Consider the following 57,831-nt stretch of genomic DNA (forward strand, 5'->3'; position numbering starts at 1 on the left):
CAGCAAGCGTTCCCTGAACGAACGCGCTAATCGAAGTGTCACGCCCGCAAGGCGTACACGGCCCCGCGGGGCGGAAACAGACCCAACACCACCGAGGCGTCCCGGGGCTTCTGGGAGTCCCATCTGCGCGGCCCCAGAGGCCTCGAGGAGGCTCTAAGACAGGTCGGACCCACGTCCCCGGCGCCCTCCCCGGGGCGTAGCAGCTCAAAAGACCGACTGAGGTGAGTGAGCGAGCCGCGTTCGGAGTCCCGGCCAGTAGCCCCAAAGCACCCCCCGCCCCCGCGCCTTCCACCCTTTTGGCTCCGACTCCCGGCTCCTTCGCGATTCCACCTGCGGGGCCTCCCCTCTCCTCCAGCCGCGACTCTCGCTACCTTTTCGAACCTTCGGCGCTCCCCCTGGTCGCGTCCTCCCGCCCGCTCCCCAGACGGGCTGGGCGCCCGGGATACGGGAGGGCGAATCCCTTTAGCCTTTCCCCCTAATCCGGAGCATCGCTCGACGCAGTCGGCAGACTCCACAGTAGCCTGGGAAGGCACGCCCCCGAACCCCCGGGACTAGGGCTGGGGAGGGGGCGGTGCCGGAGCGGAGGTCACCCTCCCGGGGCGTTCGTAGCCTCCCATTCGTTCGCGGGCCCGCAGCTCGAAGCCCAGAGCCGAAGCTGGTTTGCTGAGTCGCGGGGCGGGGCCTCCCCCAAGCCCGTCCCTCGGCGAGGGCGGAGGGAGGAGGAGGAGGAGGAGGAGGAGGAAAGGGGGGGAGGAGCACAAAACCTGCAAGGTTTTTTTTTTCTTTTGCACGTAATTAAAAAATATTTTTCTTTTTTTTTTTTTTTTTTGCAAACCCGAGGGGTCCCGCCCGGAGCGGGCGCCTGTCCGGGGCGCCCGGTCCGCGGCGCGGGGAGGCGGCAGGGGCCTGGCGGAGGCTGCCGGGCGGCCGCCATGCGATCAGGCAGTGCGCTGACCGGCCCGGCCGTTCGGCCCCTTCTGGGTCCTCCCTTTGCAGCCCGTGCGGGGCCGTCTCGGAGAGCCCGCGTCGACGGCTGCTCAAACATCAGGGTGAGTTTCTCGCAATGTAGCAATTTCTCTTTAAATCTCTTAACTCTCTCTATCTGCGAGTCGGGGCTGTGACAGGGCGCAAAAGCGAGGGGGGAGTGGGGGTTGGCGGCGAGGAGCCGCAGCCGGGGCCGAACCCACTCCCCCGACACTCACACACTTAGCCCCCCAACCGGGGCGCATCGCCCGCTGCCTCTTTTTCTGTTCGGCGCCCACCACCCCCGGCAGCCCCCCCTCACCCCCCGCGTCTCTCCATCACCGCCGCCCCGATTCTGCGGGGACCCCCCCACCCACCCACCCCGGGCTCCCCTGCCCAAACCCGGCGCCCGGTGCCTCCCCGGCCCTCCCGCCGGCTGCCGGGGATACAATGGAGCGGCGGAAAAACGAGACCTAACGTCCCACGGGGGGAGGGGTGGGGAGACCCCCTCCCCCGGGCGGGGGGGCCTCCCCTCCCCTCCCCTCCCCTCCCCTCCCCTCCCCTCGCCCTGCTCCCTGCCTTTTGGGGAAGAAGAGGGCAATGGGGCAGCGGATGGTGGTTTCCCGGCTGGAGCTGGCGAGCCTTCCTCTCCCCCTCTCGCCCGTCCCCTGCGCTCCCTTCTCAGATCCCTCCGGGGGTGCCGGAGAGAAACGGGGCCTCCGGCCTGCTGGGGAGGGATGGATGCGGAAGGAAGCCACTGGGTCTCCTCCTCCCCACTGCCCCGAAACAATGAAAGGAGTTGACTTGGTCCCCCACCCCCCAGCAATGAAAGGAGTTGATCCCCGCCCCCGCTAGCTGGTTGTTCCCGGAGGGGGCCGCTACGGGGGGTGGGGGGAGAGGGAGGTGAGCCTTACCCCTGTCACCTGCGAGATTTGGGGCGGCCCCCCATCTCCACCCCCTCGGCCTAGCAATGGGAGGCACCAGGCCCAGCCCGGGCACCGCGCTCGGGTGTTGACCTTTAGCCAAAGACAGCCCTTTCCCTGTGGTGAGCCCGGACGAGCCGGGCCTGAGGCCTCTCCGGACCCCTGCGGAGGGCGGCCGGGCCGCGGGCCCCCGAGGGAGGGATGGAGCAGGAGGGCGGAGGGATGGAGCCATCTGGTTTTCCCATCCCTCGCTGCCCCTCGGCTGCTTCTCCGGCTCCTGTCACGGGCGGCCGCGGGGAGACCAGGGACCGCGGTCTGCCCAGGCCTTGGTCCGAGGCCAGCGGCGAGCGGGGCGAGCAGCCGCGGGCGGGCTCGGGAGGCAGCGGTGATTGGAAGGCACGGCGGCTCCTTCCTCTCCGCACGCCTTTGTTTTGCTTTGTGGTTCTGAGCAGCTGAACTTCCCGGGAGGTGGGGTCAGAGGCCGCTGTGTCAGCTCTCCCCGGAGGCCGGGGTGACAGGTCCCAGCCCTCTGGTGTACGCGGACCGGGGCTCCTGCCCGTGCTCGGCCTTCTGCCCGGACAGGCAGCCCCTTTTGTCACACAGCCCTCCGATAGTCTAGATCTGGGGATGTATTGAGGGTTTGCTTTTCCCTCACACCTCCTTTCCCAGGGCGCTTGTCGGGGAAACAGTTTTTAGAAACACCCCCAGACTTCACGGCCTGAGATTTCTGAGAAGTGCTCTGTGCTTTCACACCTCTCCCCTCGCCTGGGGTGGGGATGGGGGCCTCAGTCAACGCCGACCTGCTAGGGTGGTGGGAGAACAGGGGAGGAGGACAGCTGAGGAGTCACCCCCTTCCCATGTGCCAGCGTCCAGTGAGACTTAAGGGGTGTGCTTAGCTACAGCCCCCCTCCCCCAGAGCTCCCCCAGTCCTGGAAGGTGGAAATAACATCTCCTACCCAGAGAGCATTAGGGATTGGCTACTGTTAGGTGCGCTACCCACTGGCCCCCACCCGAGGAGGAAGTTGGGTCAGTTATGTGATTCCCATTTTGCAGACAAGCTAATGGAGGCTCAGAGAAGCTAAGTGACTTGCCCGGGGTCACACAGCCCCAATCTGTAACCGTCTCAAGTTTTTCCAACTCAGCTCAAAACTCTTAGGTTCTCCTGTACCCCTCTTTGGCAATTTGTCCCTGTGACTTCAGTTGAGTCTCAAATGTAGATAATACCAGGAAGGAGCCGCCGAATCCCCCCCACCCCCCAGCCCCCCCGAGTGATCGTTTGGGGAAGGAGTAAGGAGCATCTGGAAGCTGGGCTGAGGGCAGGATGCTTTCACCTGTGGCTGGAGCAGAGCGTTTGCCTGCAGGAGCTGAGGATTGGAGGTGTGGAGTCAGGAGAAGGGGGGCCCCAGGCCTCGCTGTCTGGGGTTTGGGGGGCACTTGGTCGGTGGCCCCTCTGTCATCCTCTTCCTCTTCCATCTGAGCTGGGACTCAGCCCCGCTGGGAGGGAATCTGAGCTGCCAGGGACCTTCGTCGTCGCTCTGCCCTGTGACCCTCCGTGGCGCCGTGATGTAGCTGGCAGAGAACTCCCCTGTCCGTTCTCCCCTGGGCCTGGGTGGCAGACTCCCTGTCCCACTCTGTAACCTCAGGCACTAGATTCAACTCACTAGTCCTCAGTTTCCTCATCTGCAGGTGGGGATCAGCAGAGCTTCCTTAACTGACCTTGCGGTGACTGAAAGTTTTATCCAAGCGTGTTATTTTTATTTCTCCTTCAGCATACGGGGATATGGCAGGCCTGTAGGGTGGGGAGGAAAGTTGGGTGCTGGGTATTTTAGGGTGAATGGCAAAAGGCATCTGCCTTGGAGGAATTCCCTGTGGTGGTGGGTGAGGGCAGGCAGTAAGTAAGGAGTTCCGCTTTGGTGACCCTCCATCTCCAGCTCTCTGGGACCCCACCCCTTCAGCACTTACTGGTGCCAAATACACATTTGGTGGCGGGGGGGGGGGGGGGGTGGGGGGGAGGAGGAGGAAGGGCTGGGGAGGGCCCAGCTTACCCAGTGAGGGGGGCAATACGGGCGATCTTGTTATTTTACAGATGAGGAAACTGAGTCCAGCGGAAACCTGTTCCATGGCTGAGAGGGGACTCCAGCCCAGACTTCAGGGACCGGGGTGTGATTGGAGAGAAGCTGACACTTTGAGGGACACCCTGCAAATACCTTCCTGAGGTGACAGGCATCATAAGTAATCATAATTCCTGTGGGGTGGGGGCAGGAGGGGAGGGGCTGTAGGTCTCTCTAGGGTGAGTGCTTCCTGAAAGTTGGAACTGATTTTGGGGGGGCAGGGTGGCAGTGGAAAAGGGGGGAAATGTGAGGCCCAAGAGTGACAGGCCTATGCTCCGCCCCCCTTTTTTGCCCGCTTCCTTCCCAGAGGCCTCAGGGGCCTTCCCCAACCTTCCCTGGGGATGTGGGGTCTTGCCCCTCTCCCCTCTGAGAGGCTGTGAAAGGGTCCAGGGGTCAGCACCAAGGCTAGGGGGCCTGGCAGGAGGGTCCTGGGGTGTGGTGTGGGTACCCCGGGGTCCTGGGGGGGTCACCTTTGAGCCCCAGGCCCAGCCGCCCTCAGAGTTCCTGCCTGCTCTCCCAGCTCTCCCCCGTGGCTGTCTTGATTCCTGGTCTCAAGAATGCGGAGGGCTGCTGGTGGGGGGAAGTTAATTGGAAACAGGAGAACATGGCATTCCTTTCTAGCTGGCCTGGGCCTGGAAAGCAGTGAGGGGCTGCCTTTCTCCCTCTCCCGCCCTGCAGGGGAGAGGTGGGGGGGGAGCATGGTTCTCTCACCTCTGTCTCTTCGGGGTCTTTCCCCCACCAGGCTCCCTGACTCTTAGTGGAAACAGCAAGTTGCCTGTTTTACGTCCATGATGTAAAATGCTCTCCCACCAATCAGAATGACTTGCCCCCCTTTTTCACCAGGTCATATCCAAGTTTGTCCCCACTCTCTGAGGGCGGAGGGCCCGTCTCAGTTGGCTCCCCAGCGTAGGCTGTGTCACACTAGAGACACATGGGAAATGTTTGGTTGACTGGTCCCCAAGGATTCCCTCCTCCTTCCTTCCCTAGACTTCTCCCCTGCCTGGGGTACCACCAATAGAGTTTTATCCCGATTGACTGAAGCCTTTGTGTCTCAGTGGCATGTAAGATCCCCCAACGGGAAAAGAGAAGGTTTTCTAAGACATTTCTCGTTTGGCGACAGTTTTGTGTCCTGAGTTTGCAGGTATTCATGGTGGCGGGGGATCTGTTGGCAGGAGAAGCTGGAGAGAGGGCCTGTCTGTCTGTAATTGTTCCCGATTAAACTTCCTGAGGGCCTACTGTGTGCCACGGACCTGGGGCCCAGTTATGATACTGGGACCCGATCCGGGAGAAGGCTCGAGAGAAGTGTTGTCTTCAAGGCTGCTGGGGGACTTTGATGCCTTCTGTCTGGGTGGTTTGCAAAGGCTCCAAGGGGGAAGCAGCTTCTTTCTCTCTTTCTCTTTTTTTCTAAGTGATACATCCACATGGGACAAATTCAAAACCTCAAACATAGTAAGTCTCCCCCTTTACCCTCCGGGGCATCCCTGGTCCCCCAACTCGCCTCCCCAGAGCACCGCCTCAATCCTGATGTTCTGTGTGCACACATTTATATACCTGTGTATGTCTTAAAAAATATTTATTTTGCACAGATGGTAGCCCCCTCTTCCCGTCGTTGTGCACGTTGCTTTTTTCACTTCATCTCCCTGGGAGATGTGCACAATACATGGAGGCGTTTCTTTGGCTTTTTCTCAGGTGCATTGTATTCCTCAGTGTGGGCAAATCCTCCTTGACTCAACACGGATATGGAGGTGTTCCCTAAAGTTTCAGCGTGCAGAGCCAGAGGGCATGCATCCATCTGTCTTACTGGGAAGTGGGTATGCCAGCGGGGTGAACTCCTGGAGGCGGGATTGCTGGGTCAAGAGCCTGTGGTTTGTCATTCGGTCACTCTTGGGAGGCACCTGTGGAGCTGTATCTTGAAGGAAATCGTTTCCCCTCCTGTTCAAGTCATCCCACCCATCCATCCATTGTCTTTGCCTCTTGTGACCTCCTTGCCCCTTCCTTCCTGCCTGTGGCCTGCACCCTGTGCTTGCCACTTGGTGTAGAGGTCAAGGGTGGGGGCTCTGTTGATTCGAATCCCAGCTCTGCCGCTTGCTGGCTGAATGGATGCAGGCAGGGGGCTTGCTGGCTCTGGGCCTGAGTTGTCCCCTCTGTTAAATGGGTTCACCTCAGTACCTACTTTTGGAAAGGTTGTGAGGATTAAATAATACCCATCAAGGTGCATGGGTAGCCTAGCTGAGTCATTCGGTGGAGGTGTCATCTGTCATTCTATGGCAGTTCTGTCTCCTGAGGTGAGGAGCCCCTTAATTCTGGGCTGTGAGCCCCCTTACTGGCAGGCAGGGGAGGGAATGCTGGCTTTTGCACTTACCTGCAGCGTGACCTTGGGCAAGCGATCCTTTTCTGGGTCTCGATTTCCTTGTCTGTAAAATGGGCCCATGATGGCTCCCTGGCAGGTGGGCTGTGAGGGCCGAAGGAGGCACCGCCCTCCCCAGCCGGGCGTGCAGTAGCTGTTCGGGAAGGAGCATCTGATGTTGCTGTTATTTTCACTATGGTTACTGTTCTCCTGTGGGTCCCACGCTGACTTCGCCACTCTGAAAGCTCTCCATTGTCTTCCTGAAAGGCACATAGGGAACACTGTTGGCATTCTAAACCGCACAGCAGCGGAGGGCACAGGGCAGGCTGCTGCGGCGGCATGGCCCTGGGGACAGACGGGGCTGTCCTGCTCTGGGTCTCGCTTTCCTCATCTGGAAGAACGGCTGTGATGGGAGACCTACCTGTGTGCTCACGGATGTTCAGTGCTTAACACAGTGCCTGACATGTCACAAGTGCTCAGAAAATGTCCGTGGCTGTGATGGTGGTGGTGGTGGTGGTGGTGATGGTGTTGGTGGTGATGATGGTCATGATGGTGGTGATGATGATGATGATGATGATGGAGAGAAATCTCCTGTGGAATTAGATACCTGCGTCCTTGCCTCCTTCCCCTAAAACCCTGGGCAGTCAACGTTGGCATTTTAATCAGAGGGAAGGTTCCAAGGCAATCAAATACCCTTTGGGCCTCAGTTTCCTCATCTGTAACAGAACTCATGGGGTCTTTGTGAAGCTTAAATGAGTGAAGATGTAGAAAGCTTTTAAGACAGGCCCCGGCTTGCAGGAGTGCGGTGAAAATTCACTTTGCTTGTTATTAGTTAAATTTTTTATCATGGAAATTTTAAAGTACCTACCAAGAGTTGAGAGAATAAAATAATCAACCCCTGTGTACCCATCGCCAGCTTCACCAATTTTCCGCTGATCCCTCCTCCCGCCCCCCCCCCACCCCCGCGCCACCCTGCACTTTCTTTTCCCTTTTCTGCTGGAGTACATTTAAGCAAATTCCAGATAGCATATCAGTTCAATTGTATCATTATCGTTACTAATGGTGTTATTATTTTTGGTATCCAGAATCTGTTTCATCACCTCCGGGTTCTATCCTGTTCTGTGCTGGAAGAGACATTAGGCCCATTTCATAGATTGGGGAAATCGAGGCTGCAGGCCGTAAACTTTGGTCAGGTTGTCCTTGATCTGTGTTCCCATCCTGTCTTGGCCAGCCCAGGCTTTGCACCTTGGTGGCTGTTTCTGATCACACGGGCTTGGGGATTTATGCCTGGATGTGGGTTCTGATATTCTGTGCAGAAATCACAGTCAGAGAAGGTGGGCCAGTGGCAGGGGGATGGACAGATGACCCCGGCAGTGAGGGGTTACTGGGTCAGCCGCCCGGGTTCGAGTCCTCTTTCTGCCGCTTCTAACCTTGTGACTTGGGGGCAAGTTACTTCCTTTCTCTAATTCCAGATTAGAGAACCAGAAGTACAGGAATAATAAATCGATGCTTCTTTCAAGAGCTTTTGCATCAGTTAAATCAGGTCCTGAGTGGAAAAGTGTTTTGCAAGTGCCTGGCTCAGAGTAAGCGCTCTGCAGAAGGTAGCAGTCACCATTGTCACTGTAGTTAGTTATCACTTCCGTGGAGGCTGTAACCAAACGCTCCTTCCAGGGGTAAGAGGGTCAGAGGAAGGGTTATATCCCTGGAGCCCCTGACCAGGCCTGGCTGCCTTAATCCCCCGCTTTTGCTCACTCCATCCTCTATAATTCTCCTTCAAAGTGTTTCTTGTCCTTCGAGGGGCTGGAGGGGGCTGTTGGCTTCTAGGTAACCACCCCCCCCAGCCTCCTGTGTCCCCTATGTCCCATCCTGGCAGTCTTGGGTGCAGAGTGAGGGAGGACCATCTCTATGGCTGTGGGACCCTCGTTAATGACCCCTGGGGCCCTGGAGGGAGCCCCGGTGGCCTCCGCAGCTTGGAGGTGAAGGGCGGTCCATTCCTCCAGGGCACCTGCAGATCGAAGGTGCCTGGAGCCCCCTTTCCAGAGGATGGATGCCGCCCTGCCTCTCGTCCAATATGTGGTACTGGGCAGGCTGTTGCTCGCAGATGCTCACGGGATGATTGTGGCGGGTGGCTAGATTGTAACCTCCCTCCTGTCCTTCAAGGCACCTCACCCATCTTCGAACACCAAGCCCTCCAGGCTAGGTGACGGGGGCCCCCGGAAGAGTTTTCAGCTCTTTACCCTCTCAGGCCAGGCTCCCCTCGGCCTAGCAGGCCCTGGCCACGGTGGCCTCACTTCTCTCCCCAGAACATGCCCAGTGCCCTCCCGCTTTTGTGGACATGCATCCCCGGTTTTTTTGTTTTTGTTTTTTGGTTTTTGGTTTTTTTTGGCGGTACATGGGCCTCTCACTGCTGCGGCCTCTCCCGTTGCGGAGCACAGGCTCCGGACGCGCCGGCTCAGCGGCCATGGCTCACAGGCCCAGGCGCTCCGTGGCACATGGGATCCTCCCGGACCGAGGCACGAACCCGCATCCCCTGCATCGGCAGGCAGACTCTCAACCACTGTGCCACCAGGGAAGCCCCCATGCATCCCCTTTCACAGAAAGTTTTGTGTGTGTGTGTGTATGTGTGTATGTATTTCTCCCCCAACCTCTCATTGAGTGTAATTGGCATACAATGAAATACACAGATTAAGGGTGCTTCTCCATGAGTGTTGCCAAACCATAGCAGCGTGTGTAATCCACACCCCATCGAGATCCAGAGCGTTCGCATCGCAGCCAAAAAGTTCCTTTGTGCCCCTTCACCGTCAACACCCCCTCCCAGAGCAGCGGGTCACTGGCCCGCTGCTCGTTTATCCTGTTGTGGATCTGCCTTGCCTCTTCTTGAATCTCGCAGACGTGTGTGGTCCTTTGGGTTGAGCACCTCAGCTCAGCATCACTGTTTTGAGATTTAGCCTTTTTATCACTGAGCAGGAGTCCTTGGGAAGGCTTTACCTCCTTTCTCTCGGGAGAGAGAAATCTGCCCCCCCGCCCCCCTTGAAGTCTCATCATCCCATTTGTCCCTCCCCTGGGTGCCCTTCCCAGCCTCAGCCTCCGGCCTAGGGACGCTCTCCCATTTCACTGCTCCACCCCTCGTAGCCCCATTGGGATGTAGGTGTCCCGTGAGTTTTTCTTCAGGCCTGGCTTTCTCACTAGATTCTATAAACTACAGAAGGAGGGAAATGATGTGCCCCGTGTTCTCAGCTCTTGGTGTGCAGTAGGAATCGTGTAATGTTTGTTGCCTGACTCACTGACTGACTGAAGGATGGACATGTCACAGGCATGGAGAAAGGGAGCAGAGAGCCTGTGCTTGTGGTCGCTATTCTGTTTCTTAAAAAGTGTGACCCACCTGCTTCCAAAGCACCAAAAATGCCAATCTCGGGGTGCCACGCATCTCCTGGGAGTCCTGGTGGGTAGGGCCCGAGAGGCCCCCAGCCAGGCTCAGCTGCCTTCATTGCCCGCCCCCCCCCGGGCCCATCCCCCCACCACTTTTATGAAGCCCGACCCCTGAGTGGCTCCTTGGCTCAGGAAGCCCAGCCCTCAAAGCTGCAGGGCTCTGCCTGCAGTGGCAAAGCTCCACCGGCAGGCCCCTCACCCAGGACAGGCAGCCATGGGTCTCCCAACTGCACTTGACACTTGGTCCATGGACATTGCCCATCCTGCCCTAGCCACCTCCCCACTGCCCAGTACTCGCTCCCTCAGTGTCTTCAGAGACGGAGTGAATCAGGGCCCATGGGACAGGTCAGGACTGCCCACTGCTCAGCAGGGAGACTGAGGCTGGAGGGGGGCGCTCAGGTGCTGCCCTCCTCAGTTCAGCCAGGACTGGAAGCCACACGTGCTGTGTTCACACAAGCCATTTGCTGTAAGTTACGCCTCCTTTTACAGAGATGCTAAAATGGGCAAAGACTCAGGTCTCGAAGTTGATAAAAATGTCCGGGAAACTTCTGCTCCGTCTTTGCCTCTGGTTTCTGTGGCCCTTCCGGGCTGCCTGTGCTTTGCCACCTAAAGTCTCAAAGCTGTTCCGTGAGGAGCTGTTTTCCTTTGTCAGATTTCTGTCTCCTTAGCTGGACCAGCAGAATTCCCTGACATCTGCCCAGCCCTTGCCCGTCCCCGAGCCCGTCCCCCTTCCACAGTCCTATTTTTTCTTTGCGACCTTTAAGGGGCAGGGAGTCGTGTGTGCATTGGTCACAGGGGACACTGAGCCAACTTCTGGGCCTGAAGAGCCCCCGGCCAGACTCTGTAGCAGAATAGGGAGATTTATTTAAGGGAGTTCCTAACAGAAGTCTGCTTTAAGCAAATGAACAGTAAACTATATATACCCACACATATACATTAATATATGTTACATATTATTATACTTTATGTAATAATTTAGTGGTAAATTTAAACTTAGCAGTATAATAGGCATGTAGTAAATGTATATATTATATACACATATATGCAAGTGCATATGTGTATATATATATATCTATATATATCTATCTGTATAAGATTCCCTTGTATTCTCATTTCCTTCCCTGGCCCAGTGCCCTGGCAAATTGTTCTGTGCCCTGGCAAATTGTTTGCTTTGTGTGGTGGATTTTTGCTTTCTACAGAGGATCCTGCTGTATTTCTCTTTCTGAGTCTTTGTCGCCCAACACCCACTCTCAGGCCTCCTGTGTTGCTACTTGTGCATCTTGTCTGTTGCTTCTCCTGGCTGTGGGACTCCGTGCGGTGCAGTTTTCATGGTTTGCTTAGAATTTTCCCAAGGGCCAGACCCCTGGGTTGCCTTCCTTTCCCAGTTACAGTGGGAGGTGAAGTGCCTTGTCCAAGGTTACACAGCTAGCTGCTGGCAGAGCAGGGATGTGAATCCAGGCGCATTGTACTGGTTAATTCAGACCCACATAGCAGGCCTCCCTTGTGCCGGGCCTCAGAGCTCTGCACTCGGGACAGGGGAGGGGGGTAAACCCAAAACACACCCATCCTCCCTGCAAGGTGAGATCAGTGTCTCAGGAGTGTCAGCCGGGCTGGTGAAGGCCAGGAGGAGGCATTGCTTGTGGGGTATGTTGGTGCATCAGGGCAGGCTTCCTGGAGGAGAGGGCTTCTGGGGGCAGGCTTTGGGCTCCATGCCATTTCTAGCAGAGAGAAACCTGGGATGCTTTGCACAAAGGCCAGTTGAAGCTTCACGGGGAAAGAGGACCCAGGACACTGGGGCTGAGATCTGGGGTGCTTTGGTTTTGTTGATGGGAGGTAAGGGAAGGAGGGAGTCCAGGATGATCCAAAGTCACTGGCCTGAGCAACTGAGTGGATGCAGGTGCCCTTTCTTGAGATGCTGTAGTGGTGTCTATAGTTTGGGGAACACAAACCCCAGAGAGTAAAGCTCCAGCACCCTCTCGGCTGGTGGTGAGGTGCAGACGGAATGAATGAATGAACTGGAGGCATCATGAGTGAGAGACGGTGACATGGAGTGATCACTGAAGTCCCAGGGATGGGGATGATTCCCCAGGGAGAGGACAGGAGAGGGTGGAGAGTCAGCTTAGGCGGGCCACCCACGTGTAGGGAGGGGTGGGAGCTTCTTTGGCCAAAACAGAGAAAGGGAGGAGGAGCAGGATAAGGCAGGATCAGCTTCTCAGGAACAAAGGGGGAGAGTTTTTAGAAAGGTTTAACTTCCATGGACCTGAGGACAGGCTTCCTGGGTTGGATGAGGCTGTTGTGGAAGCAAAGGTTTCCTGGGTTTGATGGGTATGTAGGGGCAGAAGCCAGACTGGAATATGGTGAGGAGTCATGAGAGAAGGATGGCTTCGTGGATGGATGGATGGATGGATGGATGGATGGACGGATGGACGGACGGAAGGCAGGCAGATGGAGCTCTTGGCAGCCAGAGATTGGAAAAAAAAATCCTGCTACCCTTTATGGCTCCCTAGTGCCCTCAGGTGAAAGTCTAATCTCACCTCCCTCCACAGAGCCCCATTAGTCTGGCCTGGGCTTATCTCCCTGACCTCATCTCCTGCCCTTTCACCTTGCTTTCTTCCCACACCCAGCTTGTTCCTGCCTCCCCACCTTTGCCCTTGCCTCTACTTGCCATGACCTTCTCCCATTCCTTCCTGTCTCTGGGCTCCTCGTCCTGTCCTGCAGGCCTCTGCTTAAATACCGCCTCCTCTGGGAAGCCTTCCTTGACGCCCCTGTCCAACTTTCTCCATGTCATGCGGTTTGCTTCTGTGTGAGGATTCATCCCCCGGACCTGACTGGGAATGCGTCCAGACTCAGTATTCACTGCATGAGTGAGGGACCAGGCTTAGAGAGTTTTAGGATCTGAGCAGGCTTAGAGAAAAGGAAAGGAGCAAAGGAAGATTCTAGAAGAAGAGGGAGGAAGGGGGGTGGTGGGTTGGGCTCAAGAGTGAAGCTTCCTTACAGGTCAGGAGGTGAGGAAGAGAGGGGTGTGAAGGCAGAAGAAAGATGTTTGTGCAGTTGGGAAGGAGTTCAGGAGGCCAGTGCAAAGCTGCTTGGAGACAGGAGGGGGTGGCAGGAGGTGGGGGGCGGGAGCGGGGGAGGCCGGTGGTATTGCCAGCTGTTGGGAGGGCGAGAGCTTTGGCCGTCCTGCCCCAGCTGGGAGAGGCAGCCGCCTTTTATCTTTTCCAGGACAAGGTCTTAAGAGCACGAGGTGGTCCTTAGTTGGGGGGAAGGAGGGCTCAGGTCCTTTGGGGAACCTGCTCGGAGGCCTCCGACCTTTCCCCCAGAGAAACGCATGCTTGACTCTACATCGCAACCTTTGGCGGAGGATTTCAGGGGTGTTGTGGATCCAGTTAGGAGCTTTCCACAGCTCATGACCGTAGCAACAATAATAATAACAGCCCACACGGCCATGGGCACCAGTCTAGGGCCCTCACAAGTCCTGACTCAGTTACTCACGTTAGGACCTTAGGAGGTAGGTGCAGTGAGCATCCCCATTTTACAGATGAGGAAACTGAGGCACTGGGCGGTTAAGTGACTTGCCCAGAGTCACACATCTGCTAAAGGGTATACTGGGGATCCCCCACCCCACCCTGGGGGTCGCAGTCTGGCCCCAAAGCCCAGGCTTTTAGCCATAAAGCCTCACTGTTTGCTTGTTACAGGGACCAGGACTGAAAGCCCACAGTCAGGAAGTTGCCTTTGCCCCGCCCCCCTCCACTCCGCTTTTTGCCCTGGGATCCAGCTTGGGTCTCAGCTTAGCCAGTGGAGGCCCCGGCTCAGCAGGGTGCCGTCCCACCCTCCTCTTTCCCTTTTTACCCTCGGTGGTGTCTTCATTAACATAACTGTGGCGCCCCCAGCTTCCTCGGATGTGTTTGTGAGTTTGTGAGGGAACCCCGGTGGGTGACTGACAGGGAGACCTGCAAGGAAGGGGTCAGGACCCCGGAGGCAGATCTGGCCTGGAGGCAGCTGCGGGACTTGGAGCAGGGGCCCACCACCTCTCGCAGCCTCAGTTTCCCCATCAGCGAGGGGGGGGGGCCTGATGCCTTCCTCTCGGAGGTTTCATAGATGACGTCACATGTCAACAGATGTGCTGCAAATTTATGGCAGTAAGCAGCTTCCGAGGTGTGTCAACATTCAGAATATTTCAGACCACAGCGCAGGCTGCAGTGAGGTGGAACAGCCCTCAGCCAGGCAGGGCAGCTCCCCTTCCCCAAATAGGCTAAAGATTTCTGCAGCAAATACTATTCCTGCTGCTAATATATCTGTGGCTGTTCTACACTAAGAAGGATACATAAGGATAGTCATTGCAGGTTAGCTTTTGCCCCACAGTGAGTAAAGGGGAAAACAAAGGGATGGTTTTTAGAGATTTTTGGAGGTTGGAATTGCAGATATGGGGTTGTAGATCGAGATGATCTGGGACATGGTGGGATGTCTGTGGCGTTTCATTGAGATAAGGTACCACCACCTGGCACTTAATAAGCCCGTTGTAAGTGCTGGCTGCTATTATTATCACTGACCAGCCTTTAGTCTGTACCTACTAAGTCTGTGCAGACGGATTGGGCTGTGTTGCAGATCAACAGTTTCTCAAACTTGAACGTGCACACGAATCCCTTGGGGAGCCTGTTCAAATGCGGGGTCTGATTCAGCGGGTCTGTGGCAGGCGTGAGACTCTGCATTTCTAGCAGGCTCCCAGGGGACACTGAGGCCGCTCCTTTGAGTAGCAAGGGGTAGAGTGGTTTCCGGACGATTTCCGAGTTGCTTCAAGGGCCCTGCACTGGATGCGGAGGCTAAGATCAGGTTCCTTAACTCTTTGGGGTTTGCCAGTTTGAGGGCAGATCTGTATGAATTAATTCGACACGGAAAAAAGTCATATATAACACTATGAAAGTCTTTTCACTGTCCCCTTGTCCTGCCCTCTCCAGAGGAGCCCTATGTGAGGAGTTTGGGTGCATTCTTTCTACCCCTCTATTCTGTGCATACATTTTTTTCCTCTTGCTCACACGTACCATATGAATTATTCTACAGCTTGCTTTTTAACTTGAACAAGTGTCTTAGAATTATTTCCATGGCAGCAATCTAGAGCTCCACTCTTTTTTTTTTAATTGAAGTATAGTTGATTTACAATGTTGTGTTAATTTCTGCTGTACAGCAAAGTGATTCAGTTATACATATATATTTACATTCTTTTTCATAGTCTTTTCCATTGTGGTTTATTACAGAATATTGAATACAGTTCCTTGTGCTATACAGTAGGACCTTGTTTTTTTTTTAATATTTAATTAATTAATTAATTAATTACTTTTTGGCTTTGTCGGGTCTTAGTTGTGGCACATGAGCTCTTCACTGTGGTGCATGGGCCTCTCTCTCCAGTTGTGGCACGTGGGCTCCAGAGCACGTGGGCTCAGTAGTTGCCGCGCACGCGGGCTTAGGTGTGGTGTGCGGGCTTAGTTGCCCCAAGGCATGTGGGATCCTAGCTCCCTGACCAGGGATCGAACCCACGTCCTCTGCACTGGACAGCAGATTCTTAACCACTGGACCACTAGGGAAGTCCCCAAGAGCTTGTTTTTTTTTTTGTTGTTGTTTTTGTTTGTTTGTTCATTTGTTTTTTAAGTTTTTTTTGTGTGTGTGGCTGCACTGTGCCGCACGTGGGATCTTAGTTCCCCAACCCGGGATCAAACCCACATCCCCTGCATTGGAAGCACAGAGTCTTAACCACTGGACCGCCAGGGAAGTCCCAGGACCTTGTTGTTTATCCATTCTGTATATAATAGTTTGCATCTGCTAATCCCAAACTCCCAATTCGTCCGTCCCCCACCCCTCCCCCCCAGAATCCGTTCTTTTAGCAAACTAAAGGAGGAGTAGTATTCCATAACTTATTTAACCTCTACTCTATGGATTTTTTTTTTTTTTGGTTCGAACTTTGACTGTGAGCCTATATATGTCTTTATATTTAAAGTGTGCTTACATTTAAAGTGTGTCTCTTGCAGACAGCAAATAGTCTATGTCCTTTTGATGATTGGAATGTCGAGACCAGTGCTGTCCAGTAAGAAAACCCTAGCCACTTATACGTTACTTAAAATTTTCTAGTAGCCACAGGAGAAAGAAATAGGGAAAATTAATGTGAATATATTTTATGCAACCTGTTATATACAGAATACTATTATTTCAACACGTAATCAGTCTAGAAGTCACTAATGAGATATTTTACAGTCTTTTTTATTGTGGTAAAATGCACGTGACCTAAAATTTCCCATTTTCACCATTCTTAAGTGCACAATTCAGTGGCATTATGTATATTTGCAATGTTGTGTAACCGTCACCACTCTCCATTTCCAGAACTTGTTCATCCTTGCATACAGAAACTCTGTGCCCCTTAAACAATAATTCCCCATCCCCCTCTCCCACCACCTACTGGTAACCTCCATTCTACTTTCTTTCTCTATGAATTTGACCACTTCTTCCTCATATAAGTGGAATCATACAGTATTTATCCTTCTGTGTCTGGCTTATTTCACTTACCGTAATGTCTTCAAGGATAGTCATCACATTCGTAGCATCTATCAGAATTTCCTTCCTTTTTAAGGCCGAATACTATTCCATTGTCTGAATAGCCCACACCGTGTTTATCCATCCAATAATAGACAGACACTTGGGTTATTTCCACCTTTTGGATATTGTGAATAGCGCTGCTATAAACATTGGCATACAAGAATCTGAGTCTGCCTTCAGTGCTTTTGGATATACACCTAGGAATGGAGTCGCTTGGTCATCTGGTAATTCTCTTTTTAACTTTTGTTTGTTTGTTTGTTTTGCGGTACACGGGCCTCTCACTGTTGTGGCCTCTCCGGTTGCGGAGCACAGGCTCCGGACGCGCAGACCCAGCGGCCATGGCTCACGGGCCCAGCTGCCCCGCGGCATGTGGGATCTTCCCGGACCGGGACGCAAACCCGTGTCTCCTGCATTGGCAGGCGGCTCTCAACCACTGCGCCACCAGGGAAGCCCTCTTTTTAACTTTTTGAGGAATCACTGTTGTCCACGGTGGCTGCACCATTTCACATTCCCACGAGTAATGCACAAGGGTTCCGATTTCTCCACATCCTCGCCAACACGTGTTGTACACTGTTTTCCGCCTTCCATCCCGCACTGAGTTTTTGAAATCCAGTGTGTGTTTTCCACTCAGAACATCTTATTGGACTAGCTCCGTTCCCAGGGCTGGGCAGTCACATGAGGCCTCTCTGAGTGGACGGTGCAGGGTTAGACCGTTCGTATTTGCCCTCATTACTGATGTGGCTGCATTGAAATCTTCTATCTTACTGTTCATTTTTGGTTTATCTCTGGTGTTCTTTGTTCCTTATTCTCTCGTTTCCTGCCTCCTTTAGATTAATTGAGTAATTTGGCCTTCCATCTTATCTCCATTAGGAGCTGATTCATGCTACCTCTTTACTACTCTGGAGTTTCCATTCTGCGTCTTTGACCAGGACCTGGGCTCTGCTCCTGAGTGAGATGGGAGCCATGGCAGGCTTTTGAGCAGGGGAGTGACCCGACCTGGCATTTTTGTATCCACATCTGCAGTTGCTTGTGCAGGAGCGTTTCTGCTGGCCAGATTCCTGGAAGAGGACTTGCTAAGGCCAAGGGAAGCGTGTGCTGAGGTTTGAGGAGGCCCTGGCAAATGGCATTCCAGAAAGGCCTCACTGTTCTCATCCCTTGCAAAGAGCAGCCAGAATTTACCGAGTGACTGCTTGGTGCCAGGCCCTAGAGATGCTGGCGAGAATCAGCCCAAGTCCTGCTGCTTAAATAACTCTTGGTCCTGGAAACGCAGGGCAGTCTCTGGAGTGGCCTCTGAGCTCAAAGGAAGGTGAAGCTTTCGGAGGAACCAAAAAAGGAGAGGCCAGAGGCTATTCTAGGTGGCAGAAGGAGGCCTGGCACAGCCCTGGTGTGAGCTCTGGCTGGACCAAGAAGTGGAGTGTATTGGCCTGGAGAGACTGCGTGTGTGGGCCCCCCATCCATGTGGGACATAGCGAGGTACAGCTAAGGAGTAAAATAATAGCACCTCCTCCTTGGGGCTTGTCTGGGAGGGTTCAGCAGGAAGCAGACAGCACACGGTTGTTGTTTGGCTAACTTATCCCCCCTGGGAGGGGATCAGTATCAGGGACGGGGCGGCCTGACCTAGGGACAGGCATGATCCATGCTTTGGACATGTTTAGGCCCTGTGGCAGATAGACTTGGACTTGGAGCCCCAGCTGTCTCCTTCTTCAGGCCAGCTGCGCCAGGCCTCTGTTAAAAGAGGATACATAACAGTAGAAGCTGCTTCTCAGGAGAGTGATGAGGGTCAGGCAATGAGACGGTCACCACATGGAGCGCAGGGGCCTCCTGGACCAGAGTAGGGTTCCATGAAGGTTAGCCACTATTATTATTATTGCTGCTGCTGCTGTTGTCATTGTTGTTGATTTAAGGCTTACAGGCGACAGCCAGATCCTTCCAGACCTGCCCCCCCAGGACTGAGACCCCTGGAGAAATGAGGTCGGTTGCTCAGGGTCAGGAAATCGCAGAGCAGGGATTTGAAGCCAGGTGTGTCTGACCTGAGCTCAGGGGCTCCCTGCTTCCAGGCCTTGGGGGAGCCTTGGGCTTAGCACAAAGACTCTTCCCTTCTTAGATCAACCAGCGAGCAAGGCGTGCTATCACAGTGACACCACCTCCATCAGTGATGATGAGGGCAGCTCGCCCGCTGTGACTCAACAGGCAGCAGGACCTGACCCGAAGCCAAGCTATTCGTAGTCTCTCTTTGCTCTCCATGTGAATATTCATACATTTGGCTGCAGAAATATTAGTGTTTGATTACTGGGTGGCGTCTCAGAGCTGGCTGTGGGTGTTCCGCCATAGACAGCTGCGCATCCCAGCACCTGGCAAAGTCTGGAAAAGAATCTGCTTTTCGGAAAGCATCTCCCCTCAAAGGTTTCGAATAAAGGCTCTTGGACCCCTTAGAATATATATTCTGTCTCGCGCTTGCCCACCCCCCAGGGTGCGTGTTGCCTGTACTGTTTGGCGACGTTGGATGGTGTTTACTATTCAGATTCCGCGCTCCTTGCTAGATGATGCGGAACAAGCAGCCGCATCGGGCCTTCATGGGCTCCAAAGGCGAGGAAGCCGGGTGGGTGGTAGGAGTGGGCAGGGAGGTTTCTGGAAGCCTGTTCCCTGAAAGCTGGGAGCCTGGAGGCTGTGTTGCGCTGTGACTGGTGATGAGGGAGGAAGGGGGAACGTGATGATGGGCCAGACTGGGGCCTGCCCTGTGACAGGATGCTCCTGCGCAGCTGGACACTGTGTCAAGGGAACCAAGAGAGAAGCCAGGCCCTAGAAATGGGCAGGAGTGGAATTAAGGGCAGATTTTATTCACTTTTGTCTCCAGCCCGTCCCGCTCTGCCGAGCCCTCCACTGGGTTGTCTCAGAGGCACCTCAAACTTAACACATCGGACCCCTCACCCCCACCCCCCAAGCAAACAAACAAAAGTAAAGCCTGCCCCCTCCAGTTTGTCACCATCTCGGTTCATCCTCCCAGTGGCCTGGGTCAGGTACTTTGGCATCATCCTTGACTCTTTTTTTTCCTCTCTCTTTTTAAATTTTATTGACTTATTTATTTATGGGTGCTGCTCAGCTTACGGGATCTTAGTTCCCCAACCTGGGATCAGACCCAGGCTGCAGCAGTGAAAACGCCAAGTCCTAAGCACTGGACCGCCAGGGAACTCCCGATTTTAATTTTTCTTATTGTGATAAACAACGCATGACATAAAACTTACCATCTTAAGCCCTTTTTAGTCACATTGCTGTGTGGATGCCCCTTATCCTTCTGTCTTCTGCACCCCGTCAGTCCAGCAGTGTAGCCTGTGAGCTCTGCTTGTGGAAGATCTCCACCGTCTGGCCTGTCTCCCCACCCCGGCTGCGCCCACCCCGGTCCAGCCACCATCACCTCCTGCCTGGACCATCTCAGTCTCCTCCTCCCGGGGCTCCCTCCATCCCCTGCCCCCCACCGGCTATTTCCCTCACTCAGCCAACCAGACCCTGTTGTAACCTGAGTCAGCTCAGGGCCCTTCTCTGCTCAGAGCCCTCCCGTGCTCGCCCAAGAACTCCGCTCACCAATGCACTAACCACTGGGTGAGTGTAAGTGTTAAAAAAAAACAAACAAACACACTGGATTTCAAAGACTTCGAAGGAAGGGGGAAAAAGTCAGTTCCCCATTAATACTATTTTTATGTTGATGACACGTTGAAATGATCGTGTTTGTATATATCATATTACATAAAATGTATTCTTGAAATTAACATACGTTAAATTCACCTCTTCTTTCCACTAGAAAATTTAGCATGACATATGTGGCTTGCATTGCCTTTCTGGGGGGCAGCACTGGTTTAGAAGGCACCTCCCCTATTGGGCTGTCGGAGGGGTGAATGAATGAACATACGTAAAGCTTTGAGGACAGTGCCTGATACGTCTAATGCAACATGTTAGCTGTTGCTTTTTTTTTTAAATAGATATTTAACTGCTAGGATATTTTTTTATTATTTTTTTATTTTATTCATTTATTTTTGGCTGTGTTGGGTCTTTGTTGCTGCGTGTGGGCTTTCTCTAGTTGCAGCGAGCGGGGGCCACTCTTTGTTGCGGTGCACAGGCTTCTCATTGCGGTGGCTTCTGCTGTGGAGCACGGGCTCTAGGCGCACGGGCTTCAGTAGTTGCGGCACACGGGCTCAGTAGTTGTGGCTTATGGGCTCTAGAGCACAGGCTCAGTAGTTGTGGCACACGGGCTTAGTTGCTCCGCGGCATGTGGGATCTTGCTGGACCAGGGCTCAAACCCGTGTCCCCTGCATTGGCAGGCGGATTCTTAACCACTGCGCCACTAGGGAAGTCCTGTTATTGCTTTTTAATTGTGGGAAAATGTGCATACCATAATAACATTGACCATTTTCACCATTTTTAAGTGTCCAGTTCAGTGGCACTAAGTACGTTTATGGTGTTGTGCAGCCATCATCTGTATCCATTTCCAGAACTTTTTCGTCATTCCAAACAGAAACTCAGTACCCATGGAACAATAACTCCCTGTTCTCCCCTCCCACCAGCCCCTCGTAACCTCTCATCTACTTTCTGTTTCCATGAATTTGCCTATTTTATGCACCTCATTTAAAAATTTTTTAAATTTTTTTAATCTTTTGGCTGCACCCTGCGGCATGTGGGATCTTAGCTTCCCGGCCAGGGATGGAACCCGTGCCCCCTGCAGTGGAAGCACAGAGTCTTATCCACTGGACCGCCAGGGAGGTCCCGTATGGTCTCATGTAAATAGAATCATACCATATTTGTCCTTTTGAGTCTGAGTTATTTCACTTAACATAATGTTGCCAAGGTTCATTGCTAATGTAGCATGTATCAGAATTTCATTCCTTTCCAAGACTGAATAATACATCCAGTGTGTGGCTGTACCGCATTTTGTTTCTACACCCCTCAGGTGATGGGCACGTGGGTCGTTTCTGCCTTTTAACTGATATTATTTTTAGTTCATGATCTGACCCCTGGCTTTCTATCTATCTATCTAACCTCATCTCCCACTAACTACTCTCCCCCTTACTCACTCCGCTTCAGCCTCACTGGCCTCCTTCCTTGACTCAGACACGTATCCACCTCAGGGCCTTTGCACTTGCTATTCCTCTGCTCCATGATTCCCTCCCTCCCCTCCTCAATCAAGCCTGCCTTTATTACTCTAGTTAAAATTACAAATACCTTGTCCTTCCTTTTCGTTGCTTTTCCTCCACAGCACTTAGCAACTTCTGACATAATATTTATTTTACATTTATATTGATTTTACATGTCCTAATCTTTTATAACATTTGTATTTTAAATATGATAGATAATTCTATACATGACATATATTCTAATATCTATTAAATATTTATTCAATAAATAAAAGCTAAATACATGTAAATTAAATATTTGTAAATACTTAGTATAATCTGTTATATTGTTCTTTCTTTGTTTCCCTCCTTACTCTCCTCAAAAATGTAAGCTCCACGTGAACAGGGATCTTTGTTTTGTTCACAGCCATCCCTCCAGCTTCTAGCACAGAGCCTGGCACGCAGCACATATCCCAAGCCTTAATTGCTGAATGGCTGGATATTTCGTGAATGAGGAACCCGGGAGGATGTGAATGAGCCAAAAGAAAGTGTGTTAATCGGGGAGAGGAGAGGAAGTTGGGAAGAGCAGCAAAAGGGCCCCGAGGCTTAAAAGCTGGTGTGATCAGGCCCTGGGTGAGTGTGAGGGACACTAGGGAACAGGCCGGCAGAAGAGACACAGTGCGTGCTTTGGGGGTGGTGGAGGTCTGAGCTTTGCCCGAAATGTGGTTCCCTCATTTGCTGGGTAACCTTGAGTCAGTGACTTGTCCTCTCTGGGCCTCATTGCCTCATCTGTAAAAGGGGAGAAGAGCAGCTGTTCGTTCATGAATGCGACATGAACATACATATTTCCTGCATTCCTGCCATGTGCCGGGCACTGTGGTAGATGAGGCAGGCAGCGTCCTCACCCTCATTGATCTATTCCAGGCCCCCACCTCCAGGGTCATGTAGAATTAAGCACTGTGGTGGCCTGTGGTGAACCGCAGTTCCTGTCGTCAGGTTAGCTGTAGGCTTCAGCTTTCCTCATCGGTAAGGTAGGGATAGAGGTACCCACCGTGCGTGGTTGTCATGGAAGCCCGGTACCCCGTGTATGGTAATGGCGATTTCTAAATGGGGGCTTTGTTATTGGTGTGGTCTTGGGCTCGAGATGCAACTTGGATCCTTCATCATTGAGCTTATGTTTCTTTTCTTTTCTTTTTTTTTCTGGACCACGCCACGCAGCTTGCGGGATTTTAGTTCCCCGACCAGGGATTGAACCTGGGCCCCCCCAGGCAGTGAAAGCGCTGAGTCCTAACCACTGGACCGCCAGGGAATTCCCATGGAGCTTATGTTTCTTTTCAAAATATGAACTTGGCGTGGCTTAGAACACATTTTGTGGATGCTAAATCTCTGGCCTTGGACGTGACCCTGATGCTTCACTAGGCTTTTCTGAGTTGGGCACACCTGTTGTACTGTGAGGCGTCCAGAGACTCAGTTTCCTCTCCTCTCCTCTCTGGAACTTCAGCAAAAGATTCTGCGTTCAGCAGGCTGCTGAGTTAACCAACCTTCGTTTGGGGGGTGTGTAAGTTAGCACAGGTCATGCTAGCTGCTGTAACAAATAAGCCCTTTCTTCTGAGTGGCTTCAGTGTACTAAATGGCTTCCAAGCATTTTTCTCACACGTGTTATAGACCAGTGAGGGTGTTTCTGGTGGGGCAGCCTCATGTGAACTCATTGAGAGAACCAGACTTCTTCCCTAGAGTGTCTTTGCCCTCCCTAAGTCTGTGGAGTCCACTTTAGATGAAGAAGTGTGGAGGGATGTCTTTTGTGCCAGGCCTGGAAAGTAGGAATGTGAATGTCACTTCCAAGTACATTCTGTTGGCCAGAATTCAGTCATGTGACCACACCCAGCTACAAGGGATGCTGGGAAATGTAGTCCAGGGAAAGAAAATGGTTGGGAGAAACATAGAGCAGTCTTCACCATAGTGGGTGTGTATTTGTAGATGCCCTGGGTGGCCAGTGGAATGAGTGGGAAGGTCTCAGATCTATGGGAGGAGGCATCTGGATTAGCTGTTTTCCTGACCTTTGGACCTGCAGTCTCTGATAAGACATATATATTTCACACCATGATCCAGGAGAGATACACACACACACACACACACACCTGAAACAAAGTTTTGTGGAATACTTAGCTAAACCACCTTTGAGTCATTCAATCCGTTTTTTCAATTTTACTCTGTTCTTTTTCCTTCATTTGTTTCAGTGATGGTTGAGACTCACTATACTGATTTCATCACTGCTCAATTTTTCCAACTCACAATTTGAAAAGCGCTGAAAATGAAAGTAGAAATGTGAGGAACCCTATGGGCAACTTCTACGCTCCTGAGAGCGTACCACCTCAGTTCCCCATGTGTCCCAAGCCCAGTTCCAGAAGCGTGTTGGAGGCATTGGGGCAACTCTGGAAGGTTAGAACACTTAGGACAAAATCTACTGGCTTCCCGTGCTTACTGCCCCCCCGACCCCCCCGCCCCAGCTACTTCTCTGATGTCCTTCCCAGCGCCCTCCCCCCACCTCACAGTGATCTAGTTGTTCTTGGTGCCTGTCAGGCACATTCCTGCCTTGGGGCCTTTGCACTCACTGTTCCCTCAGCCTGGGATGCTTTTCCCGCATCTATTTGCACGGCTCCCTTCATTTCAGTCTCTGCTTCAGTGTCACATGTATTGACCACCCTGTTTTAAAACTAAAGCCTCCCCTTCCCCATCATGCCTGCTTTTTGAGCTCCTTCTGGCCACTTGCCACTAGCCAATATCACGTCGTAGATGACTTTGTTTACCAATTTATGGTTTGCTTCTTCCAGGAGAATTTAGCTCTATGAGGGGTCTCCCAGGGCCTGGGGCATAGTGGGTGTTCACTGAATATTTGTTGAGTGAATGAATGCACATGTTTTGGTTTTGTGGTTTTTTCTCCCTGCCCAGTGGGAAAGCAGCTTCCGCTCATCAGCATTTTGGGAAGGTGAATTGTCCACCAGGTGTTGTAAGAGAGGGTCTGGGTGGGGGTCGGGTGGGAGGGAGAGAACCGAGCTGGGAAAGCTGTTCCCAGGAATTCTGTGGAATCAATAGCTTGGTTGCTTGACGTGAGAACATATGTCTATAGATTATTATTTCATAAAAGAATCGCTTAGGAACTGTGTGGGTTTTTCTGTCCCCCCTGCTGAAATAACAGTGCTAAATCTCACCTCCTAACCAACTTAATCTCCCAAGGCACCGCAGAGCGTGGCGGGGCAGAGGGGGGGTTCCCTCAGGTCCCTCTGGCCTGACTTGCTATGTGTGTGTGTGTTTTCACTTTTTGTTGAAGTCTAAAGGTTTCTATGTTTGCTTGGTTCTGTGTTTTGAAGTATAAAGGTATTTCTGCCTCCGAAATCAGCACTTGTCACACTTAGAAAATTCTACAAACCCAGCACATTTCACATGCCTCTGTGGTTTCTGTGTTTTCTTGCCCATTTTTGGCTTTGGTGGGGTTGGGGGGCGGGGTGTGGTGGATGGAATGAGAGGCTAAAGCTTCATACTCACCTCTCTCACACGTGGCGCCCCCATCCCAGGGCCAGTAGTGGGTACCGAGGGAGGTGACCCAGGGCCGTGCTGGGGGTGTCCCACCTGGGTCATGGAGGGCACCCAGGAAATTCATCCAGGGCTGGAGGCGGGGGTCCCGGCGCTGCCCCATGCGTTTGAGGGGCGGGGGCCGTGCTGAGGGAACATGTTCTGGGAGGATGTGCAGCCTGGTAAGTGCAGGTTGGGAGTCATGGTCCAGGTGGGGGTGGGGGTGGGGGTGGGGATGGGCCATGTGACCAGTTCCTTCCTCCCTCCCTCCCTCCCTCTCTCCCTCCCTCCCTCCCTTCCTCCCTTCCTTCCGTTTTTGCTTGCTTAAAATCTTGAGCAGCTTTATTGAGATATAATTCACATACCATAAAATTCCCCCATTTAAAGCATACAGTTCAGTGGTTTTCTGGTACATTCGCAGAGTTGTGCAGCCATCCCCACAGTCTAGTTCCAGGACATTTTCATCCCCCCAAATGGAAACCCCGTCTCCTTAACAGTTGCTCCCCATTCCCCCTTCCATCCAGCCCCTGGCAACCCCTAACCTGCTTTCTGTCTCATGAATTTGCCTGTTGTGGACATTTTCTATAAATAGAACCCTACACTATGCGGCCTTTTGGGTCTGGCTTTCATGCAGTGTGTTTTCAAGGTTCATCCATGTTGTAGCATGTGTCAGAGCTTCATTCCTTTTTTTCTTTCTTTTTAAACATTGAGATATTTGCATGCCATTAATTTCTCCCCTTTAAGCGTACAACTCAGTGGGTTTTAGTACATTTACAGAGTTGTGCAACCATCCTCACAATCTAGTTCTAGAACAATTTCACTCAAAAGGAAACCCTGTATATTTTCCTCTAATCCCTGGCAACCATTAATTTACTTTGTCTTTGGGGATTTGCCTTTTCTGAACATTCGTACAAATGGAATCGTGCAAGATGTGGTCTTTTGCGTCTGGCTGCTTTCATTTCATGTATTGTTTCCAAGGTTCATCCATGTTGTAGCATGGATCAGTGCTTCATTCCTTTTTATGGCTGAATAATATTCTGTTGTACAAATGTACCGCATCTGGTTTATCCGCTTGTCAATTGGTGGACATTTGGGTTGTTTCCACTTTTTGTCAACTATGAATAAAGCTACTTGGTGGCTGTTTCTTCAGTTGAGGTGGAAGATGGCATTTCCAGCCACCCCCTGCCCAGGCCTGTTCTTCCTTTGTGTGCTTACAGGTACACAGGCTTCCCTTTCCCTCTCTCCCTCCCCGCCTCCCCTTCCTCTTTTCCTTTCTCTTCCTAGTCTTCCTGTTCTTCTTGTGTTGTATCTCCTCCTCCCCCAGCCTCAGCCCAGGGCTTAGGAGTCTGGAAATCTTTTCCAGGGAGCCCTGGGCAGTCCCACAGGGCGGTTCTGCTCTCCCAGCAGGAACGCCTCAGCCCTGCCTGGCCTCCCACCCCTGGGAGGGAACAGAGGGGACAACCTGATCCTTCTAATCCAGCCCCAGGGGAGATGTGTGGGGACAGGGCCACATGTAGGAAACAGCTTTTCTTTGGGGCTTAAAAAAATTTTTTTTTCTTTTTTTTAAATAGGAACAACGCACCCAAGTAGAAAACTCGAATAATATCAGAGATTTCTAGTCAAGAGTCTCCCTCCCTCTCCCACCTCCCAGCTATCTGTACCCATATCCTCTTCCCAGAGGTAAATGGTTATTGTTTGGGGGCCTCTTTTCAAACAGACATTCTGTGCATGTGTAAGCATCTCTCCCTCTCTCTCTCTCTCTCTCTCTCTCCTTCCCCCTCCTTCCCTCCCTCCGTCTCTCTTCATGCCCCACCTCCCCCCATTTTTTAAGGCACTAATGACAAGTTATTCTAACACTGCCCTGCCCTTTGCCTTTAGCTTTTAATGATATATCCTGGAGGTTCTAACTTGTCAAGTTCTGTGTCTTTCTCAGCTGCATGGTATTTATTCCATTGGAGGGCCCTAGCTTGCTGAAGCAGTCCCCATCTGCTGGACACTTAGGTTAGTTCTAGGCTATCACAAACAAGACTACAGTGAGGTACCGTGTGTACCACTGTTGATTTGCATGAATGCAAGCAACGTGAGTACCGTGTAAGTTAAAAGCCCAGAGGTGGAATTGCTGGGGCAAAGGGTGTGCAGAAGAAAATAAAATTTATTAATGAAAAATTCCAACTGTATACAAAATTAGAGAGAACTGCATAATGAACCCTCCTTACTTATCCCCAGGTTCCATAGATGGAGATCTGGCCACACTTGCTTGTATCGATATCTTTTTTGTTGCCGTTGAAGTATCAATATTTTAAAGCAAATCCCAGATCTCCTGTCATTTTAATTCTACAAACTCAAGTGTGTATTTAAAAAGCAAAACTAAGCATTTTCTTACATAGCCACAATGACATTGTCAAACCTAGTAAAAATTATGGTCATTTGGTATCATCAAGGGATGTGCTTTTTTTAATTACTTTTTTTTATGGAGATGTAATTCACATGCCATAAAATTCACTGTTTGAAAGTATACAGTTCAGTGGTTTTTAGTATATTTACAAGGTTGTACAACCATCACCGTTATCTGATTCTAGAATATTTTCATCACCCTCAAAAGAAATCCCATTTCCATGAGAAATCTCCTCATTTCCCCCAGCCCTCCTTCCCCACTACAAGCCCGTGATCACCATTAATCTACTTTCTGTTTCCATAGATTTGCCTGTCTGGACATTTCACATGAATGGAATCATCCAGTATGTGTGTGGCCTTTTGTACTTGGCATCTTTCACTGAGTATAATGTTTTCAAGGTTCGTCCATGTCGTAGCATGGATCGGTGCTTCATTCTTTTTCCTGGCTGATTAATGTTCTATTATATGACTATACCAGGTTTTATTTATCCATTGATAGACATTTGGGTTGTTGCCACTTTTTTGTCTCTTGTGAATACGCTGGTATGGGCATTTGTGCACAAGTCTTTGTGTGGATGTATGTTAATTCTCTTGGGTCTATACCTAGGAGTGGAATTCCTGGGTTAAATGATAATTCTGTGTTCAGGTATTGAGGTACTGCCAGACCTTTTCCCCCAGCGGCTGCACCAGTTTACTTTCCCACCAGTAATGCATGAGGATTCCAATATCTCTTTTCTAACATAACCATCCTACTGGGTGTGAGGTGGTATCCCATTATGTTTTGTTTTTAAAATTTTTTAAATGTATTTCTGGCTGCATTGGGTCTTTGTCGCTGCGCATGGGCTTTCTCTAGTTGCGGTGAGCGGGGGCTACTCTACGTCGCGGTGCGCAGTCTTCTCACTGCGGTGGCTTCTCTTATTGCGGAGCACGGGCTCTAGGTACGTGGGCTTCAGTAGTTGTGGCACGTGGGCTCTAGAGTGCAAACTCAGTAGTCGTGGCGCACAGGCTCAGTAGCTCCGCGGTATGTGGGATCTTCCTGGACCAGGGCTCGAGCCCGTGTCCCCTGCATTGGCAGGTGGATTCTTAACCAGTGCGCCACCAGGGAAACCCCCCATTATGGTTTTGACTTGCATTTCTCTAATGGCTAATGATGTTGAACATCTTTAAATGGGGTGGGGGTGTGCATCTAAATTCTCATCTCTGTTTCCACTTGGCGGATGGGACCACTGGTTTTCACTGGCTTGTCTTTAATTTTCCCCGAAACACTCTCCTTCCCTCTTCCCTGCCTGTTTTCTCTGCCCCTGCTTTCTCTGTCTTGACTGAGTAGTCTTTGTGTACAGAGACCGCCAGTCCTTCTTGCTGCCTGTCATTCAGGGGAGGAAATCTGGGCTTCATGGTAGTCTGGGCTCATGCCCTTCTCTGGGGCAGCGTGCAGTGTGCAGTGTAGGTAGTTGGTGGTGTCAGCCTGCCCAGTGGGGACCCAAGCTCCACCCCTTCCTTGCTGTGTGACTTGGGGCCAGTGCCTTTGCCTCTCTGAGCTTCATTCAGATCCTTGAGGTTAGTGGTGAAGCCCATTTCTTTCCATCTTCCCTTGTGCTTTCTCCTTCTTTCCTTGACTAGATACTTATTGGGCATTTTGCAATTCACATCCCCAAATGGGAGTAGCATGTATCCCTTAGCTCACTTATTCAGCAGTTATTTACTAAGTGCCTATTGTGTGCCAGGCACTATTCTAGGAGGGGGGATATAGCATGAACAAGACAAAAATCCCCGCTGTCTGGGGACTGGCTGGCTGGTGGGGGAGACCCATGATAGGACTCATCAGAAGGTACTGAATGCAGTGGAGCAAAAGGGAAAGTGGGTGGAGAGGGCTGGTGGTGCGAGTGCTCATTTTAACCTGCCCTCGCTGAAAATGTGACATTTGAGCAAAGACCTGAAGAAGGTGAGCTGGAAGCCCTGTAGCTATCTGCAGGAAGGGTGTTCCTGACAGAGAACAGCAAGTGCAAAGGTCCTGAGGCAGGGAAGTGAAGATACTTGCCCCAATTCACAGCTGGTAACTTGTGGAGCCACAGTTTGAACCAGGCAGTCTGGAGTTGGAGCCTGTTTTTGTTTTTGTTTTGTAATGAACTTCATTAAGATATAATTTATATTTAATGTGATACATCCATTTAAAAATGTTTTTAATTTAATTTTTCAAATTGAAGTGTAGTTGATTTACCATGTTTCAGGTGTACAGCAAAGTGATTCAGTTGTACATATGTATATTCTTTTATTTATTTATTCATTCATTCATTCATTTGTTTATTTATTTTTGGCCGCATTGGGTCTTCGTTGCTGCGCGCGGGCTTCTCATTGTGGTGACTTCTCTTGTTGCGGGGCACAGGCTCTAGGCGCGCGGGCTTCAGTAGTTGTGGCTCACTGGCTTCAGTAGTTGTGCCTCGTGGGCTCTAGACCACAGGTTCAGAAGTTGTGCCACACAGGCTTAGTTGCTTCGTGGCATGTGGGATCTTCCCAGACCAGGGCTCGACCTGTGTCCCCTGCATTGGCAGGTGGATTCTTCACCACTGCGCCACCAGGGAAGCCCCATATATATATATTCTTTTTCAGATTCTTTTCCATTATAGATTCTTACAAGATATTGAGTGTAGTTCCCTGTGCTATACGGTAGGTCCTTCTTGTGTATCTATTTTGTATATAGTAGTGTGTATCTGTTAATCCCAAATTCCTAATTTATCCCTCCCCCCAAGTGATGCATCCATTTTAAGGGTACTTATTGGTTGCATTTTGACAAATCAGTACTATTGTGTAACCGCCTTCCCAGTCAAGGCACAGAACATTTTCTAGCGTTTGATGTAAGTAGAATCACACAGCCTGTATTCTGTGGTGTCTGGCTCCTGCCACCCAGCACAGTGATTTTGAGGTTCATCTATGTTGCACATCTTAGTGGTTCGTTCCTTTTTGTTGCTGTGCAGTAATTCCATTGTGCAGACATAATACATTGCGATGTGTTTATCCTTTCGGCTGTGGGTGCACCTTTGGGCTGTTGCCAGTGTTTGGCCATCACACATGAAGCTGCTGTGAACATTCGGGTACTAATCATTGTGTGACATATGCCATCCTTTCTCTCGGGTAGAGACCTAGGCGTGGAATGGCTGGGTTGGATGAGGATACGTTTAACTTTATTAGAAACTGTCAAGCCATTTTCCAAAGTGCCCGGAACATTTAACATCACCCCCAGCCGTGCATAAGAGTTCCAGTTGCTCCACATCCTCACCACCACTTGCTGTTATCAGTCTTATAAATTTTCAGATGGGTATGTAGTGGTGTCACTATGGTCTTAATTGAAATTTCCCTCCTGACTAAAGATGTCGAATATCTCGTTGGCTTATGCGCCATTTGTAGGTCTCCTTTCGCTCATTTTTAAATTGGGTTGTTGGTCTTCTTATTGTGTTGTAGTATTTCTGAATATATGTCCTGGTCTGATATATGTGTTGTGAACATTTTCTCACAACATGTGAGTCCATTCTTGTTATTTGCAGTAGGTGTGTTCTGTAAAGTTGACAAAGTCACCACACTGGGGTCTTTTCAGAGATCCTGCTGGCTTTCCAAGTGGCGGGCAGCTAACTGAGGCCCCCCAGCTGATGTGCCGCTGTGGTGACTCCCCCCACCAGCCTACATCCCAATTCAGATACCTCTCAAGACCACCCTGTCTCTTCTGCAAGCACCCAGGCATCCCCGTTCCCACCTTATGCCTCCTCTGGTGCTTCTCTTTAAATGGCTTTATGGGATGTAATTCGTATACCCTCCATTTCACCAGTGGCTCTTCGTATATTCACAGAGTTGTACGACCATCACCACAATCAATTCTTGAACATTTTCATTCCCCCCCAAAAGAAACTGGGAACAGTCCCCTGCCAGGTGGCCCTGGACAGACAGGCAAGGGAGAAGAAAGTTGAGGAGGCCCATGTCGCTGGAGCTGAGTGGAAAAAGGAGGGAGGGCAGGGAATGGGGGCAGTGGGAGCAGGGCCAGTTCCTATGTGGCCTGGTGGGCCTCAGTGAGGAGTTTGCTTTGACTCCGAGTGAAACAAGAACTCTGCTCGGATTCAGGGCAGAGGAGGGACAGGAGGTGACTCAGGATCAAACCAGATCCCTAGACTGGGAGTGGAGGTGGGGAGACTGTTGAGGAGGCCGCTGAAGAAATTCAGGCATAATGTGGGTTCGGGAAATATTTATTGATTTTTGAATTGAAGGAAGGAATGATTTCAGCAAAGCAGTAGGAGGCATTTGCTGAAGCAAATGCACAGGGGAGAGGGCTGGAAGGTCTGTCCCAGCCACACCCCAAAAGCAGTCTCTCATGCTTCTGCCCCCTAGAACCAGCAGGGTATCGGGAGGACCCAGCCACTTAACAACCCAAAGCCCGGCTTCCAGGCAGACCTACTCTGTGACCTGGGGCATGCTCAGGGGGGTGTTGCCTCAATTTTCATTCTGTAAAATGGGAATAATCAGGTGCCTGGGTGTGGTCAGTACATGTTTGCTAGTTTTCTTTTTTTTTTAATTTTGAAATAGAGGGTTCATACAGAAGAGTAGAAAACGTGTCTTCCGCCTAGCAATGATCAACTAACGCTCTCACAGTTACTTTGTTTTTAAACAGCTTTATTGAGCTTCAGTTCACGTATCATACAATTCAGCCATTTTAAATGTACGACTCTGGTTTATGGTACATTCGCAGAGATGTGTAACCATCACCATTTCAATTTAAAACATTTTCATCACCCCCAAAATAAACACTGTGCCCCTGAGCCATCACCCACCCCCGCCACTCCCATCCATCCCAGGCCTGGCAACCACTGATGTACTTTCTGTCTCTATGGATTTGTCTATTCTGGGCATTTCATATAAAGAGAATCATATAATATGTGGTCTTTTGTGCCTGGCTTCTTTCACTTGGCATGATGGTTTCTCTGTTCATCCATGCTGTAGCATGTGTCAGTGCTTCATTCCTTTTCGTGGCTGAGTAATATTCCGTTGTGTGGATGGACCACATTTTGTTTCTCCATCCATCAGTTAATGGGCATTTGGATTGCTTTTACCTTTTGGCCATTATGAATAATGCTGCTGTGAACATTTGTGTACATGTTTTTCAGTGCATACATATTTTCATGTTTCCTGGGTAATGTACCCAGGAGTGGAATTGCTGGGTCATAGGGTAACTCTGTTTAACCCTTCGAGGAGCTGCCAGACTGTTTCCCACGCGATCACACCATGTTACATTCTACCAGTAGTAGATGAGGAAGACAGTTATTCTTTTGTATTCTTCTGTCTTCTCCCCCTTTGGGGGAACTTGTTGTTGAATTACAACATGGAGAAAAGAGCACACATCATAAATGTCCAGTTGGATGAATTTTTTGCACATTGGCCACACCCATGTAACTGGCTCCCAGATTTAAAAACAAAACACACAAAAAACGCCCAGAACATGACCTCCTGCCAAAAGATGCCCCAAACCTTTCTGGCCCCTCCATCTGCCCCCCGCCCCTCCGACCCCCAGGGAACCGCCATCCTGATTCTAACTCCATAGTTAAAAGTGGGTGTGTACTTTACACATGAAACCGTACAGTGGTGTTTTCTTTCACTCAACACGATGTTGGTGTGATGATTCCATGTTGTACATACCAGTAGTTTGTTCCTTTTTCGTTGCTGTGTAGTATTCCATTATGTGATGGACCGCAGCGTATTCGTGCATTCTTCCGTTGATGGACATCTGGGTTGTTTCCAGTTCAAGGGTGCTGTGAACATTCTAGAATGTTCTACATCTGCCCCATTATTCATAAGGGTGGACTTAGAGTAGCCGCAGGCTCTGTGTGATGCCAGGTAGAAATTGTCTGTAGACTCCCCTCCCTTCTTGACGGAGGTGTGCCCCCCCATCGCATGTTCTAGAACCCTCCTTTCTGAGTGAGGGCTGAAAGCCATCATGGCAGTCCCTGCTGCTGTTGTTGGTTCTTTAGCTCTTGCTCTGTGGACTTGAGAGATGTTCTCTTCCACAGCACCTGTGAACGAGCCGTCCACGATGTCGGTGGGGATGCGGGTGTTGTCTGGGCATCCTGTCCCTGTGGAGGGTTCCTAACCAGCTTGACAGGGTTCATCCGGGTGGTGTCTGTACACATTCTGCACACTTGCCTGGAGTTTTTATTGTCTTCCATATTGGGGTGGCTCCTGGCATTTGGGGCAGGAGCCACTGGTGTAGACTGATTGGCTTAATTTGCCTCCTGGGTTGGTGTGCAGGGTGGGGCGGGTGGGTAAGTCCTGTGGAGCATCCCCCCACTGTCCTGGGAAGATGCGCCCACCTCCTCTCTCTCTCCGTGTCTGTCTCTGAGACGTTCTCTATGGCATCGGCCCCATCAGCACCTCTGCTCAGTTCTCCCTTCTCTGAGCAGCTTTCTGTGGTGGGGCCCAATTCCACCCCTCCCCCACCTGTGACCTTTCACCTCCTCTCCCATCTGCCCCTGACAGGTTCCCTCTGGGCCCCTGGGCCTTGCTCTCATCCCAGTGGCCGGTCCCCCACTGTGAGCCCTGCCCGATGGTTCCCTGGTCAGCCTGTGATGTGCCCCCCCTGCCCACCACGCCCACCCCCAAACCTGGTCACACACCTACTCTGTTCAGAATCAGCTGTGACCACGGAGAACGGTCCCCCTTGTCATTCAGTCCATGTTTACACAGAGGGAACAAAACAGACCGAAACCTGGGCTCACCCGCTCCTCCTTGCAGAGCCAGGCAATAGATAAGACAAATCAGAGTCACACGTGAGCTAGTAATCGGAGCTTTGAAGTAAAGCAAAGCAGGAGAGGGAGGTGGAAGTGCTGGGTGAGGGGGTGGGGATCACGACTGCCAACAGAATCAGGTTGAGCCTCACCGATCTGGTGCCAAGGTCCTGAGGCAGGTGTGTGCCTGGTGCATTGGAGGAATGTGGAGCAGGCTGGTGTGGGTGGAGGGGAGTGAAGGAGGGAGAGAGGGTGAGAGGTGAGGGCAGAGGTGGGATGGGGGCAGATGGTCACAGTAAGAACTTGGACTTTGATTCAGAGTGAGGCAGGAGCCATGGGAGAGCTCCGAGCAGAGGAGGGACGTGTGAGCGGACTTGCATTCTAACATGATCCCTTTGGTCACCATGTGGGGATGAGATTGTAGGAGAACCAGGGCAGAATCAGGGGGACAGAGGGGACAGAACCTGGTTGATGTTTGTCACAGCGAAAAACCAACATCACTATGAACCCAACTCCAGAATTGATTCAGATTTCCTTAGTTTCCCCCTAATGTCCTTTTTCTGTTCCAGGACTCCACCCAGCACACCACATTACACTGCGTCCTCATGTCTCCTTAGACCTCTCTTGGCTGTGACAGTTTCTCAGACTTTCCTTACTGCTGATGACCTCGACATTTTGGGGCACAACTGGCCAGGGATTTTGGAGAATGTGCCTCTCTCGGGATTAGTCTGATGTCTTTCTCGTGATTCGATAAGGGGTTAGGGGGTTTGGGAGGAAGACCACAGAGATAAAGTGCCCTTCCCATCTTATCACATCAAAGGTACATACTATGCCCTTGACTTATCATGGCTGATGTTGACCTTGATCGCCTGGCGGAGGCCATAATACTTGTGATTCTACACTCGTGGCAGTAAAAATGGTAAGCATGTGCCTAATGCATATCTATTTACATGCATCCATTCGTTTTAATCCTCACAACCCTCTGAGGTGGGCACTACTTTTAATCCCATTTTATAGAGAAAGAAACTATAGGGAAAGGGAGACTGAAGTGACTCGCCTGAGGTCACACATCAATTAAGTGGCATTTGAACCCAGAAGGTCTGGCTCCAAAGTCCAGGCCTTAACCGTCACCTGTTTTTTATAAACTGTATACGTACATGACTCCACTTTGGTACATTATAAAAAAATACATAAAAAGTAGATTAAAAACAGGTGAGGAAGATTTTTAAAAATCAAACATTTTACATAGCATTATATTTATCAATAGTCATTACTAATGATAAAACCTAAAGGCTCTATTTTGAATGATGTTCTTGATAATTAAAGTTTCAGTCAGCTTTTTGCCAGTTCTGTTGAAAACATCACTGATTTTCCTTTTTTTTTTTTTTCTTTTTTCTTTATTTTTGGCTGCGTTGGGTCTTCGTTGCTGCGCAGGCTTTCTCTAGTTGCGGCGAGCGGGGGCTACTCTTCCTTGCAGTGCGCGGGCTTCTCATTGCAGTGGCTTCTCTTGCTGCGGAGCACGGGCTCTAGGCACACGGGCTTCAGTGGTTGTGGCACGTGGGCTCAGTAGTTGCGGCTCGCAGGCTCTAGAGCGCAGGCTCAGTAGTTGTGGCACACAGGCTTAGTTGCTCCGTGGCATGTGGGATCTTCCCAGACCAGGGCTCAAACCCGAGTCCCCTGCATTGGCAGGCGGATTCTTAACCACTGCGCCACCAGGGAAGTCCCTGACTTTACTTTTTAATGTGGCTTAAAAAGAGCTTACAATAGGAACAGCTTACAATAGGAATGGGACCATCGTCTTTATTTTCTGCTTACATTAACTGTGTTTTCTTTCTTTGAGATAACATTCACATAGCATAAAAATTAACCATTTTGAGGGGGAAGGGATAAATTAGGAGTTTGGGATTAACAGATACACACTACTATATATAAAAGAGATAAACAACAAGGACCTACTTTGTAGCACAGGGAACTATACTCAATATTTTGTAATAACCTATAAGGGAAAAAGCAACTGAAAAATTATATGTATATATATATATATATATATATCTGAATCACTTTGCTGTACACCTGCAACTAACACAACATTGTAAATCAACTATACTTCAATTTTAAAAAGTTAACCATTTTAAAGTGCACAGTTCAGTGGCTTTTAGTACGCTAATAATGTTATGCAACCATCACCTCTATCTAGTTTCCTGCCAACCCACCTATCTAGGATAATTTCGTTTGCCCAAAAGGAAACCCTATACCCATTAAGCAGTTTCTCTTTGTTTCTCCTCCCCCCAGCCCCTGGCAACCACTAATTTGCTTTCTGTCTCTATGGATTTACCTTTTCTGGACATTTCTTAGAAATGGCATCATACGATATGTGACCTTTTGTGTCTGTAGATTATGATTTGTAACGTTTTGGTTTCTTTGTTAGTACTTTCTTATGCCTTCTGTCTCTTCTTGTGAAGATAGTTTCATTAAAAGTTGATAACGTGATATATAAGTGAAGTTACTCGAGAATGTATTGTCAAGCAAAGGGACATCACGGTCTCTGCTTTGGGGACCTTGTACCCTTCTGAGGCACCTTGCTGCCTGGACTATCCATCACCTTCTGCCCAGCATCAATGCATATATTGATTACCCGTCCAGCTGAATATGTTTTATCTCCGAGATTAGGGAATAAATAGAAATTGACATTTTACCAATGGAAAAGAACAGAGAGCCCAGGATGAGAGCCAGGCAAGATATGGACATGTGGTCTGAGGCCAAAGTGGCCAGTGGTCACATTGATGGGGAAGGGAGAGACTTAATAAACCAAGCTGGGGACCAAAAACCAGTCATTCATTTGGAAAGAGATGAAATGGGATCCCTACCTTACACCATATAGCCCCAGATGGTTTAAGGATTCAAAGTCAGATGTAAACTGCCAATCTCAGTTTAGACTTTGGGGAAAGGCCAGATTCTGAAACAAGACACACAAAGAGCTGCTGGGTGAGGAAGATTTGAAGGCCTTGCATATCTCAGCTAGTTTTCTCTGTCTCTGAGGCTCTGAGCAGCAGCCCTCCCTGCTTTGTCCTGGGTGGGAGGCCAACCCCTCTCCTAATAACATAATTAGTAGCTTTGGGACCATCAGAATACCTTAGCGAGAAATGGCCTTAGCTGGAGCAGCTGCTTGATCAACCAGGAGAGCTGGTGTAAGGGTGCGTGTGCACTTCACATCCTGCCTGGCTGCCCACTTTTAGCTGCTCTGCCCTGCTGTCCGGCTCAAATTCCAGCGGGCCCTTGACTCTGCTCTTTCCCCTACACCTCCTACCTCCTGGTCAATCCGTCTGCAGGCCCTATTGCTTTGCCATCAAATCCAGACTCCAACCACTTTTCGCCTCTTCCCCTGCCACCATTGCCACCTCTCTGGGCTCCCTGCTCCCATCCTTGCCTCGTGCAATTCTTTCTCCACTCAGCAGCCGGAGGGATCCTGTGAAAACCCAAGTCAGGTCACGTCCCTGGACTCACCCAGAATAAAAGCCCGAGTCCTCACCACGGCCCACCAGGCCCTCTGTGGCTGACCCTGATCGTCTCCTCAACCCCGCTTCACCTCCTTGCTGTTGCTCAAGCAACCCCAGCATGTTTCTGCCACAGGACCTTTGCATCTGCTGTTCCTTCTTCCTGGACCACCCTTCCCTGGGTGTCTGAATCACTCCTTCCCTTACCTCCTGCACATCAACTCAGACTCCCCTTTCTCTATGAGGCCGCCCCAACCACTTTCACTAAAAATGCACCCGCAGCCCTCCCCGCCCCCTCCCCACAGCACCTTTCTCCCGCCTTCTTGCTTTCCTCCTCTCGGCACCATGTCTCTGTTCTCTGTTTGTCATCTGACTCCTGCCCTAGAACGTCACCAGGAAGAGTAGGGATGTCTGTTGTCCTTGCCGCTGTCTCCCCAGCACTGTTTTGTTGAGTGGGGCAGTGGAGAGTCCTGGGAAGGGGAAACCACGTGACCTCAAATCAAATGGACCTCTTTGGCCCGAGTGGGGAGCTGAGTTTAGAAGGGACCCGAGAGGAAGCTGGAGGCCGGTTAGCCACTCCCCTGCAGCCCTCCAGACGGTGAGCACAGACAGGGTTAGACGGACGTTGCTGCTTGTAAGTAAGCCCTGGAGGAGGGTGGGGGGGCATTTGTTAAGAAACAGGATGAAGTGTGACATCTTGAAACCAGGACCACAAACCCATGGCTGGCTCAGGACCTGCCCACCCAGCTCCCTGGCCCTCGTGGGGTAGACCTCAGGCTCCCACTTCTCAGGACTCCCCAGTGGTTCTGCCTCAAGCATCATGTGAGAGAAATCGGGCCATGATTAGGGAAGGCTCCTGACAAGTTCAGGAAGAAAAGAATTTCTGCCGGGGAAGGGTAGAGGGAAGGGAGGTCGTGCCAGCAGATGCCCAGTTTCCCAGTATTTTCATGGACACTGGAGTTGAGGCAGTGGGGAGTCCTGGAAGGCTGTCCAAGGATTTGGTGTCCCGAAGTCTGGGTTCAAATCCCAGTTCTTCCTTTTACCACTGAATAGCTTTTTAGTTTGTGTGCATTCGGCTGCAAGTAACAGTTTACGCTGATGAGTGATGGTGGAAACTGTCCTCTTATTTTTTTTAACACATTTTTTAAAATGTACTTTTTGGGGAATTCCCTGGTGGTCCAGTGGTTAGGACTTGGAGCCTTCACTGCTGTGGCCCGTGTTCAATCCCTGGTCAGGGAACAAAGATCCCACAAGCCTCGGGGCATGGCCAAAAAAAACCCCCCCAAAACAAAAAACAAATTATAAAAAACCAAAAGCTATTTTTGAAACATTTGCAGCGGAGTGTCTCCGTCCCATCTTTGTCCCATCTGCTGGGTCCCCCTCCTAGTTCATAAGTGGGTTTAGTGCTGTAGAGATCCTTCTGGAAGTTCTTTAGACCTAGAAAGGCATTTAGGATATATAGTCTTTTTTTTTTAAGTAGATGTATAGTTGATTTACTAGAATATATATTCTTGTATCTCCTCCCTACTGTCTTTAAGCAGATGGTAACGTTTTATACACTGTTCTGCATTTTACTTTCGCACAGAACAATAGTCGTGGAGAACTTTCTCTGTCAGTATATGGAGAACATCCTTGTTCCTTTTTAAAAAATAGCATCTTTATTAACATATAATTCACATACCATGAAATTCACCCATCTAAAGTGTACAATTCAGCACTTTCTAGTAGATTCACAGGTTATATATTCAAGATTCTATAATGTGCAACCATCACCACTATCTAGTTTCAGAACAATTTTATCACCCCCCCCCCAAAATTTTGTGCCCAAGAACAGCCACTTCAAATTCCTCCCTCTCCACAGCCTCTGGCAACCACTAATCTTTCTGTCTCTGTGGATTTGTCTATTCTGGACAGTTCATAAAATGGGATCATACAATATATGGTCCTTTGTGTCTGGCTTCGTTCACTCAGCATGATGCTTTCAAGGATCATCCATGTTGTACTGTGGTATATCAGTACCTCATTCCTTTTGATGTCTGAGTAATATCCCACCAAATTGAGAGACCACGTTTTGTGGATCCATGCATCCGTTGGTGGACATTTGGGTTATTTCAACCTTTTGGCTATTATGAATAATGCTGCTATGGACATTTGTATACAGGTTTTTGTGTGAATGCATGTATTCATTTCTCTTGGGTCTATATGTAGGAGTGATATTGCTGGGTCACATGGTAACAGTGTTTAACTGTTTGGGGAGTTTCCCAGACTACTTTCCACTGAGGCCCCGCCATTTTCCATTCCCACCAGCAGTGTATGAGTGTTCTGATTTCTACACATCCTCACCAGCACTGATTATTGTCTGTCTTTTTGATTGTAGCCATCCTAGTGGGTGAAGCAGTCTCCACTTGTGGGTTTTTTTTTTTTTTTTTTTTTTTTTTTTTTTGCGGTACACGGGCCTCTCACTGTTGTGACCTCTCCCGTTGCGGACGTGCAGGCGCAGCGGCCATGGTTCACAGGCCCAGCCGCTCCGTGACATGTGGGGTCTTCCCAGACCGGGGCACGAACCCGTGTCCCCTGCATCAGCAGGCGGACTCTCAACCACTGCGCCACCAGGGAAGCCCATCCACTTGTGGTTTTGATTTGCATTTCCCTGGTGGCTATTGATGTTGAGCATCTCTTCATGGGCTTGTTGGCCGTTTGTATTCTTTAAAAAAAATTTTGTTTTAAATTTTACGTTGGAGTATAGTTGATTTACAATGTTGTGTTAATTTCAGGTATACAGCAAAGTGATTCAGTTATATATGTACATATATGTATTGTTTTTCAGATTCTTTTCCCATATAGGTGGCCATTTGTATTCTTCATTCTTTTTTACAGCTGCATAGTATTCCCATTTAGATGGACCCAGTTTATTTAACCTGTTTTCCAGTGATGGCCAGTGGATTACTTCCAATATCTCGCTGGTAGACACACACCTTGCCCTAAAAACCTCCTAAATGTATAATTTTGGATATATCAGGTTGTACCTGTAGGATCAGACCATGAGTGAAATCTCCAGGTAAAGGGTAAATAAGTGTGCTATAATCTTGACCAATATTTCCCTGTACTGTTGATTCTCATTCCCACATGCCATATTTGTGAATTCATCTACCTGCTAAAATTTCTTTGTAACCCCCAGATCAGCACACCGGGTGCTTTCCCAGTCATTTACAGACATGTGCAGAGCAAGTGAAAAATTTGAGTTGTGCTGTGTGCCTGTTCCCAGCTGAGATCAACCAGGGCGACCCTCTGTCTTCTTGTTTCAGCTCTTACTGTAGCCAAGTGGCTTTTTCTTGGTCTGTTTAGTGCCACGTTTTTCACATTTGGGGGCTTCTGGTTGCTGGTTTAGCTGTTTAAAATGCCCCGCAAACATTGTGCTGAAGTGTTGGCTAGTGTTCCTAAGTTCCAGAAGGCTGTGATGTGTCTCAGATGAGCTTCGTTCAGGTGTGAGTTACAGCGCCGTTGGTTATGGGTTTACTGCGAATGAATCAGCCGTATATATTAAATCAGGCGTCTTTAAACAGAAACACATGTAAAAACAAGGTTATGTATTGATCAGTTGATGAAAATGTTGGGACCAGAGGCTCATAAGAACCTGTATTTCCCCCAGGAGCAATAGTTCCTTATTCTCTAATTCAGTGTTTGTGGCAACTTTGTCGAACATAACTACCACGAATAACAAGAATGGATTGTGTAGGGTTTTTTTGTTTTTTGTTTTTTTAAGCTGTGCTTTACTGGGATACAAAGTAAGTATAATAAAAGGCACAAACCTTAAGTGCACTGCTTGATGAATTTTGGCCAATATTACCTATGTAACCATCACCCAGATCTAGCTACAGACCATTTCCATCATCCCAGAAGATTTCCTCGTGGACCTTCCTAGTCAGTACTTAGCCCTCTCCCCCTCCTGCTGCTCGCTTAAGGCAATCACACCTCCGATTTTTTTCCCCATCACTTTCACTAGAACTTTACTTCAAGGGGATCGCACAGTGAATGGTCTTTTGTGTCTGGCTTCCTTTCCTCAGCATGGTGGATTTGAGATTCATCCATGACCTTGCGTGTATCAGTAGTTTATTCCCTTTCATTATCAAGCTGTATTCAAGTGCGTGGATATAGCATAGTTTGTTTCTCCATCTACCAGTCGATGGACACTGTGCTGTTTCCAATTTGGGGCTTTTGTGAATAATGCTGCTATGAAAATTTCTGTACAAATGTTTTTGTAGACATACTTTTCACATCCATTAAGTCAATTCCTTGAAGTGGAATTTCTGGGTCATAGAGTAGGTGTATGTTTAACCTTAGTTAATTCAGGCTTTTAGTTCTCTTCTGGAACAACACATCTAGTTGAAGGCCATTCCAGGCATAGTTGGCAGCTCAATATTGCCAGGATGCTGGGTCTGTCTCTGATTCACTGGGCCTTCCCCCTCAGGAGTGCAAAATGGCTGCTGTAGCACTGGCCATTGTCACCATGCTTCACATCATTCTCTCAAGCAGGAAAGAGTAGGGGCAAATAATCTTCCCAATGTAAGGTTCTGTCTTTTTTATCCAAATGTAAACATCTTCCCATGTCCACACTTGGCTGCAAAGGAGGCTGAGAAAGGAAGTCTCTGGCAAAGGGGCAAAAGGCCTATACTCACTGTGAGTCGTCCTCTTAGGAGGGTACATTGCTGAATGGAACCAAATCCAAGTTCTGTTTAAAAGGATATCAGACTGAGACTGGCTGTTGGACCCTCCTGAGCCTCGGAGGGGACCCTGCGAGGCCACATTGTCAGGGGCCTGGGCACTGGCTAGGAACTGGTGGCTTGTGTTCTATGCAAGAGCAAGAGCCCCAGAAGGAAAACTAAAGAGACAAAAGCTTCTAGAGCAGTGGTCCTTGGACCAGCAGCATCAGCATCACCTGGGAACTTGTTAGAAATGCAAATTTTCAGCACCCCCCGCCCCTGCCCCCAACCTGCTGATTCTGAAGTCCATTCTTTCATTCTTTCTTTTAAAAGCCTTCCAGGTGATTCTGGTGCCTGCCCACGTTTAGGAACAAGTGGTCTAAAGCATGTGTGGAATGTTGTAGGGGCTTTTCTTTCCCCTTCGCTTCTCTTAACTCCATTTTTTCCTGAACTTGAAGTGTTCTCTTCTGCTTGATGCCCTGGGCAGCCCTGTGTCTGGTCAGTGTAATCGCTGCTTTTGTTCCCTTCACCCCACCCCGTTACCTGTTTCACTCCTCAGAGTTTCCCCCCTGTTTTTTACACACTAGTATTAAGAAAAAATTCAAAAACCTTTTCAGATGCCTGATTTTCTTGGCAAGTCTGTGGCTTTATAGCTTCATTTAGAACAGCGGTGAATGGCAAAAAGGGAAAGAGAGAACATACCAAACATTTCTAGTGTGTGACTACCTGTGTAAACAAGGCTTTTAGGAGCTAGACACCAGTTGCTTTATGAGCAATCCAAGTTTTATAGGGCACGCTTTTATGTTGTTAAACTAATTCAGTGATTTTAGAACTCTAAAGGTCGCTGAACATAAAGGTGGTGTCGATTTTAATTGCTCTCCAAAGAGCTCTTTCTTTCTCTCTCCCCAAAAGTCTGGGTGGATGGATAGATGAAAAGAGAGATGGTGAGGCCTGGATCTGGGCAGGAATAGTGGTCATGGAGAGGAAGAGATAAAGTGGAGAGATTTGGGAGGTGGAATGGGTAAGACTTGGGTGAGGGACTTCCCTGGTGGCACAGTGGTTAAGAATCCACCTGCCAATGCAGGGAACATGGGTTCAATCCCCGGTCCGGGAAGATCCCACATGCTGCGGAGCAGCTAAACCCATGTGCCACAACTAATGAGCCTGCGCTCTAGAGCCCGTGAGCCACAACTACTGAGCCTGCATGCCACAACTACTGAAGCCCATGCACCTAGAGCCCATGCCCCGCAACAAGAGAAGCCACCACAGTGAGAAGCACGTGCACCACAACAAAGAAGAGCCCCCGTCGCCGCAACTAGAGAATGCCTGCACGCAGCAATGAAGACCCAATGCAGCCAAAAATAAATGAATTAATTAAAAAAAAAAAAAAAAAGAAAGAGTTGGGTGAGTCAGAGGTGTGAGGTCAAAGTTGGTACTTAGTCTCTAGAGAGGGCTGTATCAGCTAGCTGCTGCCACATAACAAATAACCCCCAAGTTGAGAGGCTGTTCTGGTTACTGTTGCTGTTTAACAGATTACCCCAAAATGTAGCAGCTTAATGGAACAACTGTATTATGCTCACAGGTTTTATGGGCCAAGAATTTGACATGGAATTTGACATAGTGGGTCTCTGCTCCATGATGTCTGCAGTCTTGGCTGGGAAGACTCGCAGGCTGGGGGCTGAGGGCTTGTTCATATGCCATGCATGGCACCTGGGCTGGGATGACTTGAAGATAAGACCATCAACCAGAGCATCTACTCATGGTCTCTCCATGTGTCTAGCTTAGGCTTCCCCATAGCATGGTGGCCTCAGAGCGGTAAGAATTCTATTAAGGTGGCTTAGGGCTTCCAGGGTCAATGTCCTGGTGGACATGGCAGAAACTGAGTTGACTTTTATGACCTAGCTTCAGAAGTCACATAGTGGCACTTCTGTTGCACTGTCCTGGTTGAAGTAGTCACAAAGTTTCCTCAATTCAAGGGGACTGGCAAGATCCCACCTTGGTAGATCATGGGAGGTTGTAGACATTATTTCAGCCATGTTTGGAAAACACGATGCGCCACAGTGGATTAAAACAAAACTGTGGTTCCACTGGTTAGAATTTGGCCTTGGGTACCTCTGGTTACTTCTGTCTTACCTGGGTGTGGTCAGCTGTAGGTCAGCTAGGCAGCTCTGCTTCTAGGGCTTGGCTGGCTGTGAGCTGGGATGATAGAGGTGATGGGCATGTGTCTCTTGTCCTCCGAAAGGCTAGCCTGGACTTTGTCACATGGCAGCTGGGCAAAGAGTAGGCTCAGAAACGCACACCATCACTTCCACCACATTCTGTTGGCCAAGGCCAGTCAGAAGGCCAGCCCAAGTTCAAGGGTTGGATAATAAATAGGAGGAGCTGTAAACAGTGGGACTAGGGAGAAGAAGAGTTTTTGGCCCCAGTGGTCTTTTTTCCAGATCCCCTTGCCATCAGCCCTCTCCCATTTTGCTGGGCCTCTCTTCTCAATCAGCGGATTCACAGAGTACAGTCCTTGACCCACGGAAGGCTTTGAGAGTCCTTGTGATGGGCTGCAAAGATGTGTAGAAATGCCAACTCGTTTGTGTCAGGTTGTGTTTGACTGCAAATAACGGAAAACCTAACAGTGGCTTAAACTGTAAGGATTAAGAAGTCTGGAGGCAGGCAACCCATGAGGAGTGTTAAGAACCTAGTCTTTTTCTCTCCTCTCATCAGTTATCCTCCGTAGGTGGGCTTACCAGCCTCAGATTTATTGCCTCATGATTGCAAAATAGCTGCCACAGCTCCAGTCTTCTCAACTGTATTCAAAGCTGGAAGCAGGAAGCAAAAGACTTTCTCCCTAGAGAAGCTCTGTCTTTATATTCTGGAAGAAAACCTTTCCCAAATTCTGTCTTCCCCAAAAGATTCATTGAGCAGAACCCAACTCTGTACACTTTGGCTTTTACTTATTTGCAAAACTATGGCTAGCCTAGCTGCTAGGAAGCCTGGGAAAGTGAATGGCTGATAAAGGGGAGAGCAGTGCCACTGGCCTCGTCCAATTATTTTAAAGCTATTTTGGCCACAACCCACAGTCGGAAATATGTACACACAGAGACACACAAAATTGAAACGAGTATCACAAACTGATCCTTTTGCTTACCCTGTGTGATGCCTTTGAATATTTCCTATTCTATCCCATTCCATTTGACCCCATACTCTTTAACTTAAAACAAAATTCCTTGTCACAACCTGCTAATTGGATTTCACAACCCTCAAAGGCATGACCCATAGTTGGAAAAAGACTGACTGACTCAGAACAGCGTTTGTTTACATCTTGGAATTGGCAGGGGTTACCCCGAGCAGCATCAGGCTTCTGTGAGCAAGGCGAGGAGGGGTGGGGAAATGGTGTTTGGAAAAGCAACAGCTAGACTTTGCCACATCCTCTTCACCTATCACTTCCCATGAGCAAATGGTAGTGTCCCGTCGACTTTGATTTTTATGACTTGCAAATAACCTGAGGGTTACTAGCATTAAATTAAATCTAAATTAAAATTAGCCTGTTTCTGGAGCTTTGCGGGGACTTTTTTTTTTTTTTTTTGCGGTATGCGGGCCTCTCACTGTTGTGGCCTCCCCCGTTGCGGAGCACAGGCTCCGGATGCGCAGGCCCAGCGGCCATGGCTCACGGGCCCAGCCGCTCCGCGGCATATGGGATCCTCCCAGACCGGGGCACGAACCCGTATCCCCTGCATCGGCAGGCGGACTCTCAACCACTGCGCCACCAGGGAGGCCCTGCGGGGACTTTTAATTCTGTATCCTGCTCAGCAGCCTGGCTTCTGCACAACTCCTGATGACAACGCAAAACTCCGATGGCATTCCAAGTGCCGGAGGAATTCACAGGATTTTCTGGAAGGACACTTGGTCATTGTTGCATCCTGGCTGTTCTCTTGAGCTGGTTGTGGTTTCGCAAGCCCATCTTTTCGTGCTTTTGATAGCCCAGTGGTGGAGAAGGAGGTTCTTCAGAATCACAGGGTCTGAGTTCAAATTCTGGCCTCACAGTGTGGTTTGGGGCAAGTGTCCTGACCCCTGGGAGCCTCAGTTTCCTGCGCTGTGGGAAATGTTCCTCCTGCCTCCCCGGGGCCTGGGAGGAATCAATAGGTGTGGGGTTAGCACAGGGCCTGATACCAAGGAAGCACTGGGGCAGGGTAGGCTCTTCCTAGATGTATCAGCCAGCTTCGGCTGAGTGCTTTGCAGTAATGAGTGAGCCCTAGATCTCAGCAGCTGACAGCAGCAAAGGCTCCTCTCTCGCTCGTGTGTCCGAGCTTCGTGCATTGGCTGTGGCTCCGTCCACGTACCCATTGTCATGCCAGGACTTGGGCAGAACTTGGGCAGAACCGTGCGATGGCTTTTAAAGCTTCTGCTCTGAAGGAGCGCAAGGCGTCCGCTCCCCTGTGCGTAATTTGGGGTTGCAGCTTTGCATGCTAATTGTGTGTCCCCCACCTCCCCGGTCACTTTTTCAAAAGCTTTTTGAGTATGTGTGTGTCGAGGAAGGAGAGGGGCGTCTAATGTCACCCCTGGTTGAGAACCACTAGTCCTGATCTTGCCCAAAGTCAAGGACTGGGTCTGCTTTTGTTCGTTACGGTATCCTCAGCTCTCCCCCATGCTGGACACAGAGCGGGCAATTAGTAAATGCCTTTCTCACCAGGCTGCTCTTTGAACGAATGATTGGGTTTGTTTAACCACCTGTGCAAATTCATTTGTTCACCCCACAAATATTTAGTGACCCCCTACCATGTGCCATGCTCTGTGCAGGCTCTGGGTGTCCCACAGGGAACAAAACAGACAAAATCCCTGTCCTCGGGGGGGGGGGTTGACATTTTGGTGGGGGAGACAGACGACAAAAAATCAGAGAGACGTATGATTTTTTGATGTTCAAGTATTTTCAAAATAAAAAATTTTCATTTTGGAAAACTGCAAATGTGCACAAAGTAGAATAGTAAAACATGGACCCCATCAACCAACTCTTTGCCAATTTTCAGTTTTCCGCCACTCTGACAGACCAGCGCTGTCCAAGAGAGCTTTCTGCCACCGTGGGAATATTCTAGATCTGCGGTGTCCTGTGTGGTAGCCAGCAGCCACGTGTGGCTGTCAAGCCCACGAAATGTCGCCACCGTGACCGCAAACTAAATGTTTAATTTCCTTTACACTCTTAAGGTAAATCTTTTTTATTTAAAACTTTCACATTCCTCCTTGTCCCCCTTTTTTTCCCATGTGTTTATTGCAGTAAAATATACATAACACAACCTACCATCTCAGCCATTTCGAAGTGTACGATTCAGCGACAGTAAGTGCGTTTGCATAGTTGTGCAACCTTCACCCCCATCCTTCTCCAGAACTTGTAGCATCTTGCAGAACTGAAACTCTGCACCCACTAAACAATAACTCCCGGTTTCTCCTCCCCTGCCCCCAGTCCCTGGCAGCTGCCATTCTACTTCCTGTCTCTCCGTCATAAGTGGCATCAGATGGTATCTTTGTCTTTTTGTCACTGGCTCACTTCACCTAGCTTAAGGTCATCCATGCCGTTGCGTGTATCAGAATTTCCTCCCTGAATGCTATTCCATTGTAAATAGACACCACATTTGGCTTATCCATTCATCTGTTGATGGACACTTGGGTTGTTTCTACCTTTTGGCTCTTGTGAATAGTGTTGCTGTGATCGTGGGTGTATAAATCTGTCTTCAAGACCCTGCTTTCAATTCTTTTGTGTATATATCCAGAAGTGGACTTGCTGGGTCATATGCTAATTCTATTTTTAATTTTTTGAGGAACCGCCAAAGTGTTTTTCACAGCAGCTGCAACATTTTACATTTCCACTAACTAACAGAGCACCAGGGTTCCAGTTTCTCCAGGTCCTCGGCAAGACTTGTTAATTTTTGGTTTTTTGATAGTAGCCCTTCTAATGGGGGTGGGGCGGCATCTGTGGTTTTGATTGCATTTCCCTAATGATTGGTGGTGTGGATCATCTTTTCCTGTGCTTATGGCCATTTGTATATCTTCTTTGGACAAATAGCTACTCAAGTCATTTGCCCTAATTTCATTTCATTAGCTTGAACTTAAATGCGCGTAGTCACACATGGCTAGTGGCTTCCGTATTGGACAGCGCAGGTCAGTATGCCCCTGACCTCCCAGAACTGGATTATTTTGCAGTAAATCACAGACATTTGATCACTTCACCCCTATGTATTTTAGGATGTATTACTAAAAGGTAAGAACTCTAAAGGAAAAAAAGCAGAAAAACAAAAACACTATGCCATTGTTATACCTAGAATCTTCATCACAATTTCTTAGTATCATCAGATATCCAGACAGCATTCAAATTCTGTCTTTCCACTCTCAGTGGGTTCATTTGTGTCTTTCAAGGCTCCCTCTGTCTGCCGGGTTGAGAGCTGCAGGCTCCTGGGTAGCCCTGTGCATGAGTGGGTAGGGGGCACGTATCACTGGTTGTGTGTGGCCCATGGTTTCCCCTTCACCACTCTATTTAGCCTCGTTTATCTCACCTGACAAATGGGGTAACAACAGGGGTTTGGAAGGACCCAAGGAGACCTGGTACCTGGCAGTTGAAGTCGGACCACGTGCATAATCAAATGATATGTAAACCCTTCCATATGGTAACTCCATTTTTAGTCTTTTAAGGAGCCTCCATGCTGTTCTCCATATTGGCTGCACCAATTTCCATTCCCACCAACAGTGCAGGAAGGTTCCCCTTTCTCCACACCGTCTCCAGCATTTATTACTTGTAGACTTTTTGATGATGGCATTCTGACTGGTGTGAGGTGATACCTCATTGTAGTTTTGATTTGCATTTCTCTGATAATTAGCAATGTTGAGCATCTTTTCATGTGCCTGTTGACCATTTGTATGTCTTCTTTGGAGAAATGACTATTCAGGTGTTCTGCCCACTTTTTGATTGGGTTGTTTGTTTTGTTGTTATTGAGTTGTATGAGCTGTCTGTATATTTTGGAAATTAAGCCCTTGTCAGTCACATCATTTGCAAGTATCTTCTCCCAGGCTGTAGGTTGTCTTTTCCTTTTGTTTCTGGTTTCCTTTACTGTGCAAAAGCATGTAAGTTTGATTAGGTCCCATTTGTTTATTTTTGCTTTCATTTCTATTGCCTTGGGTGTAAACCCTTCAAAATGTGCTCAAGGGCCAAATGTGACAAAAGGCACCAGGTGGAAAAGCTGGGGCCTGGGGACTTTTGTCCAACCCGACTGTGCTGTGGCCAGAAAGCTTTGGGAGTTGCCCCACTAGGTAAGATTCACAATGGCAGCTAAAATGATTGTGTAACAGTATCTATCGCTTACAAAATACTTTACTACACCAGAGGATTAAAGGCCTAAGAGCCTCTCCACTGCCATACGTGAAAATAAGGACTATGATTGTGCCCATTTTACAGATGAGGGCACTGAAGCCTAGAGCGGTGAAGTCACTTGCCCGACTTCAGCCCATGTGTGGGGAAGTGGAGATTTGAACTGCTGACTCCAACCCCAAACTGTAACCCCATGCTGGGCCTCTTGGCATCAACCTGATAGGCGACATAGATGCCAACCCTGGCACCTGAACAGGGGACCCATCTCAGAGGAACCCCGGACCTGCTGATCATTGACAAATGGTTTTCTTTTTACTATGGAAACTTTCGAGAAGATGTACATTAACTAGAATGGTGTACTGAGCCCCCAGGTAGCCATCATCCAGCTCTAACAGTTACCAACATTTGCCATGTCTGTTAGCTCTCCTCCCCCACTACAACTCTATGCTGATTATTTATTTTGTACAGTTTTGGTTTTTTGTTTTTTTTTTTTTTTTGCGGTACGCGGGCCTCTCACTGTTGTGGCCTCTCCCGTTGCGGAGCACAGGCTCAGCGGCCATGGCTCACAGGCCTAGGCGCTCCGCGGTATGTGGGATCTTCCCGGCCCGGGGCACGAACCCGCGTCCCGTGCATCGACAGGCGGACTCTCAACCACTGCGCCACCAGGGAAGCCCTGTTTTGTACAGTTTTTTAAAGGTAAAATTAACATGGTTGAATTGATATGTGTTGACATACAGAAACCTGAGCTGTGAATTTTTAAACCCCCATGTAACAGACACCCCATCACCATGCAGAACCTTGCCCTCTCCCCGGAAAGTCCCCCTCGTCCATTGCTCTGCTGTTAGCATCTGAATGAAAACACATGGATAACAGATTCTCACAGGCTGGAGCCTCCCACTGGACATTCACCCGCAGATCCCCTTTGGAGAGCCCTGTTCAGGAGACACCCACCTCCTGGCTCTACTTCTGGTCCGACTGACGTTTACAGAACTTGGGCCACACCCAAAGCTTGGGGCATGGAGGAGGGGGGAACCCACATGGAGCTGGCGGCGCTCCCAAAGCCACCTTGGGCGCTTGTGATCACCCTGGTCCAGGGCAGTGCACCTGGAATCTAGATGGGCCAGGATCCCGTGTTCCAGGGTCTTGTGACAGATGCTTTCTAGCTCTTTCCAGGGCCTGGGGCTCTCCATAAAAAGGAGAAGCAGCTCTCGTTCCTGCTCTCTCTTCCATCTGCTCGCTTTATCGCTTTTTTGGATCTGAGCTATCCCAGGCATTCACAAAATGCTAACAAAGGCTGTCACCCAGCTTCGTCTTATCTTGACCCTGTGGCGTGTTGGCTTCACATTTAAAAGAGAAACAATATGACGAGAGGACCGTCTGTGGGATAGTGGTTAAGGGCGGGGACTCTGGAGTCAGCCGACCTTGGCTCAGACCCCAGCCTGACCACTGACCACTGGAGGGATATAGGGCGTATGGCTCACCGTTCTGAGCCTCGCCTTCCTCATCTGTGGAATGGGGCTGCGAAAAGCACCTGCTTCATAGGGATTCAAAGACGGTGAACAGGCTGATACGTGCAGAGTACTTCAAACCAGCAGCCATCATCATCGTCATCACAGCCACCATCATTACTGTCATCAGGTCAATCCTTGTTATTCGTGGATTCCATATTTGTGAATCCGCCTGTTTGCTAACATTGTTAACCCCCAAATCAGTACTCACGGCGCTTTCCTGGTCACTTGCAGACGTGTGCAGAGCCGTGAGTCTATCTTGAGTCTCCCGATGCACGTGCTACCAGCTGAGGTTGAACGCGGCGACCCTCTGCCTCTCTGTTCAGCTCGAGAGCTATAAAGAAGCATCCTCTTTAGCGCCCTGTTGTTTTGCACTTTTGTGCTTTTTGTGGGTGGTTTTGCTGTTAAACCCGGCCCCTCCCGTGTAGGGCTGAAGGGCCGCCCACTGTCCATAAGCACAGGAAGGCTGCGATGTGCTCTGGAGAGATCGCGCGTGTGAGGTGACCTGCCCTCAGGCATGAGTTACAGCGCTGTGGGCCTTGAGCTCGGTGTGAGCGAATCAACCGTTTATGTTAAACAGGGTGTCTTTATTGTTTTTTTAAATTATTTTTAAAATAAATTTATTTATTTATTTATTATTTATGGCTGAGTTGGGTCTTCGTTGCTGTGCGTGGGATTTCTCTAGTTGCGACGAGCAGGGGCTACTCTCGTGGTGCGCGGGCTTCTCATTGCGGTGGCTTCTCCTGTTGCGGAGCACGGGCTCTAGGCGCGCAGGCTCAGTAGTTGTAGCGCACGGGCTCTGTTGCTCCACGGCATGCGGGATCTTCCCGGACCAGGGCTCAAACCCGTGTCCCCTGCATTGGCAGGCGGACTCTCAACCACTGCGCCACCAGGGAAGTCCCAAACAAGGTGCCTTTAAACAGAAACACACATAAGCCAAGGGGATATATTGATGGGTTGATGAGAATGGGACCAGAGGCTGGCAGGAAGCTAACCCTGTCTTTCCCCAGGGGCTGCGGCTCAGCGGCCATAATCGCAAATTCACGGTGACCTTATAGGACATAAGCACCTCAGATGATGAGACCTGACTGTAGTTTGCTAGATTGAAGTGCTGATGGATTATATCATATAATGTTATATACTATTGCATGATGTGTGTGTGTGTGTGAATATATATATATATGTACACACACTGTATGTAGATATAGTGCAGTGTGTCTGCATATATATATGTGATAATGTACAGTGTTGTTTCCTGTGGGTTTTTGTTTTGTTTTTTTTTTTTTGCGGTATGCGGGCCTCCCACTGTTGTGGCCTCTCCCCTTGCAGAGCACAGGCTCCGGACGTGCAGGCTCAGCGGCCATGGTTCATGGGCCCAGCCGTTCCACGGCATGTGGGATCTTCCCAGACCGGGGCACGAACCCACGTGCCCTGCATCGGCAGGCGGACTCTCAACCACTGCACCACCAGGGAAGCCCCTTTCCTGTGGTTTTAAACTGGTATTTGACCTCTCGTCTCTCTGGCTACATCTTTCTCCCTTTCACTGACTGTCTCACTCACAGCCTCTCTCTCATTCTCTCTCCACAGCTGGCCCCCAAAAGGACCCTCCCCACATCCCCAGCTGGGGGCCCTGCGTAGAGCTGGAGTGGACGCCCCCTCCTTCCCTTCATGATTCGTTTGTAGCGCAGGTAACCAGCCAAGCATCCCGCTCATTCCCGGAGGGGCCGTGGTCTCCCGTCCACCTCCCCGGAAGGGACGTTCCTTCTTGGAAGAGCCTGGCTCAGCCACATCCTTCAGCCCCGCCCTCTCCAGCCTGGGCCCCCTGGGTCATTCGGGCCATTCCCCCCCAACCTCCATGCCATCTGCAGGCAGGATCTCCCTCCCCCCTTTCCGTCTTCTCCAGATTCTCTGCAGATCCTGCCTTGTCATTCCCTGGCCAGGCCTTGCCCACCTTAGGCTGGTTGGGAAGGGCAGGGGCTCGTAGGCCACAGAGCTGGTGACATGGGAAGACAGTGGGTGTGGGCGGAGATATGAAGCCAGAGAGAGTGTGTTATCTTGCCGCACGGATGCAGCAAGAGCCTTGGAAGGGCCTCTCTGGGGACAGTCCCCGGGGCCAGCTCTAGAGGCGAGCGTGATGGGTGTGTGAGGCTCCGGAGCCATGTGTTTCTGTTCTAGACTGGGCTTGTTAACCCAGGGCCCGTGAAGTGTGTACGTGTGTGCATACGTGTGTGTGTGTGTGTGTCCCATGACACACTTCCCCTGGGAAAGAACGTGTAACATTTCTGGCCCACATGCATGTTTCTGGCAAGAGGGTCCTTTGTTTTCATCAGACTCTCCAGGGTACTGTCCAGAGGAGCCCCTGAAATAACCATATGGGTTCCCTCCCTGAGATTCTTTACGTCACAGAGCCGTCGAGGGTAATAGGGGCTGTAGTGGTGATCAGGAAGTTCAGAGAATGCTATTGAGGGTTAGGGATGGTGACCCAGCTGGGGGGGGGGGCACTACAGTCACCATGTCCTCAGTGAGTTCGGGACCATCCCCCTCCCCCTACCAAGAAGAAAAAGAGAGGGTAACAACTCCATGGCCCTGGACTGGGATTGTGTGTGATTTCTCATCGTGTTCTGTCTGCGTGGTTGGGAGGGAAGGATGCGTGGGCTGATGGAAGGATAGGCGGATGGGGACTTCCCTGGCGGTCCAGTGGTTAGGACTCAGTGCTTTCCCTGCCCGGGCCCGGGTTCAGTCCCTGATCGGAGAACTGAGATCCCGCAAGCCTCTCAGTGCGGCCCAAAACAGTAAAAAGGAGGAGCGGATGGAAGGACGGGTCAGTTTGTGTGTTTGGAAGACAAGAAAGATGGGCGGTTGGGTGGAAGTTTGTAAAGATGGGTGCGTGGAAGCTTGGTAGGATGTCTGGAGCAGTGGTGGTTGGCGCGGGGGTGGATGGGCAAACAGAGAACTTGTTTTCTCACTTGTAAACTGGGGCACACGGCATCCCTTTCCCATGGGGGCTGAACAAGCTAACATTTGTGAAACGCTTGGGACAGTGCCTGGCACATGGTAAGCAGGAGCCAAATGTTAGCCGTCCTCATCCTCATCATTCTGACAGGCTCGGCCCGGCTCTGGCGGTTCCTCTGACTCAGAGCGCCTGCCCTCCTGGCCCCTCTCCCTCTCTGTTCCCTTCCTTGAGAACCACGCTGCATGTGTCTTCCAGGGGGACCCAGAGCCTGGGCCCCTTCATGCCGCCTCCCCTCCCTCCCTCCTTCACCCAGTCACGTGTAGGACAGGAGCACAGGCTTGGGGCCAGACTTGTGGGTTCAGGGCTGGCTCTGCCACCTGCTAGCTGGGAGACAGAGAACCATGGTCTCAGCTCTTCCTTTTACTCATCTGCAAAGCGGGGGTGGCAGGACCCACCTCGAGGGATACTGTGGGGATTAAATGAGATACATGTGTGTGAAGCACTTAGCACGGGGCCTGCATGTGATCAGGACTCAGTCTGGGTTGATGTCATCACCATCGTCATCAGACGCTGGGGAGAGAGAGGGAGGAGGAAAAGGCAGCTGTCTGTCTCTGATCAGGAGGCTCTGGTACGGAGGGCACCTGCCCCACCCCTACCCATGCCCCTAGACTTAAGGGGACAGAAAGCCTGACCCCTCCAGGGGTCTTGGCCCCAGGGAATGGTCCTTGCAGGGAGGGTCCTGGCACGCTGCCGACATCTAACTTGTCTCCCTTGCCCTCTTCCCGCCCTGCCCCGTCCAGTGGCGATGGATGATGAGGATGGGAGATGCTTACTAGACGTGATTTGGTGAGTAATGGGCTCCCCACCCCACCCCACCCCACCCTCCCCCACCCTCTCCCTCCCCTCCCCTGTCCCTCATGTCCTCAAATGTCTCTCCCCTTCTCTCTTTCAGTGACCCTCAGGCCCTCAGTGACTTCTTACATGGATCTGAGAAGGTGAGTGCTGGGGCAGGGAGAAGCATCCCCAGGGCAGGGGCCTGTGGAATTGGGAGCTGAGAGACACTCCCCGCTGATTCAGTAGACATCTGCCCCTTGCCTTCCATGAGCCAGGCCCCAGGGTTATGGCAGAGAGTGAAAGAGATGGCAAATCCCTGCCCTCACTCCATACACATTTCCTTGGTAAACAAAGCAACCGAGAGCTAATAAAGGTGATGGTGGAAAGCACCATGCAGAGCAGCATAAGAAATAATAATGTCACTTGCACAACAAAAGAGGTTTAAAAGAAAATGAATGGGAGGCGGAAGCAGGGGCTTCTTCTCTAGCTGGTGTGAAGCTGAAGGATCAAAGGGAGGTGCCCATGGCGCTCTGGGCAGGGGAAGGACAGGTAGGAAGGTTGGAAAGTTTGAGAAAGAAGGCCAGTGGGGCCGGAATGAAGGGGAAACTAGAAGGTGGTAAGACTGGAGTGGACAAAAATCACCAGGTCATGAAGGGCTTGGAGGACTTGATCGAGGAGTTCAGACTTTATTCTGAACGTGACAGGCAGTTCTGACGGGTTATTAAGCAGGAGAATGCCACATTCCGTTTGCCCTCCAGGGAATGGAACAAAGTGGGGGAGAGTGGATGTCTGTTGAGCCATGAGGAGCTGTATCAGTCACCCACAGCTGCATAACAAGTTATCCCATCACTTAGTGACTTAAAACAACATTTGTTAGAGCTCTCAGTTTCTGAGGGTCAGGAACTGGGGAGTGCTTAGCTGGGTGTCTAGCTCAGTGTCTCCCCTGAGTAGCAGTCAGGATGTTGCCTGGAGCCACTGTCATCTGAGGGCTTGTCTGGGGCTGGAGGATGTGCCTCCACAGTGACTCACTGCCGTGGCAGTTGGCTGGAGGCCTCAGCTCCTCACCATGTGGGCCTCCCCCTAGGATTGCTTGAGTGTCCTCACAGCATGGCAGCTGGTTCCCCCAGAGCAAGTGACCCAAGGGAGAGAGCCAGGAGGAAGCTCAGTGCCTTTTATGACCTAGTCTCCAAAGTCGCACACTGTCACTTCCGTCATACTGCATTTGCTAGAAGCGAGTCACTAAGCCCGCCCACACTCACAGGGAGGGGACGGAGCTCAGCTCCTTGAGAGGGGATGTATCAAATAATCTGTGGAGCGGAGGCGAGTGCGGAGCAGAAGTTGGTGGCCTGGGCCCCAGGGCAGGCACGGGAGGAGGTACCAGACGCTGGCTCTGGGATCTGTCTGGGAGGCAGGATCACTAGACTTGCTGGTGGCTTAGACGGTGAGGAAGAAAGAGCATCCAGAATGCCTCCTGGACTTGACCTGAGCAGCTGAGTGGGTGGTGGTACCGTTCTCTGAGACTGGGAGTTCGAGGTGGATGCCAGAAGTCCAAGGGCGGCTATTGGATATAGCAGTCTGGGGTTCTGGAAAAAGATCAGCTGGACAGAGAAACTGGGGAGGCTTGGCTGTGGACAGCCATTCATTGGGCGCTTAGGGCCTGTTGTAGACATTGCCTATGTCTGCAGGAACGAGACAGGTCCCTGTGCTCCCAGACAACGGGAACAGCACGCACGTTAGGCGCCCGGGTGGCAGGGCGTGCCAGGTGCTTGGGCTGGGCAGTGGAAGGAGTGACTTAGTAGGAAGGGACGGACAGTTGTCGGGAGGAGGTGACAAATGTGACAGGCCCTGCCAGCTGTGTTACCAAAGACGCTTGAGCAAAGCCACGGAGGCAGGATTCTAGAGTTCAAGGCAGGCATGTCAGGAGAGGCTCGGACTCAGTGCTGGGGTTGCCTCGCATTTTAATCTTGCAGCCAAGCCCCTTTCTTTGGGGCGACTTTTCTGGAGGCGGAGTTTCCTGTACCCCTCGAATCTCCCCCCGCAACCCCCCCACCTCGTCTTTGTCTTTTTGTCCCATGTAACCCTCAATTGGTTTTTGTTCTAGAGGTGGGCCGGCCCACTGCCCAGCTGACCTTTGACCTTGGGTGGGGGCGGGTCTTGGTGCAGCTTGACAGTGATGAGCTCCTGGATAATCCCGGGGAGGCCCGTCGAAGTGCCTTCTATGAAGGTCCTGGGGTAAGTGGCCCGGGGGCTCGGGGAAGGCCGTGGGCTCCAGGCATCACCCAAGTCGCCTGTGGTGGCAGCCAGTGGGGGAGGGGAGAAGGGGTCGCACTCGTCCCCTGAGGCACTTTGCCGGGAGGGGGGCAGGGGGCAGTCACTGAGGAGCAGTGTGGGGTGGAGGTGAGGCCGGAGCTGCTGGGCCCCCAGCTGTGCCCTCCGACCCCTCAGAGAAGGAGGTGTGGTCCTGAGTCCCTGGCCTTGGAGGGCAGCTGCTACAGAGCTGGAACAGAGGCAGAGGCTGGCTCTGGAGTTCACAGTGGGCAGGGCGGGGGCGCTGGGGGGTCCTGTCCCGGCCCAGCCATGGGTGGGGTGTGTGACCTGGGGGAAGGGGATCGACTGTTGTGGACCTCAGTCTCCACCTGGAAGATGAAGGCAGGGGTGATGAGCAAAGCCCAGAGCGGGGAACACAGTGGACTTTTATTGAGCACCTACTGTGTGCCGGGCCCATTACTCAGTGCCAGTCGTCCCTCCCTCTTCTTCCTCTTGTGTGGCCTCTCCCCTCCCCGCTTCGCTCCCCATCCCTCCCCCTCCTTTTTCCTCCTCC

General features: G+C 50.5%; 1 protein-coding gene across 1 annotated transcript; it reads left to right on the forward strand.

Moving 5' to 3' along the window:
* The first annotated feature begins 901 nt into the window (after nucleotides 1-901).
* On the forward strand, nucleotides 902-57,547 carry LOC309794544 (BRD4-interacting chromatin-remodeling complex-associated protein-like). The gene is made up of 4 exons (XM_082606176.1): nucleotides 902-1,049; nucleotides 54,977-55,022; nucleotides 55,129-55,171; nucleotides 57,174-57,547. Exons 2-4 carry the CDS (start codon nucleotides 54,982-54,984, stop codon nucleotides 57,348-57,350), a joined length of 261 nt encoding a protein of 86 aa, XP_082462302.1. The 5' UTR covers nucleotides 902-1,049; nucleotides 54,977-54,981; the 3' UTR covers nucleotides 57,351-57,547.
* The last annotated feature ends 284 nt before the right edge of the window (nucleotides 57,548-57,831 follow it).

The sequence above is a fragment of the Mesoplodon mirus genome, assembly GCF_964341445.2.
Source record: "Mesoplodon mirus genome assembly, chromosome: 19".
NCBI lineage: Eukaryota > Metazoa > Chordata > Mammalia > Artiodactyla > Ziphiidae > Mesoplodon > Mesoplodon mirus.

Bases quoted from the DNA above. Each gene is read 5' to 3' on its own strand.
- LOC309794544 (XM_082606176.1), top strand. From the start codon at position 54,982: ATGGATGATGAGGATGGGAGATGCTTACTAGACGTGATTTG. The intron at 55,023-55,128 runs GTGAGTAATGGG...TCTCTCTTTCAG, and splicing joins TGCTTACTAGACGTGATTTG to TGACCCTCAGGCCCTCAGTG. The intron at 55,172-57,173 runs GTGAGTGCTGGG...GTCTTGGTGCAG, and splicing joins TCTTACATGGATCTGAGAAG to CTTGACAGTGATGAGCTCCT.